At 36.1% G+C, this 72,089-nt stretch overlaps 2 protein-coding genes across 7 annotated transcripts; both read left to right on the top strand.

Moving 5' to 3' along the window:
• The first annotated feature begins 15,693 nt into the window (after nt 1-15,693).
• On the top strand, nt 15,694-48,031 carry LOC126853064 (uncharacterized). Of its 5 annotated transcripts, none has more exons than XM_050598462.1 (4): nt 16,120-17,090; nt 17,275-17,794; nt 34,949-35,101; nt 47,612-48,031. In XM_050598462.1, exons 1-4 carry the CDS (start codon nt 16,594-16,596, stop codon nt 47,750-47,752), a joined length of 1,311 nt encoding a protein of 436 aa, XP_050454419.1. In that variant the 5' UTR covers nt 16,120-16,593; the 3' UTR covers nt 47,753-48,031. The 5 variants fall into 5 exon arrangements, 2 of the variants coding, with proteins under 2 accessions (XP_050454419.1, XP_050454437.1); XR_007687905.1 differs by lacking the exons at nt 34,949-35,101; nt 47,612-48,031 and adding exons at nt 18,419-20,195; nt 25,556-25,807 and having other exon boundaries at nt 16,124-17,090; XR_007687904.1 differs by lacking the exons at nt 34,949-35,101; nt 47,612-48,031 and adding exons at nt 18,419-20,195; nt 20,878-21,132 and having other exon boundaries at nt 16,124-17,090.
• LOC126853228 (uncharacterized) lies at nt 26,826-28,245 on the top strand. Of its 2 annotated transcripts, none has more exons than XR_007687925.1 (2): nt 26,826-27,354; nt 27,994-28,245. XR_007687925.1 is itself a non-coding variant. In XM_050598826.1 (2 exons), exons 1-2 carry the CDS (start codon nt 26,850-26,852, stop codon nt 28,156-28,158), a joined length of 522 nt encoding a protein of 173 aa, XP_050454783.1. In that variant the 5' UTR covers nt 26,826-26,849; the 3' UTR covers nt 28,159-28,245. The 2 variants fall into 2 exon arrangements, 1 of the variants encoding a protein (XP_050454783.1); XM_050598826.1 differs by having other exon boundaries at nt 26,826-27,206.
• Nucleotides 48,032-72,089: the final 24,058 nt, after the last annotated feature.

The following is a 72,089-nucleotide window of genomic DNA, read 5'->3' as shown; positions in this document are numbered from 1 at the left end:
TATTGAACTTTTAATTTGTCTCGAGAGAAAAAGTAAGAGACATACTGCGTTAGTAAATTATTGCGCATATCCCGCGAAACGCAAACTCTTGCTGCGCACGCAAATTAAAGGCGAAAATGATCTTTCTTCTGCGTTTATCGAATCACGACACACGGGACGGCCCATTAATTACTGTCGCGAAGATACAATCGGCGTCGGGCTCATGGTGGGAAATGGGATAGCATTTTTCTACCGGCTTATCCGGCATCGGGAATTCGTCACGAATAAAGCTAGACGATTTAATTCAGCGGCATAGCTGGAGTTTCTACGATTAGCAAACGCGGTCGCGCGACATTGCATAATACGTATAACACGTACATTTGAGCGAATACTGCCATAAGGTCGCACGCTACAAAGTCTTTCCCGTCACGTGGATGCGAAGGAAAAATCCTATCCACCCGTATGAATATTCAGTCGTGATAAGTAAAATTATACGAACGCACTTGATTCGTGCTACCGGGGGCTCTTTGTATGCAAGATGTTGGGTCGACGCGAAACTAGGCGATAAAATTAGCGTGTCCTCGATTACAGGTAAACTAGGAAATGCGGAAAAATAATGTGCCACCTGAATCTATGGCGCGTTCCTTGAATACGCTAACATAATTATTCCCATATAAATGACGAATAAAATAAGCAACATTAGATAAATGAGTGCAAATGCATATGCGTTGATAAGCGTGCATTGAAAAATTATTTTTATTTATATAGAGCGGAGTAATAATTTATGTCGATATAAATCTCGTACTATGTCTACTTGAGATGCAGGTGCATTGATAATATTATAGCAAATTACTTTTTTTTCTGATTTTTTCTCTCTCTCTTTCTCTCACACATTTTTTATTACAATCAAATATTTCTTCTCGAATCATTATTTTACGCTACGATTATCGGCCCAACGTGCGAGATGATTTAATACCGAGCGTGTTAAAAGCATATTCAAGAAGTCGACGAAGTCATCTGACGATGCGCGAGCAGATATTAATTTAGGTAGCATAAGAGAGGTACATACCGCGAGCTAGGTGCTACGTAATATTTAAGCTGAGTGCTCCAGGCCGCGTTTCGCTTTTATGTACGAGGGGGATGTACAGCCTGCTAAGCTTGTCCACGACCGACCCCGCAAACTCTCCCCTTCCCTTCCCTTCCCCTCGCGTCCCCGCCGCAACCGCCTGAATTAATCGCGGCGCTCTGCGAAAATAATTATTGCCCGTCCCTCGCCTCACGTGTACGGCGCAATAATTAACGTTTACACGTCGCATCGCTCTTTTAAGCGTTCAAGGCGCGTTGCTTCCGGAGAGAGAGAGTTAACGAATGAGGCTCTGTATTCAGTTACCTCTGATTTTGATAAAATATAATCTATGTTGTTGCAAAATCTGTTGCCTTTAAAAATAGCTATTTATTTTTTTATTTATCATATTAATGAATTTTAATTAATATGACGCGCTTGTAAATGTAACTTCTTAGCTTTAAAAAGTAACGCAAGTCGTTTTATTCTTCGCTTCTTTAACTATCACAAGTAGCTATGAAAAAAAAAAGAATATTACTTCTCAGCCCTGTTTTTAAAACGAAACTGTCTTATAGAGCGTTCTTACTTAGAATTGAAATCGATTCTGTTTAACGCGTATGTTTGAGCCTCGGTAACAGTTCACTCGGCTCGCCCGAGAACAGCGAGGATCGTAACGAAGCATCAAGTAAGTGCAATTTACTCCAGGTGACGGAGCGTGCTTAGAATCCGACCACACACTTCGACCGGCCAACTCCAATCCGGTTTGCTAAACTCGGAGATTTTTGACCTCTCGGGTCAACAACACCAGCCAAGTCGGACGATTCGATCTCGTGATTTAGCTCAAATTCCGCCACATATCCCTCCACCCCCTGCCATCCCTTTCGCCCCTATCGTGACTAATCTAGGTTTCCGTAACGCTCGGCAAAAGACTGCCTGGCAGACTGTCGCAGCCTCTTCGAGGTGCGGATCACGTCTTGACCGCACCTCGTCCCGTCGAATCGGATCTCGAAACCAACCAGTCCAGGACCTGACGACCAACGTACCGTAAAAGAGTCTGATTGTCCGTATTGTCCGGCCGTACTAAGTTATGGAGATCCGTAATGCTAACCGGGCTGTCCTTAGTCTCAGAACACGAAATCCATCGCCTGCCGGCGATACATCTCGCTCGACGACAAACCCGGCGAAATCGTGAGGCACGTCACGTAATAAAAGTAGAAAGCGGACATGTGTTTCCAGCAAGAAAGGAAGAGAAAACTTTGCCGGTGATGTGCTCAACGTGCCGGAAATCGACTCTCTTCTCCCCGATCGTTATATCAGAATATGCTCGCGGTTTTACCTTAGAAAAATACTTTGTATATTTTGTATTTAGTACAAAAGGAATTGACCAATGTATATACTTAAAAAAAAATTTAGATGTTTTTTAAATATATATCACAAAATATGATGATATTCCTGCTGCGTTCTCGCTTGCATCTTGCTCTTATCGGAATACGATTTGCACATCATGATACATTGTTATATATCATTCCGCGGCAAAATGTAGAGTGTTATAGATTTACAGAAAAGCTTGCCGCGTTAAATGACGTTAAGTCTGGAACGGCAAATAACGCTGAGCTAGCCGGGTGAGAAGAGGACCTGTTCCTGGTCCTCGTTAGCGCCTTCCTACGCCCGGTTTGCGCTCTCTTCCGCTTCCAGGCACATCCACTTTACTCAACGAAGGCACACCGTGCCGAACAATCGTCTCGTAATTCTTCCCAATCAACCGATTGTCGAAGCTAAAACTATTGTGTCTCTCCACGGTGCTCCCACTGAGGTTGAGGATTCGAAAGCATCCCCTTATACCGGCATATAACCCCCGCTCTGTCATCCCCCACGTTTTCCTACCTCCGCCCGTCCGTTCACGACACCGTCCTCGTCGTCGTCGTCGCTTCGACGGCGACAGTCGGTAAAACGTTCCGGTCTTTGCTAAGTGCGGTCAATCGACCGGCAACGACGTCCATTGTGTCTCGTCGAGAGGCGTTAAAAGACGCGTTTACGTTTCGTTATTGTGGCCCTGACATTGCCGTTCACGATTTAGTTGCGTTTAAGGAAATTCGACGAGTGCGCTAAAATCTCCCTGGTCTCTCCAGCTCGCAAGCAAATAAAAAAAAAATGCAATAAATTTTTATTGCCATTTAATCTTTACTCCTTTACATATAATCAAACTTATCTTCTTTAATAAACGATAGCTGAGTCCCTTTGGCGATCTAAAGCTTCGATTTGAAAGTCAAATAAAAAAAAAGAAAACTGCGCCGCACTGACGCTGTCATTATGAACGTCATTTATTAGTCACTATAGGTTCTTGTTACGCGTTAACCGTGTTGCTCGCAAATTGAAAGTAACTCCTTTGCCCCGGAAACGGGGCGTAGATTCTCGTAGCAGTTACTGCGGAACGGTCCATAGACGTGTCCGCAATATCGCGTACATAAAGTAAACTCAAGGAGCGAGATAACGCAGATCTATTGTAGAAAGAAAGGATGGAAGAAAGAAAAGATACCGGCGTCGGTGAAGTAATGATATCCATCGATATTAAAGTCGAGTGAGGCGACAACACTTACGCAGGGGCATCTGCATTTAAATGAAATCTCTAGGGGTGGAAGAGGGGGGGATTGACTAGCCCAACCATTTTCCACGTTTACAAAAACTTTCGGTGGCCGCGTTATCGATCGTATTCACAAACGCTTTCACAATCTTTGATCATTTTCAACAATTTTTTTTTTGTTTCTCTTCTTTTCAATCTTTGATTATTTACGCTAATTAATTCCGCAAATCTAATTCTTTTGAGTAAAAAATGACAATTTCTAACATTTGCGTTGTAATATCAAATATTTCTCTTTAATATTGCAAATACAAAGGGAATTAAAATTAAGAGAAAATTAAGAATATTATCCAGCTGGGCTAGAAATGCATCGCTCTATTTAAACAATATAATTATAAAATCTGCTTTTTATTGGACTTTATAAAAAAAAAATCTGCGAATACAAGATAAGGTAAAGATAAAGATATGGATGCAGACGGCAATCGCTCTAAACTGATTTCGAGTATTGATTTAATAAACTTACAATTCGCCCATAGGTGTGGATCACACGGGATTTGCCGATACATCGCTGAATTCAATCCGCCGATGCATCAAAAATAATCAGCAACGAGAAACTGCCATTACCATGGAAGAGACGCGGCTTCATGGAATGGCGGACAAGTTGCATAATGGAATACTTTTATCCGCGCGGACGCGGATCGTTAATTATTCAGGAACAATCTCGCGTTAACCGAGTCCCGATGCTTGTGTGGTATCAGCCGTACACTCTAAAATTCAATGTAGGTTCTGCGGTTAGAACATTCTGCTTGCTTGAAATAGAAGAGCTCGGGTTTCTCGGGTGAAAATCAAAACGCCGTAAAAATCGCTTACAATTCATCTGTCACTAAAAATTGTTTATCACCATTGTTTATTAATTTCTTAATCGTAATAAAACGAAGAAAGTGTAGCAAACTTATTAAAATCTTTATAATATATATTATAACATTTTTAAAATTATTTTTTATATAGAAAAGAGATAAAAGAGATGGCGGAGATATGCTAGATTTCATAGCTGTTATTAGTATGATGTCGTCTGCAGCAAAGTTTGCGAATCACCTGCTTTTCTACCAAGAAATCCACTAAGAGGGTGGTTAATGATCTGTGACTATTCTCGAAAGTGACATCTCAACTCATACTCGTTTCCACATCGTAATCGATCAAATTTCTTCTCTCCGTCTAGCATCGTATCTCATAATGTACAAGTGACTATATAGCAAGGCTGTGCACTCAATCATTCACGCCTACTGAAACGTCTATCCTAACTTCGTGTATGCCAGTATGAATATATACATATACATATATAATATATGTACACATGAATATGTAACATAATAAACTAAATAACTTGTCATTCAATTCTGTTCCTTGATGATTTTCATAATAATATATCTACAAAAGATATCAACATGTAAATTGGATACATCGAGTCTATAAAGATAAGATCCTAAAGAATAAATCTTAGCCCTAAAAACGCGAACCAACCGCGAACGACGATAACAAATTAACTTGTTGCGGAAACGAGGGTCCGAGCTCTCGTGTATTGCCAAAACGGAAGTACATCCGGCCGTGATGCATCGTCGAGAGGAAAATGCACTGCACAAAACAGGAGACGCTTGAATCTGACCGTCGAGCCGAGCTTAGGGGCGAGTTTTAGGCTTAACTCGATTGCGGTGGTCCAACGACAACGATGTACTGCCTTCCGCTTCGAAGGGCCGTTCATAAATAACCACCCCTTGCACGCGGACCCCTTCAAAGCGTTCTCGCCGATGCACCCTTACCTTGGAGAAATTTATCGTTTTCTAGTTGAACGAGAAATATTCCAGCCATCCCTCGTGCGAGCACGGGGCGATTCGCATAACATACCGCGTGTAGACGCCGAATTTGTAATGAGAGACGCGTCGCGTCTACAAGGAATGAATATATTTGAAGAGAGTTGGGGAAGAATATCGTAATCTTCTTCCTCACTGCGTAAATCGGAAGGCCCACTTGTCATCGTTCGCGCGTTATAAATTCATTTACATATCTATCTCTTAGCGGAAAATTTCCGTCTCGCAGGATTTTTTTCATTCTAATTTCACGTAGACGTGTACATCGAACACATTTGCAACACGATTACAATTTGTTCAAATAAAAGCGTCATGTATCTAGTACGCGATAAAAACCAAGAATTGAATGTTTAATACAAAAACAATTCCAGTATTAATCAGTGATATTTTTAAATCATCTTATATTACAATATAATTCTAGCAATTAGCTAGCTATTATTATTTTTTTTTTAATATCTAAGTTTGAGAATCTTGTCTATTTTTAGTTGGTTTATCACATTTCAAGAGTAAAAAAGTGTAATATATAATTCTGATATTTAAATATTAGTTGTACATATCTTTCATTCCAGATATATGTGTTTGAAAGTTTCTATTAAAAATTGAAATCCAAAATAAATAGAAAAAACTTCAAAAGCTATAATCTTGCCAATATAATATGTACTGCTATTATTAATTTTTTAGTAAAATTTTACTGTCACAATTAAAGACATAAGATTGGAAAATAAAAAATGCGAGTATCTTTACATCGAAGATGAGTGAATATTTCACTGATCAGTGACGTTTCTTCTGATTCAGTTTAAGGGATTACATGTTCAGAAGAGTTCATTCAACGATAGTCATATACACACATGGTTAAGTTCTAGGATGACGCATTTGCGAAATTTATCGTCTTCCGCCAAGAGAATCTGACGCAGATCGTTACTCCGTTCTCCAGGAGCTCCGACAATCGCGGCTTCAACTTTCCAGCAAGTGGTACTCGATAATTCATGGTAAGGAGGCTTAAGTCGCGCATCCACGCGAGACTACCGGCGGGTCGAAGGGGAAAGAGGAACGAGGGGAGAAAAAGGGCGGTGGGATAGGGGGTGGGATCGGCATCGTGGCACGCTCAGACGCTGTCGTCTAACAGGTGCCGATGGATATATCATCGGAACGCTGCGGCAGGGTAGTTTGCATGAAGACCCTTTCGGTCGACCCCGTCTTCTATGCGAGGGTGACGTCACTCGCGGTGATAGATCGCCTGAATTATAGGCATCGCTAGTCTTGCGCGATGCCTATCCACAATGCGCTCCATGATGCGGAAATAGTTTTCGCCGGGGTTTCCATTCTCTCAGAGATGCGAAGACATTGAGCCTAACTTTCCAGAAATGTATTCGGCATTTATTGACATTTATAGTGAAAATTAATCCGACTCGGCAAAACGTAGCAAGTTTTTGTTTCACATTGAGATCCAACCGATCTTTAGACAATGATGTGTTTCGATTTTGGCATTGCTAAAACAAGAACGTGTAAGAAATTCTATGAATTATTACTCTACAGAATTACTCTACAAAAACGTGATACAACCGAAAAAGATTATATAAAAAAAATGAATTTTATTTAATAGAAAAATTTCAAATAATTTAATTTAAAAAAAAATAAATTTTATTTAATAGAAAAAATTTCAAATAATTTAAGTTACTAAGCGAGAGAAATTGTGTATATAAAAATAATTAGATTACTCTTATTTTTTTAATAGACTGTATTTTTGTACATTATTATAATTTTAATAACCGCAATTGAGAGAAATTTAATAAAAATCGTTAAAAATAGTATTCAAATTTAAAAAAACGTGAATATATTATTAAATTTCAAATTTTTAAAGTCAATTTTCTTAAAAACAAAACCTCATGTAGCATAAAAGATTAATATTCTACTTTTTTAATTTACTCGAAAGAATTTTTACTATGCCAGGTAGATCCTAATTTCGGACACACTCTATATTTTTAAGATAATTAAATTACACGTCTTATAGCACGCTTCTCTTGTTGAAACTAAATGAATCGAGATACGTTGACAGTATCCATACAGATATATGCCGATAAAACCGAGATAAGCATGACAAAGGACGCCGAGGAAAGAGAAGCCGGCGTGAAGATTCTAAACGAAGATGCGTACGAGATCGTATGAATTTCCATCTGGTGCCTTTTCAATAATCTATGCGCACGTGCGCTGGAGAGTGAAGAAGAGGGGCGAGGGGGGGGGAGGGAGAGACACGGCATCTCGCCGCACGAGGAAGCGGGAGGACAGGAGACAGGGCGCAAAACGTGGGATGAGTTTTCGTATGGCGTATGTGAAGACTGGCTGGGATAGGAATCGCTCACCGGGATTCTCAGACAGACCGAATCAATGCAAACAACTGGATATTGCCGGCAATATCAGTTTCCTTAGAGCGGCGCGCCGCTCAACTGCGAAACGCGCCCAGACGACGACGACGACGACGACAGTCTACAGCGTCGAAGGTGGCTCGGGATGCTGCGCGGAGCTTCCGTAGGAAGGATGGAAAGGAGTAGAGAGAGAGAGAGAGAGCGAGTTAGGGGGGGGGGAGGAGGAGAAGAGGTAAAGGAGAAGCGGAAGCGCATATACCCGTCGTAGGCGAAAGTTTGTCTTGCCTTCGCGCATCTTTCTCTCTTTCTCTCTCTCCGTTCGCCTCCACAAACTTGCCGACTACGTGATTTATTCAGCCTATTTTATGCGAGAACCCACCATATGAGATTTCCACGGACACCTTATTTCCTATCCCGGGCTAGCGTAAGCGCGCGACTTCTTACGAGATCGAAGCAGGCCCAAAGAACGGAAAAATTTCCTTTCGGCGCGCGAAAGGTCCTTTTCCTTTCTAGCAAATAGATTAAAAAAAAAAAAAAAATTCTCTTGTTACGCTAGATATATTTCATATCGAGTAATATAATATTTTGATTTGATTTTAGAATTAATAAGCATTGACAAATTACGAATTATTAGAAACGTCGAAATTTCTGGAGAGTTAGAGATACGCAATAAGACATGTTTATAAAGGGGAAAAGGCTGCGAAAAGTAAATCTAAGGCTGAGAGAGAGATTTTATGGCTGCTCGCCGGTCAGGGGAACCGACGGGGATGTCTCTGTTGGAGCAGGCACGATAACTTACTCGCAATCTTGACAAACGGTCTAACGTACGTACTTTGCGCCCCGCGCTTTAGCGGGCTTTAATGCATCATCTACCTCGTCACCGGTTTAGCATAATGCACTTAACAACCCCTGGATTCGCACTTTGATTACTCACTCAAGTTCTATATCAAGAACCGACGCTTAATCTTTCTGAGAAATGCGGCGACTCTCCCCAATCGCGCCTTCCAACAACAATTCTTTTCCTCGAGACTTCGTTTAACCAGCATATATTCGATAAAAAAAAAAAAAATAGATTATTCTAAATACACATTTAATCTTTATTATCAGCAAAATTCCTCGCGAATCATATTGAAAATATTTAATATATTAATGTTTTATTATATGCCTTATAAATAATCATGAAAATATTTTTACATTTTACGGAACTCAATATCTGACACAGAAAAAGCGTTAAAATTTAAAAAAAATTGTTGCTACATTTCTTTATCGTAATAATCATAAATGAGGATTTAATCGATTCAGAATATAGCTGTACGCGGAAGGTTTTTGAAGAACGTCCTTCGTCACAGGCGCATAATTCGCAATTAACTTAACGCAGAGCCTATTCAACGCTAATTAATGAATACGCCAGAAACTTCAGGTAACGTACTTCGATTAGTCCACCAAAGAGTTTTATAGTTGCCATGTTAAGCGCCATGAAATTTAATTTCCGATACATCATCGGAATTAGCAATTAATTAAGAAATCTCGTAGCTGGCAATTCTTTTTACATCCTGTATTATGTAACACAAGGAATTATTTACGCTTCACTAATTGTACTACCTTCACACTATATTATAAATATTTCATTACCTTTTCTTATAATAATTATAAAATTACAGTGACATAAGTTTTAACATAATTTACGTAAAGCAATAAACAATTACATATCATCAAGAAATTATTAAATTATTCATGTTACATATTGTATACAACAAAGAGGAAGAAAGAGTAATATTCTAATTATGTTTCTAGCATTTTATATTTTCACGAAAAATTCTTTAATAGATTTACATCCCCACATTACGTCATGATTTTCGTTACTCGTGCATCAAAAGCGAAAGCGAGCGTGAAACGTTCGGACGTCAGCGTTGAAAATTGCCGACGTCATCTAAGGGCGAAACGCAATTACCAGCAGAATCGTATACTCTTCATATATATATATATATATATATATATATATATATATATATATATATACTATACGCGGGTACCGAGAGATCTGCGATTCCCATTTTTATCCGGCGCTAATGGGACGATGTCAAAGTAAGACCTCTATTTGCCATCTTCGCGATTTTCCGCTTCATCGATCTCAAGACTAACCCAATAAGTTAAGCGCAATTCGTCTTGAACGCACCCATAGATAGACTGGAAGATTAGAGAATATTACTGATCCTTTCTAGGATATACACGCACACATATACATGCATTATATGTATGAATATTATATATATTATTCAGTCTTCTACCTTGATTATTATTCACACTCAATTAGGATTAGGATTCACTTTTGCTTGATATTATTTTGTTAAAAATCATGAATTTATGAGAGATAAAAAGGTTTGAGAAATCTTTAAAACGTGCTTAGCTTAAAAAAATATTAAAAACAAAATTATGTCGAATTAATTTGAAGTAAAAAATACATTTTCAAAGTTGTCATCAGTTTTATCTGACAATCATGCTGCAATTGAACATGCAAAAGCTATCTTTCCAGCTCTCCTGTATACACTTCTTTCACACTTGTTCAAAATAAAAAATTCCAAAACTAGCAATCGATTTCATATCGCGCATCAACCATGCCAGTTATTAGCGAGCGGGAAAATCTAGCGATGTTTCAGCAGCATCGATTTGTCGCGGAGATGACCGGCACGTCATTCATGCGAGCCGCGCGCGAAGGCCCCGGAGACAATAATTGGCTCGTCCACTCAGCATCTCTCGCTTTGGAGCGACCGATGGCTGTATTCGTTGAGATTACGCCAAATGGTTGTAAATGCCTGGATAGAGAGAGAGAGAGAGAGAGAGAGAGAGAGAGAGAATTGGCCGGTCCAGAGAGCAGACTCTCCTCCGCACCCCACCCCCTCCCTCCCACCCCCGCGCCATCCCGCCACCGTCAAAGAGTGAGCCACTATCTCGCAACTGCAGTTACAACTGCACAAAGGTTAATGCATGCTATTGTTGTTGCCAGCCGGCCAGAACCTGCCGCGCTTTCGTCGGATCGTCAGACAAACGCATTCATACGGATGTCGGCGAATGCACTCTTAGGTTTTCGTGATAAGCGCCGTACACGTATTTAGCAAATTGCGCTTATTTGTTAATAAAACCTTCCGATAGTAGCTTTCAGAACAAGATTTTTTTTTACCATCTAATTATGTACTTTCGAAACTTTTTTTTTTTTTTTCGCTCTTTCTCGTCGCTAATAACTCTCACGAAAACTCTCTCTTTCCCCTCTCTTCCTTCTTAAGTCTTTCCTTAGTGTTTCTATTTCGAGGCAGCAATAATTTTGAAGCCCTCCGTATCTTTTAAGTACAAGCGAGAGAAAGCGAGAAGTCCATTTGTAACTAACGCGCTCTTTACCAGAAGAAGCCCCGTTCTTTCCGGACTAACAGCTTTACGGATAGTTGATGTGTTTCGCCGCAAAGTCACATCAAACAAGCTAAAGGAGCCTGCGTAAAAGCGTACGTTGATGATACACCGGGAATGTTCCGCGAGATTCTTACTCGAGGTGGATGGAGGGTGATAGAGCGAGATGAGAGCTCATCGCGTGAATGGATGGGACACGGCTCGGCTCAGCTCGGGCCCGGCTTTGCTCGGCACCACGTGATAGGGAAATCAGAATCAGGGCAGATCAAAGCGGACGAGTACGGTACACGTCGAAGTTGATGGAGAACGTTAGCGAATTGCGAGTCTCGAAGCGCATCGCATCTCGAGATGGGAAAAGGGGGGTTGAGCGGGAGGAGAAGACGGGTGGGGAAGGGGAGGAGTACGAACGAAGGAGAAGAACGGCGGGGAATGGGCAGAGGAAAGACTAAGTCGATTTTAATTTAACCGGAGGATAAATTAAAGGGCATCAATCCGTAGGGCAAAGTGCTGCGGAGAATTAACAGTCGGCTCTTAAGGATGTAAAAGGGCGACGGGGGGGTAACGACAGGCCTTTCGAGTGAAACGACGGCCGGATACCTAATTCGCTTCTGGCCCTTGGTCTACCCTAACGGGAGGTAATCCTCCAACATCGTCGTACTTAAGGATGTACGTGCCGCTCCTGCAAATTGTACACGGAACTAAAAATATTTTTTAAAAAATTCCTTATGCGTTAAAATGCGAACAATTATATTATATATTAATACAATCAAACTTTCCAATTAATATCTCATATATAAATTTATATTATATAGCAAATTTAAATATACTATATATTTACATTATAAAGATATATTAATATAATATTATATATAAAATATATATAAATATATGTATTATTATATAAATATATATTTATATATAATATTTAATTTAATATAATATTTTTTATTAATGTCTTTTTCAGCACATATAAATGTATAATAAATTTAGTATGTAATATGTTTAAAAAATATAAATTAATTAATAAAACGATCTGTGCTTGAATTTTTGTAATAGACCGCATTGTTCCATTATAAAAACGTGATGTCTTTAACCAAGATAAGGCAGCCAAATGGAGCAATTCCATTGCGAGCTGATATTAAGGTCTCGCGTCGACTTTAACAGAGGGTAAAACGATCGAAGGCAGCTTTCTCGATAACGGCAGCACGTATAAGCTGCAGGTTACAGAGAGCCGTAAAATCAAGAATGCACCGTGCCTATGATCATTCACTGTTGTCGTACAATCCGCAGAAAAGGTATATTCCGTTCAATAACCCTTCTCGATAACAATACTGCCAATATCGACTTATCCTTTAAATCACCCCGTATCACACCGTTGCTATTATTAATCGCAAATAGAATTGACAATTACTGATAATCGGCGGTATATCTTAAATGTAACAGTGCAAGAAACGCGATTATCTGTACAAATTTATTATATTTATTTTCTTATACATAATAAATGCGCCAGTTTCTCTTCTTGCCACATTTGGCTTTCTAGTGCTGCGTAAAAATAAATGCGTGGTAGCCATATTTCAAATTATAATTTAAAAAATGTAACGTAAAACGTTATTTATACGAAAGAAGACTTAGAATTTCAGAAATAGGGATGCAAAAGAAAGAGAAATGTAAAGTCTCGAAAGCCCCGCGTTGACGTTTTCACATCGTTTCGCGCGATTAGCGAGCACGAGGATGCAACATCGTTAGTAATTTATAAGAGCAACGTATAAAAATTATCCGCGGGCATTTCTGCTGAATCTCGTTCTACAAAGGTAGAAGTAAGCGCCTTGGCGTGTGGAGAATTTAAGGTAGTTAATTCCAGGAAAACGATTACGCGTTTTCAGCCTATTCTGGAATGGTGTTATTAATCGGAATTCGATGCCGTTCGCTTTTCAAGCATGAAACAAACGCGCCCATCTCTGTTTTAATCTTATATCGACAGAGACACTTCTTCATCGCTAACAATTCGGCCGATTTCGATTATAAACAAATAGAATTAAAAGTAAATAAAAAATTTTGATAAACTTTAATATAATATTTTATTTGTATTTTTTTATTTTTCTATCTTCTTTTGCTTATACTTAACGTTTAATTGAAAATTATATAAATTTGAAACAAAGTAATGATGTTCAATTAAAAGATTTTGTTTGAGGAAGAAATGTTACGTAATTATCATATAATTTACAATATTATTTATAAACAGGTGAGATTTCTCTTCTAGGACTTTTCTTATAGAATATAATGAAAAGACTCGAGATAAAAATAGTATAGGATAAGAAGATTAGATCAGATGAGACATATACAGTAGATCTGACGGCTATATACGCTCTATTAATCGTTAATTTATTGTGAATTAATTAAAACAATTTGCAGGGAAATGAAATCTTTATAACTTTTGATATTGCTCCAAGACAAAAGTAATATTATTTGTCAACGATAGTAAAGTGCACATCCATGCATGTATATGCGCGCCTAAACAAATGTTAAATCGCCGAGTTACAAATTATTTTACCCTCCGTTTGATGAAAGACAATTTTTACATTCGCATATTTCTTAGATGAATTTAAATTGCCAATTTTGAAATTTCGCCAAACGACGATAATAATATAATGATAAGAAATGTTAAACAGATTCGGTGTATCGTATATTATTTATATTGACATATTATTAAATGGATAAGCAAAAAGTTACACGTTTCTCCATGACCTTTCCTGTTTTTCAATTTCTTTTGATGAAACAATTTTTCTCCTGTGTTCAGTAATAGTTAAGCACTGATACAAATGTATCATGTCAGAACATAAATTGTGGGTGCTGCGTCATTATAATGGACTAGGGAACAATAGGGTACAATGTAAAACGTGTTCAAAAGTTTATATGCAATTCTATATTAACATGAAAGTTTTTAAAAGACATCTTAGAGAGAGGCATTCGGAAGAAGTACGTCAGAAAGTAGATACAGGACCAAGATGGGAGCGACAGTTTGGCGATATGAATGGCGAAAAAATCCGATGCACTTTTTGCCATGGAAATTTTTATGCAGGCGAACGTAACTGGCTTCTACAAACACATTTGAAAAACAATCATCAAATTTGTGAAATTACTGAAAAGAATAAACAGATTAATTGGCTGAATAATTATATTGAGGTAGATGGGCCAAAATGCCTAATATGCAACCACATTTTTCAAACAGGCTCACAATTTATTTATTTCGTAGAACATTTAATACTTAATCATGACATTATTCCACCTTTCGATAGATTATCCCCCGAATAATTAGATCATAAGAGAAAAGGTAATATTTTCATAATTTTAAACTTTTTTTAAACATTAATGGTAAAGATTTTATTGATATATTACTGTAAGTTACTTCTTTAAATTTTTTTTTTCATATATTTTGTATACAGACGGAGACGTGTAAATACTATAACTTTAAATGCACATTATGTGCAAAATACATATGAAAAATAACTTAATAACTTAATACTATTCTCGGATATGTATCAAAATTCATTTTCAGAAATCATTTATAAACAGACGATAAACAGAATCATTTATAAACAGAAGATTAAATATTACTTAAACATTTTGCTTTCCAATTTGTATTTTATATGTATATTTTACATATATCGTAAATATTGAAGTTAGATATATAAAATGTTTGTTTTGCTAGGTATTATAAATATTTAGTAATTTATGAAAATGCAAAAATGTAAAAATGAATATTTAAAGTAAGCAAAACTCTTGATCAGATAGTATAACCTTTACAACTAAATACTGATATTTTTGAATGTTAGATTATAAGAAAGTTATAATATAATAACAGTTTTTATCTATTAAATTAATTAATTAACAGAAATAAAAAAAATTAAAAAAAATATTGTTGAATTAAGAATTTAATTAAAAATATAATTGAATAAAAAACATTGGTTACAATATTTCTAATGTTATAATAATTTCATATTTATGTGCAGGTTATTAAAAAATTCAAATTAAAGATTCAATAATAATAATAAGCTCAAATGTAATAACAGATATGATGTAAGGGAATAATATAGATGCCAAAACAAATTTCGAAGACAATGCTATCACGCAGCTATCATCAGCAGTAACGATATTTTGATTCAGATTCTACTTTAAAGTTATCGTCGTCACAAATAAATAAAGAAATTGTCGACTTTGACGAATATTTGTATGTTTTGTATATTTATATAACATAGGACAATTTTGTGGATTAAATATAAACTTTTTTGCACATACGATTAGTTAGTTATGTTCTAAGCAAATATTTAAAACTTTCATCTTTTTATCGAAACAAAGTTTTTTTAATTCACAAATAAATTTATAAAACTCATACCTTGCAACATGTAGATTTTAAAAAATAAGATGATAATATAAAACAAGCATAAAAATAAAAGCAAAAATTTTATTTTTTTATTATTATGATCTTTTCACCTTATTGAAATAAATTTTTTAATTCCTTTGAATGTAAATAAATTATAATTAAAAAGAAAAAATACTCTTTTAAAAATAAAGAGTAGTAGAGTCGAATTACATTGTGAAATTTTTTACAAATAGAAATCGCAAAAACATCAAATTCGCACTTACTGCGCAACATGAATCTAGCGCGTATTGAATCCGAAGTTTTTCAAATTATTAAACATTTTGCCAAAAATATTTAAACATAATCACAATATAGTTATGTGAGCAATATTGAAATTGTGTTCAAAGCATGCAGTAAGTAGGCGAACACATCCATATTTTACTACAATAGTTCACTATAAATAATTTACATTAATAATGTTGGTAACGGAACGAAAAATCGATGTTATCGACAGTTTAGACACGTTTAGGGATGCGTCCCGTTTCACAAATTGGGCGCATAGATCGCCTGAAAATCTATAGTTCCCGTAACATATATTATAGATTTCCGAACGATCTATACGCTCTATGCGTGAAACGAGACGCAACCTAGATGAGAGCGCTAACCCTCTTGGATTCGTCCATCAACATATAGTAGTGGTTGCGTTCCATGCATAGATCGCTCGGGAATCTATAATATATGTTACGTGAAGAGTATAGATTTTCGCCATTTTATATCGTCGTTTTAGATTTGGAAGGATCCCCATTCCCCTTCCTTAAGTTACTTGCTAGATTTTACGAAGGTTATTACTTTATTCTCCGTCTCAAAAGACATTTTGTTAAGCAAAAAATTATACGTGACTTTCGTGCGACTTTCCTGTGACTCTCCGTTTTTCTTTCGAAGATTTGGATGAAATAATTTTTGTCTTGTAACAGATTATATCTGTGATGAAAAACAGATCCATCATGCCACCAAGATGTGCAGAATGGTTGCGACAATATTATGTGAAAATAGGCAACAATAGTGTAAAATGTGTAATTTGTGATAATGAGTTTACAATGTTGCGTACAACGTTGCTTGCAACTACAAACAATATTAAGAAACACGTACAGCAGCAGCATGCAGTATACTTAGATTCCATCAAAACTAAACGAATCTGTTGGGAGCAAAGGTTCTATAGAAAAGGAGATACTAAATTACAATGTACTATCTGCACAGAAGTTTTTTATATAACCACATGTATTAATCCACGATTAAAAATTCATTTACACGAACATAATCTTTATGAAAATACAACGCATGAACGCCTTAAATGGATAAGAGCATTTTTTGATGGGACAATATGCATATTTTGCAGACAAATTTTTAAAAGAAGCCCCGTGGCTTATTACATAAAACATTTGGTTAAGGATCATCGAGTCGTATTACCTTTCGGTGACAAAAGGTAATATTTTTATAATTTTATATTTTTTAAAAATATTATTGGTAATGATTTTATCCTTTATCTGATAAAAAACATTTTGTATTGACAAACAAAAAATTATATACGTTTTTCCACGATCTTCCCTATTTATTAGTTTCTTTTGAATATTTTGATGAAATAATTTTTTTCTTGTGTTCATCAATAGAATACCTAGGGTACCAGGTGTATCAGTCAAACCAAAATGTGCAAGATGGGTGCGACAATATTATGTGAAAATTGGCAAAAATCGTGCAAAATGTGGAATTTGTAATAAAGAGCTTAACATGTTAATTGCTCAGCCTCTTAGAACCTCAAACGGTTTCCAAGAACATATAGAGGATCGTCATCCAGCATATTTAAATTCTTCCATAATTAAAAAAACTTTTTGGGAGACAAGATTTTATAAAAAAATAGCTGATAAATTCCATTGTGTTCTTTGCCAAAATTTTTATCGTATAAATGCAAGTATTAACCCACGACTAAAATATCATTTACAATTGGAACATCAACTTTATAAAAATACAATGGTTGAACGCATTCAATGGCTCAACAAATATTTTAATGGGACACAATGCCAACTTTGCAAGTGCAGTTTTCGAAGAAGTCGCTCTGTTTACTATATAAAACATTTGCTTAAGACTCATCAAATCGTTCCTTTCTGTGAACCAACTGGAAAAAGAGAGAAGGTAATATTTTTATACTTTTTTAAATATCATTAGTTTGTAGATTATAGATATATTACTTTATAATTTGTTTCTTTAAATCGGTTTTTTCTATATATTTTTATATATGGATGGAAACATAAATACCAACTTTAGTTGCATGTCATGTGCGATATATATAAAAAATAATATAATACCTATTCTCTGATAAGTGTAAAAATTCATTTACATGTAAACAAGAAGCATATTGAACTTTAACATTTTGCATTTTGTGTACGTTTTACATATAAATATTTAAGTCAGATGCATGAAATATTTCTGTTTGACAGATAATAAATATTTAGTAATTTATGTAAATATAGAAATATAGAAAAGAGATCTAAGTATGCAGCAAAAATCTTTGAATTGCATGATTTTTAAAACTAAATACTGATGTTTTGAATGTTTAGATTATAAAAAAGTTTTAATATAATAACAGTTTTTATCTATTAAATTAATTGATTAACATGAATAATGAAAAACAATTTTTGATTATAATGATTTATTATTATGAGTGATGATATATGAATTAAAAATTTAATTAAACATTGAATAAAAAAATATTACAATATTTCTACTGTTTTAATAATTTCATATTTATGTTATCAGGTTATCAAAAAATTCAAGTTGAAGGTTCAATCGTAACAAACTCAAATGTAATAACAAAGATACAGTTTTCACAACAAATTTTGAAAGACAATCGCTATATCAAGCAGCTATCACTAATAATATTGGCAATTTTAAATCGGACTTATGGCTTATTGTTACAAATAAATGAAGAAATTAACGACCTCGACAACTTCTTTTCATGTTTATATAACATAGAGCATCTTATGAATTAAATAACCTTTTTTTGCATACGACTTCTTAATTATTCTTAATTATATTCTAACTAATCATCGAATATTTGAGACTTTTTATTTCTTTATTAAAACAAAGTTTTTTTAATTCACGAATAAATTTATTAACTTTCATATTGCGACATGTAGATTTTAAAAAGCAAGATGATAATATAAAATAGCATAAAAATCAAGAGCAAAGACTTTATTTTTTGCTACTATGATATTTTTACATTATTAAAATATTTTTTCTTAATTCCTTAATATGTAAAAAAATATGGTATAAAAAGAACAAAAAATTCCCTTTAAAAACAAAGAAAAGGGAATATATATCAAAAATATAGATCAAAAATTATATAAATTTATGAAACAAAATATTCAAGTAAATATGTAATGAAACAAATTTTGCTTTAGTAAGAAATTTTATGTAATTAGTAAATATATTTGTAAACAAACGAGATTTCTCTTCTTTCTCGATTTATAGGACGTAGTGGTGTAAAAACCAGATAATGAGTTCCACACAATAAGAAGATTAGATTGAAACGAGATAGTATATGCGGTAGCTCTCGTGGTTATGCTGTTTTAATCGTTAATTTGTTGTAGATTAATTAAAAGTTCGGAGTAGAAGCTTTATATCTCATTATTAGCATTTCTCTGAGACATACAATAACGAAAATAATATATTTTGTCAACGACTACTAAACTGCCCATCCATACATGTATATGCGCGCCTAAACAAATGTTAAATCGCCGAGTTACAAATTATTTTATCCTCCGTTTGATAAAAGACAATTTTTATATTCGTTTTCTAAGATGAATTTAAACTGTCAATTTTGGAATTTCTCCGAACGACGAGAAATAATACAATGATAAGAAATGTTAAATGGACTTCATGTATCAAAATATTTATATTATTATATGGATAAGCAAAAAGTTATGCGTTTCTCCATGTCCTTTCTTGTTTTCGAATTTCTTTTGATGAAACAATTTTTCTCCTGTGCTCAGTAATAGTTAAGCAGTGATACAAAGCAGATATATCATGTCAGAATATAAAATGTGGGTGTGGCATCATTATAATGAACTAGGGAACAATACGTTACAATGTAAAAAGTGTTCAAAAGTTTATGTGCAATCCCTTTATCATATGCATGATTTTCAAATACATCTTAGACAGAAGCATCCGGAAGAAATATGTCAGAAGGTAGATACAGGACCAAGATGGGAGCGACAGTTTTGCGATATAAATGGCGATCGAATCCGATGCACTTTTTGCCATAGAAATTATTATGCAGGCAAACCTGCTAACGGGCTTCTAAAAACACATTTGAAAGACGATCATCAAATTTGTGAAATTACTGAAAAGGATGAACAGATTAATTGGCTGAATAATTATATTGAGGTAGATGGGGCAAAATGCCTAAGATGCAACCACATTTTTCGAAGAGGCTCAAAATTTGTTTATTTCACAAGACATTTAATATATAATCATGACATTATTCCACCTTTTGATAGATTTTCCCTCGAATAATTATATCATAAGAGAAAAGGTAATATTTTCATAATTTTAAACTTTTTTTAAACATTAATAGTAAAGATTTTATAGATATATTACTGAAAGTTACTTCTTTAAATTTTTTTCTTTTTTCATATATTTTGTATACAGACGGAGACGTGTAAATACTATAACTTTAAATGCACATTATGTGCAAGATACATATGAAAAATAACTTAATAACTTAATACTATATATTATATATTTTTTTATTCTCGGATATGTATAAAAATTCATTTTCAGAAATCATTTATAAATAGAAGATAAACAGAATCATTTATAAAGATACTAAATATTACTTAAACATTTTGCTTTCCAATTTGTATTTTGTATGTATATTTTACATATATCGTAAATATTGAAGTTAGATATATAAAATGTTTGTTTTGCTAGGTATAAATATTTAGTAATTTATGAAAATGTAAAAATGAATATTTAAAATAAGCGGACAAAACTCTGGATCAGATAGTATAACCTTTACAACTAAATACTGATGTTTTTGAATGTTAGATTATAAGAAAGTTATAATATAATAACAGTTTTTAACTATTAAATTAATTAATTAATAATTTAAAAAAAAAATTATTGTTGAATTAAAAATTTAATTAAACTTTGAATAAAAAAAAATATTTGTTACAATATTTCTAATGTTTTAATGATTTTATATTTATGTGCAGATTACTAAGAAAATTCAAGTTGAAGGTTCAATAAAGTTCGAATTTAACAACAGAGATACAGATTCCAAAGCAAATTTTAAAGACGATGCTATACATCAAGCAGCTATCGGCAACAATAACGGCAATTTTAAATCAAACTTACAATTTATTGCTTCAAAGAAATGAAGAAATTAACGACCTTGACAAATATTAATTTTTTTTGTATTTTATATAATATAGCAACATTATGAATTAAATATAACCTTTTTTTGCATACGACTTCTTAATTATATTCTAACCAATTATCGAATATTTGAGATTTTTTGTTTCCTTATTGAAACAAACTTTTTCTAATCCACGAATAGATTTATTAACTCTCATATTGCAACATGTAGATTTTAAAGAGCAAGATGATAATATAAAATAACATAAAAATCAAGAGCAAAGACTTTATTTTTTATTATTTATGCTATTATTATGATCTTTTTACACTATTAAAATATTTTTTTTTAATTTTTTTAAATTTAGAAAAAAATATTGTTTAAAATGAAAAAATATTCCATTTAAAAACATGGAAAAGAGAATTATTGAATAGATTTTCAATTAAAAATTAATGAAATAAATTTATGAAACAAAATATTCAACTAAATATGTAATGAAACAAATTTTGCTTTAGTAAGAAATTTTATGTAATTAGTAAATATATTTGTAAACAAACAAGACTTCTCTTCTTTCTCGATTTATAAGACATAGTGGTGTAAAAATGCGAGATAACGAGTTCCACACAATAAGAAGATTAGATTGAAATGAGATAATATATGCGGTAGCTCTCGTGGGGTTATGCTTTAACCGTTAATTTGTTTTTAAATTAATTAAAAGTTTGGAGTAGAAGCCTTATATCTCATTGTTATTATTGCTCCGAGACAAACAATAACGAAAGTAATATATTTTGTCAACGGCAACCACTAAACTGCCCATCCATACATGTATATGCGCGCCTAAACAAATGTTAAATCGCCAAGTTACAAATTATTTTATCCTCCGTTTGATGAAAGACAATTTTTATATTCGCATTTTCTAAGATGAATTTAAACTGTCAATTTTTGAATTTCTCCAAACGACGAGAAATAATACAATAATAAGAAATGTTAAATGGATTTGATGTATCAAAATATTATTATATGGATAAGCAAAAAGTTACGCGTTTCTCCATGTCCTTTCCTGTTTTCCAGTTTCTTTTGATGATACAATTTTTCTCTTGTGTTCAGTAATAGTTAAGCAGTGATACCAAACAGATGTATCATGTCAGAACATAATTCGTGGGTGCTGCGTCATTATAATGGACTAGGGAACAATACGTTACAATGTAAAACGTGTTCAAATGTTTATGCGCAATTCCTTATTAATACGCAAGCTTTTAAAAAACATCTTAGAGAGAAGCATCCGGAAGAAATACGTCAGAAGGTAGATACAGGACCAAGTTGGGAGCGACAGTTTGGCGTTTTGTATGGCGAACGAATCCGATGCACTTTTTGCGATAGAAATTATTGTGTACGCCGTTCTAACATAATACTAGAAACCCATTTGAAAGGCGCACATCAAATTTATGAAACTACTGAAAAGGATAGTTTAATTGGCTGAATAATTATATTGAGGTAGATGGATCGAAATGCTTAATATGCAACCACATTTTTCGAAGAAGCTCACAATTTGTTTATGTCAGAAAACATTTAATGTTTAATCATGATATTATTCCACCTTTCGATAGATTATCTCCCGAATAATTAGATCATAAGAGAAAAGGTAATATTTTCATAATTTTAAACTTTGTTTAAACATTAATGGTAAAGATTTTATAGATATATTACTGTAAGTTACTTCTTTAAATTAATTTTTTTTTCATATATTTTGTATACGGACGGAGACGTGTAAATACTACTACCTTTAAATGCACATTATATGCAAGATACATATGAAAAAATAACTTAATAATTTAATACTATTCTCGGATATATATAAATATTCATTTTCATATAAACAAAGAATACTAAACATTACTTTAACATTTTGCTTTCCAATATTGTATGTATATTTTACATATATTGTAAATATTTAAGTTAGATATATAAAATGTTTGTTTTGCTAGGTATTATAAATATTCAGTAATTTATGAAAATGTAGAAATGAATATTTAAAGTAAGCGGACAAAACTCTTTTAATCAGATAGTATAACCTTTACATCTAAATACTGATGTTTTTGAATGTTAGATTATAAGAAAGTTTTAATATAATAACAATTTTTATCTATTAAATTAACATAAATAATTTAGAAAAAATTATTGTTGAATTAAGAATTTAATTGAAAATATAATTGAATAAAAAATATTGGTTACAATATTTCTAATGTTATAATAATTTCATATTTATGTGCAGGTTATTAAAAAATTCAAATTAAAGATTCAATAATAATAATAAGCTCAAATATAATAACAGATATGATGTAAGGGAATAATATAGATTCCAAAACAAATTTCGAATACAATGCTATCACGCAGCTATCATCAGCAGTAACGATATTTTGATTCAGATGCTCTACTTTAGAGCAAATAAATAAAGAAATTGTCAATTTTGACGAATATTTATATGTTTTGTATATTTATATAGCATAGAACATTTTTATGAATTAAATATAAACTTTTTTGCACATACGATTAGTTAGTTATGTTCTAATCAAATATTTAAAACTTTCATCTTTTTATCGAAACAAAGTTTTTTTAATTCATAAATAAATTTATAAGACTCATACCTTGCAACATGTAGATTTTAAAAAATAAGATGATAATATAAAACAAGCATAAAAATAAAAGCAAAAATTTTATTTTTTTATTATTATGATCTTTTCACCTTATTGAAATAAATTTTTTAATTCCTTTGAATGTAAATAAATTATAATTAAAAAGAAAAAATACTCTTTTAAAAATAAAGAGTAGTAGAGTCGAATTACATTGTGAAATTTTTTACAATTAGAAATCGCAAAAACATCAAATTTGCACTTACTGCGCAACATGAATCTAGCGCGTATTGAATCCGAAGTTTTTCAAATTGTTAAACATTTTGCTAAAAATATTTAAACATAATCACAATATAGTTATGTGAGCAATATTGAAATTGTGTTCAAAGCATGCAGTAAGTAGGCGAACACATCCATATTTTACTACAATAGTTCACTATAAATAATTTACATTAATAATGTTGGTAACGGAACTAAAAATCGGTGTTATCGACAGTTTAGACACGTTTAGGGATGCGTCCCGTTTCACAAATTGAGCGCATAGATCGCCTGAAAATTTATAGTTCCCGTAACATATATTATAGATTTCTAAGCAATCTACGCGCTCTATGCGTGGAACCGAACGCAACCTAGATGTCGCATGGAACTATGGATATTCTATGGACGTCCAATGAATGTCATGTTCCGCATGGGTTATGTTTAGTAATAGTTAGCGAGTGATACGAAACAGTTGTATCATGATCAAAATAACAAACAAAAGCTGGGTGCGCCAACATTATTTTAAAATAGACGACTTTCACTTAAAATGTAGATTTTGTGACCAAATTCTTAAAGAGTACTGTATTAATAAACGCAGTTTAAAAACTCACTTGCAAGAGAATCATATGAACGATATAGATATGGACTTAGTTGAACGCGGAGGATGTGAGCAATATAGCAAAAGGATTACTCTATACGGAGACAAGAATAGATACCACAAATGCATATTTTGCGATAAATATTTTAATGGCATTCTTAGCCTGGAACTAAAAAAGCATTTATCAAATGAACATCAAATTTTTGAAACTAAAATATCTGAACGTAGAACTTGGCTAAACAGCTATATTCAGGAGAATCATCCTTTCGCACGATGCACAATTTGCGCTAATAGTTGGAGAATGGGATCTGGCGACTATGATATTAATATCGCAAAACATTTGATAAATATTCACAAAATCATTCCAGCTTTCGATACAATACCCACATCATAAGAGAAAAGGTAATATTTTTATATTTTCAAACTTTTTTTAAATATTGATGGTAATGGTTTTATAGATATATGTATTACTATAAGTTACTTCTTTAAATTGTTTTTCTTTTGTATATTTCTATATACGAACAGAGACATAAATATTATAACTTTGAGTGCATATCATGTGTAAGATACATATGAAAAAATAATTTAATACTTAATAATTTAATACTATTCTCGAATGTGCAAAAATTCATTTTCATATAAACAGAAGAACATTACTAAACATTACTTAAACATTTTGCTTTCCACTTTGTATTTTGTATGTATATTTTACATATACCGTAAATATTCAAGTTCGATAATATAAAATGTTTGTTTTGATAGGTATTATAAATATTCAGTAATTTATGAAAATATAAAAATGTAGAAATGAATATTTAAAGTAGGCGGACAAAAATCTTTGAATCAAATAATATAATCTTTACAACTAAATACTGATGTTTTTGAATGTTAGATTATAAGAAAGTTTTAATAACAGTTTTTATCTATTAAATTAACATAAATAATTTAGAAAAAATTATTGTTGAATTAAGAATTTAATTAAAAATATAATTGAATAAAAAATATTGATTATAATATTTCTAATGTTTTAATCATTTTACATTTATGTGCAGGTTACTAAAAAAATTCAAGTTGAAGATTTAATAAAGTTCCAATATAATAACAGAGATATTGATTCCAAAACAAATTTTAAAGACAATGCTATACATCAAGCAGCTATCGACAACAATAATGGCAATTTTAAATCAGACTTACGGTTTATTGCTACAAATAAATGAAGAAATTAACGATCTTGACAAATATTAATTTTTTTTGTATTTTATATAGAGCAACATTATGAATTAAATATAACCTTTTTTTGCATACGACTTCTTAATTATATTCTAACCAATCATCGAATATTTGAGACTTTTTATTTCCTTATTGAAACAAAGTTTTTTTTAATTTACGAATAAATTTATTAACTTTCATATTGCAACATGTAGATTTTAAAAAGCAAGATGATAATATAAAATAGCATAAAAATCAAGAGCAAAGACTTTATTTTTTAATATTATTTGATGTTTGATGATTATTTGATATTTGATGATTGATATTTTTACATTAATAAAATATTTTTTTTTTAATTCTTTAACATGTAAAAAAATATCGTTTAAAAAGAAAAAATATTCCCTTTAAAAACAAAGAAAAGAGAATCTATAGATCAAAAATTGTATCAATTTATGAAACAAAATATTCAAATAAATATTTAATGAAACAAGTTTTTGGAAAGATTTAAATTTTATGTGATTAATAAACATATTATTTATAAACAAACGAGTCTAGATTTTTTTCTTCTTCCTCGATTTATAGAACATAGTGGTGTAAAAACGAGATAACGAATTCGATACGATAAGAAGATTAGATTGAAACGAGATAGTATATGCGGTAGCTCTCATGGATATGCTGTTTTAACCGTTAATTTGTTGTAGGTTAATTAAAAGTTCGGAGTAGAAGCTTTATATCTCATTATTAGTATTGCTTTGAGACATACAATAACGAAAATAACATTTTATCAACGACAACCATTAAACCCATCCATACATGTATATGCGCGCCTAAACAAATGTTAAATCGCCGAGTTACAAATTATTTTACCCTCCGTTTGATGAAAGACAATTTTTATATTCGCATTTTCTAAGATGAATTTAAACTGTCAATTTTGGAATTTCTCCAAACGACGAGAAATAATACAATGATAAGAAATGTTAAATGGACATGATGTATCAAAATATTTATATTATTATATGGATAAGCAAAAAGTTATGCGTTTCTCCATGTCCTTTCTTGTTTTCGAATTTCTTTTGATGAAACAATTTTTCTCCTGTGCTCAGTAATAGTTAAGCAGTGATACAAAACAGATATATCATGTCAGAACATAATTCGTGGGTGTTACTTTATTATAATGGACTAGGGAACAATTTTTTACGATGTAAAAGGTGTCCAAAAGTTTATATGAAATTCTATATTAAGACGAAAGTTTTTAAAAGACATCTTAGACAGATGCATCCGGAAGAAATACGTCAGAAAGTAGATATAGGACCACGTTGGGAGCTACAGTTTGGGGATTTCAATGGCGAAAAAATCCAATGCACTTTTTGCCATAGAAATTATTATGCAGGCGAACGTAACGGGCTTCTACAAACACATTTGGAAGACGGTCATCAAATTTATGAAATTACTAAAAAGGATAAACAGATTAATTGGCTGAATAATTATATTGAGGTAGATGGGTCAAAATGCTTAATATGCAACCACATTTTTCGAAGAGGCTCAGAATTTATTTATTACAGAAAACATTTATTGTTTAATCATGACATTATTCCACCTTTCGATAAATTATCCCCCGAATAATTAGATCATAAGAGAAAAGGTAATATTTTCATAATTTTAAACTTTTTTAAACATTAATGGTAAAGATTTTATAGATATATTACTGTAAGTTACTCCTTTAAATTTTTTTTTTCATATATTTTGTATACAGACGGAGACGTGTAAATACTATAACTTTAAATGCACATTATGTGCAAAATACATATGAAAAATAACTTAATAACTTAATACTATTCTCGGATATGTATAAAAATTCATTTTCATATAAACAGAAGAACATTACTAAACATTACTTAAACATTTTGCTTTCCACTTTGTATTTTGTATGTATATTTTACATATACCGTAAATATTCAAGTTCGATAATATATAAATGTTTGTTTTGATAGGTATTATAAATATTCAGTAATTTATGAAAATATAAAAATGTAGAAATGAATATTTAAAGTAGGCGGACAAAAATCTTTGAATCAAATAATATAATCTTTACAACTAAATACTGATGTTTTTGAATGTTAGATTATAAGAAAGTTTTAATAACAGTTTTTATCTATTAAATTAACATAAATAATTTAGAAAAAATTATTGTTGAATTAAGAATTTAATTAAAAATATAATTGAATAAAAAATATTGATTATAATATTTCTAATGTTTTAATGATTTTATATTTATGTGCAGATTACTAAGAAAATTCAAGTTGAAAGTTCAATAAAGCTCGAATTTAATAACAGAGATACAGATTCCAAAACAAATTTTAAAGACGATGCTATACATCAAGCAGCTATCGGTAACAATAACGGCAATTTTAAATCAAACTTACGGTTTATTGCTACAAATAAATGAAGAAATTAACGATCTTGACAAATATTAATTTTTTTGTATTTTATATAGAGCAACATTATGAATTAAATATAACCTTTTTTTTGCATACGACTTCTTAATTATATTCTAACCAATTATCGAATATTTGAGATTTTTTATTTCCTTATTGAAACAAAGTTTTTTTAATTTACGAATAAATTTATTAACTTTCATATTGCAACATGTAGATTTTAAAGAGCAAGATGATAATATAAAATAACATAAAAATCAAGAGCAAAGACTTTATTTTTTAATATTATTTGATGTTTGATGATTATTTGATATTTGATGATTGATATTTTTACATTATTAAAATATTTTTTTTTAATTCTTTAAAATGTAAAAAAATATTGTTTAAAAAGAAAAAATATTCCATTTAAAAATAAAGAAAAGAGAATCTATAGATTTTCAATCAAAAATTGTATAAATTTATGAAACAAAATATTCAAATAAATATGTAATGAAACAAGTTTTTGTTTTAGAAAGAAATTTTATATGATTAGTAAATATGTTATTTATAAACAAACGAGATTTTTCTTCCTTTTCTATTTTTAAGACATAGTGGTGTAAAAACGCGAGATAACGAGTTCTCTACTATAAGAAGATTAGATTGAAACGAGATAATATATGCGGTAGCTCTCGCGGTTACGCTGTTTTAACCGTTAATTTGTTGTAAATTAATTAAAAATTCGAAGTAGAAGCCTTATATCTCATTGTTAGTATTCCTCCGAGACAGACAATAACGAAAGTAATATATTTTGTCAACGACAACCACTAAACTGCCCATTCGTACGTATACATGCACGCCTAAACGAATGTTAAGCCGCTTGCCAGACGTTACAAGAGCTACTTTACCCTCCGTCTGATGAAATTCTCTCCTGAAATTATTTTCAGGCTTGGCGACGGGTTAACGAAGCAACTCGTCGTCGAAAATAAAAGCGAGAAGATGAAGAAGGGATCAGTCGGAAATTTTTAAGTTAATAATACGAATTTCATTTATTAACTCATCAATCTATATATAATTAATGTAATGAGATTTAATTAAACGCGCTAAGTACGAGATATATATTTCATTATTATTTTGTTCGTAAATTAAAACTTTTGAAATATTGTAGACTGATATCAAGTAATAATAACGTTGAACTCCACTTTTTTTGTATTACTCCGTCCTATAACTATTAGAGGAACGCAATTAAAATAATATCATTTAAACAAGTACGATTTACGTTGCCGCAAGAAAAATTCGCACAGATTTATATTGTCAAACATCTCTTTCAAGCAATTTCAAACCGCCCGTCTCCGTATAAACGATGATTACGTGCCGGAAGCTGAAAAGCAATTTCTCTCATTGCAGACGTCGGGGAAGAGTTCGCTGCTTCTCTCACTTCGAGATAACGCTCGAATCGTTCCGCGGCGTATCCGCGCCTCGCGGAAGCGCGACTCTTGCCGATTGCATTCTCTGCCGACGCACAAACGTAAATTAAAAATGCTCCGACGCGGTTAACGAGCGGCGAACGACAAAGGGCGTAGCGGCGGACGCAAAGAGAATGAGAGACGCGGTGGCGAAAATTAATATCACCCTTCTGGCTGCCTTCGACCCTCGTGTTATATACGGGGTCTCGTGCAAGCGCGCGTGTAACGCGCGTCAAAAGTGCAAACGCCGTCGTTTCGTCGCGAAACTTTCGTCTCGTGTGTGTTTCTAATTTTTGCGTTTCTAAAGAAGAAACAGACGAATTAAATAATCGCATCCAAATTTTCATTCAACCTTCGTGAAATGTAATAATTTTAATCGTCAACAATTATGGTTGGATTATTTTCAGAAACATTCGTCGAATTTTTAAAGTCCTTAAAGATATATTGTGTATTTCAGGACGCGGAAAATTATTACGGTATTCGCTAAAAAATGATACCGACTGCATTACCCTTTTATGTCGCTAAATGCTGTGATAGAGTAATCATGCATTAGCATGAATGACAGATGTAAAAGATATACAATACAAACATATTCAAATTAACTGATAGTAAATTGAGATAATTCAAATATATACTACCTATTAAATTAATCATTTTAGTTTTCTTAAGTTTAGTAAGTATAGTAAATTTCAAATAATAATTGAATAATTTTAATAACATGTAAAGTAACGCTTTAAAATCTTTTCATTCATATAATAAATAATTTCCTGAAGCTACAAATTATACGCAGAAAAATGCATAAAAAGTTGTAACTGTGAAAAATAAGGTCGATTACTTGTCCATCGTGCAAAATAAATCATATATATTTTACAAATTGTGCGAGCCATAAATCTCTTTTATCATTGATTATAAATGAGTAGCACATAATTAAGTCAGACAATTTGCTAATTACAATGATCTTATCCTGTTTGAACAGCAAGTACTATAATATTTTATTTTTATCAACTTTTTATTTTTATAAACTTCTATTTATTGCGTACACAGATTTGAATATTTTTTGAGACGGAAAATTTCTCGACGGGAGCCGCGTCAAAGGGAAATAAATGATTACAAACTATCGTGTCGCTCACAGCTCACGAACGTTGAATTTGTTCAACTCGATGCAGCCGAGCGTTTCGCACCGCGTCGATGCCGTGCTTGAACCTCGAGTGGCATCAACACCAAAGCTGTTGCCACGATCGCAGCCTTAATTACAACGTTTAAGCAAACGGTCAAACGATCTGGCGATGCGAAAGAATTTAATTACACGCCAACCTGAAAAAGGCCGCGAAACCGAAAGCAAAAAGCCGCGAATACCGTATCCACGCGTCGGCCTGAAACTGGAAAGAAGATTGAAAATGAGACAACCATGTTCCTCTTAAACAAAGTACTAGAATTAACCCAAATGCAAGATTATTCAACCAGAATACAGTGACTCGTTAGAGAAACGGTTGCCCTTTAAAAGAAACGAACGCCGAAAGAGCTAGTAGCATTAAAAAAGCTAAACGTATATGCAGGGAAAAATATATGCAAAGATTTAAAATAAAATTTTATTTTTTAGCAAATATCATTAGTTTATTAAGTAGAATATCTTTTATTTTTCAGAAAAGAATCGTTTTTCAATCTCAAACGTAAAATAGCATATCATCAAGTAATATGTGCTACTAAATATTTAATAACTAAATATTGATTATTTAATAACTTAAAGTACTTAATCCTAAGCTATACATTTTTTTACATCAAATTACTTAAAATATCTGTTCATTTTGATGAAAAGATTGATTGTTCACTATTGTTTGATCGCTCAAAAGTGTCGACGGATCGTGACGCGGGTGCTTCGCGACGATACTCGAAATGAAAGCGACAAAAAGAGATTGGTGCGGAAAAAAAAGTTTGGTGAAATCGAGAAGCGAGAAGGGCGAATCGGGCGAAAATAGTGGAATATTCGCGGAAAGGGAGAAGGGATAGGTGTCGAAGCGGCTCGTATAGTCCGATCCGACTCGCGTACAATGTCGATGAAGTAAAACGCAGTACGGGGAGGTAATTGGCACACCTTTCAGATGTAAATGCGGTTCGTTAGGGAGGTTTCCAGCGATGCATCGCTGACGATGCACCGGGAGAATCAGACTTGGCCAGTTGATAACGCCGCTCTATAACGGGATGGTGAATTGACACCGCTCACCCTCCTCTCTCTCTCTCTCTCTCTCTCTCTCTCTCTTCTCTCCGTGACGGAGCGAGTAAACCCCCAGAAGTCGTGCGCTAAGTGCCACGTGTTTTATCATGGTAATACGTCATCGGAAACTCTTTCGTGACACCGTCATAGATACGGCGAAAATTTGCGAACGAGTACACGTGACGTACCGATTTCATATATCATATATGCTATATGATCCGCTATTTTGATCATATGATATACACTGGCGATTATAATTCGCCAATAATTTCACTCGCGATCGGACTTGGATATTAACGCATGTGAAAACGATGATCTGCTACAATTAAATTATGATTGCTCTTTTTTCTCGAACCTTTTCATTCCGCTTTAATTATAATACTCTTATTTTATTTTATACGATTTTTAATCTAATAATTCTCTTTGGCACGAAAATCGATACTTAATACGCAGATTTTTGATCGAATTAAATAATGTGGACGAACATGGGGGATTGCATCTCTATCTTAATTCAATTTTATTCAGTTCACACATAACGAATATTTTCCTTTATCCTGCCGGATCACCACACAGTAACGCGAAAAATTTTCACTCGAAACTCCGCGCCCCCGTTAGAGGCGATCGTATCTCCTTCGATGAAACTCTCGAAGGTCGAATATACCGGGGAAACCTGCAGCCGGCCTCGTTACGAAGTTTCTCGTTACGAGGCACCTTTCACGGTTCCCCAGCCTAGTACGAGGTAAGCTGTTGGATAGCGAGCGAGCGCGCGCGGATGAGACCGAGATTGAATTCAGCGAAAATTAACGGATATTGTTTATAAGCGGAAACCCCCACGCGCGCGTCTCCCCGTGTAGATTGACATTACTTGCACGGGTGATTATCGGTATGTCGAGAGACCCCGTCGATCGATCCCGTCTCGCACGGCCTCGGCTGCATTCCTGCCCGAAATTCGCATTCAGCCTGTCGTAATCCTAAGAGCGTATAGCCATAGTATAGCATAGAAGCCAAGTGATGACAGTGCTTTGAGCACCCGCACATAATTACGTGTGATGAGACGGAAGCCGATGAATTTCGGGACCCTAAACGCGTCATCTCCCGAATCCTGTAAGATGACAGTCTTGGAGACTCGAGGCGTCTCTGAACAAAAGAATAAACAAGTCCTTTTTTTTTTTTTTTAATTTTGCTGCTTTTACGTTGGTAACATGATTTATTTTTTTATTGTTTAATTTAATTATTTTATTAATTAATATTTTATGTCACATTTTTCGTAAATATGATATTATAATTTATATAAATTTTTTATTAGACTCTCTCACTAAAAAACGCGATTCAAAATGTCAAGTTATTTAATGCATCTTGAAACGTGCGATTAATGTTTGCACGAGACAGGACTAATAGCGCATAGATACAACCAACCATAATAATCTTTCAATAATTACTAATCGATTATCGCTAATCTACGATCATTCACGGAACAGTATCAATAGAAGGAGGGAATGCAATGTCATTGCCATAAGGCTGGGCGCGCGCTATTGATAAATCTTCGACGACAGCTCGATTGAACGAAAATCACGTCAGCGTCACATACAGGCCCACGGGTAGGGAGGTATTAACGTTCCATAACGTTATTCATTTATCAACTATTCATATCCAGAGCTTGAGAAACGCGTTCACGCGTCCTAAACGTCATATTTCACGTATGCGTGAAATTGTTAATCGCCCAGTTATTAGTCATCTTTCAATCGTAATTTTAAATATGTCATTCCGGTAAATGGAAACACTTTGATAAAGGCTTTTCGATTCAAGATACAAATACATAGGATCTTACAGTTATTTTCAATTATTTTAATTTTCCGATTATTTCGACGAGCAACGGTTATTTTGACAATTTGAGGATCGATACGCTTATTGGAATTTCCAGCCCTTCCATATCCATAGAACAGAATGTATGAAATGGCGGTTCTCCCGCAGCGAGAGGCGCGGCGAGCCGCTGATTAGCAGAAGTCAAGCTGCGGATTAATAGCGTTTACCGATTCGCATTAGTTACGGTTAGTACATTTCAACGCGGTGCCTTGAAATTAGGCACGTACGATAATTAGACGGCGAGCTGCCGCCATTCCATCGCGCTGAGAGACCATACGCGCTGTGCAAGATAATTCGTATGGTCAATAGTTACCCTTGCGCTACAGTGTCGGTCAAGATATTTAATCGAACATTACCTGCATAAATGGGGAGAAGCTGCCTCGCAAACGCGATCTAATATTGTCGACGTTATTTGTGTGTCATCGATAAATTATATATTAATAACGCACGCTGACGTTAACGTTTGGATAAACTCTCTTTTACAAAATAGAAACTTCTATTTGATTTAAGTTCTACTTAATTTCTTATTTCATGCAAGAGAAATTATATATTTAATATAAGAGAAGATATGAGCTTGATAAAATTATTATTAAAATTAAATATATTAAAAAAATTAAACTAACTACTGAAAGAATAGAACTGAAGATAATATTTCATGATAATCTGAGTAACGTCGAGGTATACCTCTTAATCCTAAGAAATGTTGAGGAAAAAATGTTATATTAACTCCGATAAATATAGAAATGAATTGAATATTTAATAAGAAGTTATTAAAAGAATAATCTGTAATTAGGGGGAATTAATTTAACAATAATAGCAAATACAGCTCCTATAGATAAAACATAGTGAAAGAAGAGTAAGGATTATATTAAACATTTAATGAGTGTTCACATTTAAGGAGAAATGTATCTACATTTAACAAAGACTACTGTTATGATTAAGCCATATTTTCTAAAAAAATATAAAAATTGTATTTCTCTTTCACCGATTGAATGACAAGTGAAATTATGTACAACGATTCTAAAAATGATAATTTCGAAAAAATTTAATTTTTAAATCTTTTTAAACGATCAATATAATTTGAAAATCTATTTATAATTTTATATGTCGTATAAAATACGGATAAAACTTTCTATTTAAGAAACAAAATCCTCAAAAAAAGATATATATATATATATTTTGGTATATAAAATTAGAAATTTCTGTTTTGCAATTTTCATGAATCACGAATTCTAGATCGTGCAAAGTGTACTCGACACACTGTATGTAAATTATTTTGTCTAGACAGAGCAGAGATCCGCGCAATCGATCGCGAGCAATTTGTCTCGGGGACCGTGCCAACATCCGGGTGTTCGCGAAGAACGAAGAGGGATCTTGGTTCCGTTGCCTGGCGGCGCGGAAGTGGATAACGACTCAGCGGTGGAAAAAACTTTTAAAGTAAATATCGTAAAAATTCATTTCCTGCCACCAATACGTTTCTATTCGTTCCCTCGCTCCCGCATTTCCCCTCCTCCTCTTCGTCCTCCACCACCGTCGCTCGTTTTTGCTTCTTTCTGCTCGCTTCGTTCCCGCCTTTGCACGCTCGAATACAATAATCCGAAGAAATAAAATATAAGGGTATGGAAGTTCTCGTATTTGCGAGTATTAGGAAGCTTCGAGGGAAAGGGAGCGAAGAATGTGTGAGCCGGGTGTTGGCCGGGGAGGAGGCAGGTATACAGGTATATATATCGTTTAAGCGCGTGCCGTGCTCTTTATGGTGAAATTAAAACAAGCGAGCACCTCCCTCGCGTGCGCGTGAATAGAGAACGGTTAGCGGATATACCTCGGCACACAAATCAGTCCCCGGTAGAGCTTAACCTGTAACCCGATCGATCCATATTTTATATCCAACGGGGGCAATCCCCAAGTATTATCCGCAAATATTTTTCCCGAGATGTATATAAATGGTTGCGCAACGAATTGCGTAAAGAATTTTCGCAAAATTTCCCGAGAACCTCCTCCTCCTCCCCCCCCTCACCCGTTTCTGCCCCTCTCCGCCTTTCTTCCACCCCCGCCCCCTTCCACGGTACAATGGCTCTCGTCAACACATTTTTCAAGAAACGGCGACAAACGTCCCGGCCTGAAAAATGTCTCCTGTCTGATATTGGCGGAACTTTTCCGATTCGCCATTGGCAATGTAAACTCGCCTCTACTACGTGCATTATGCATGCCAGGAAATAGAACGAGTGGGGAACGCGACCTACACACGTACATACGAAACGTGTACATCGAACCTGCAATTGTGTGCGCGGGTGCCGGGCTCAGCCGGGGCCCCCGGAATTCGGATAATCATGTTACAGTGAACGAGTTGTAAAATTCATGCCTCGTAAATACGAAATTTCCATTGACAATGGAGAAATGGTCCGATAGCCCTCTGGACCTCTTCTCTTCTCTCTCTCTCTCTCTCTCGCTCGTGCATTGGGTTTTGGAAATGATACGTTCGCGTTTTGCGCTTTCCAATCGTGTTTGATGATAAAAAAAAAAAATTATAGCAATAAAATTTTAATTTTATAAGATCCAAAGAGCGCGAAGCTATCTTATCTATTTGCGACACATTATGTAAATAAGTCACGGTTTCGCGTTTCTCCGAAACATTCGTGGATTTAAAATATTTCTGCTGAATTACTTTCCGTACTGTTATCGGCGAGCGAGATTATCTGCGGTAATTGCACGTCCGCGATTTCAAAATTAGTTTATCCCCCATGACTATAATTCAAGATTTGCCACGCTCGTCACGCGTTCGTCTTGTCATTATGACATCGATGACAACATATAGTAATCGCCAATACCACGTTTGTACGATCTGGTTAATGTTGATTGACGCTCTATGTACGCATACGCGCGGAGGATGCTCCTCGTCGTGTGCACACACAGGAAGTATTGGAGCCGAGGGGATATGCACCGAGCCATAATTAAACCAACACGTACCGTGACTGTTTGCCTTCGCATAACCGGACAGCCTATACGTAGCGCTATAAATGCAACTAATCAAATCTGCGAGAATGAAAGGAAAATTTATTTTAAAAAACGTGCGCGTATATATATATATAATACTTCTTGGAGATATCTTCTGGAAATGTGCGACTCGTACGAATAAAAGTGATTTGATATATTGTAATTGCAAGACATAAGCATCTACTATCGCGTATTATTATATACTCTTATTGTTAATACTTTTCAACAGTCAGCGCTGATCCGATGATAATTTTTTAATTATCATTTTTAATTATTTCTAATTTTATTATTAACTTATTAATTTTTATTATTAGTTTAATTATTTGATCATTATTATTGTATTTATTTATTATTATAATGATTCTTACAAGACAATATTTTTTAAATATACAAAAAGTCCTTTTTAAAGCAAAAAAGAGATCGAAGGATTGTCGTTCGCTTCGAGAAGAAGCGATATACCGCTTGTTCGACAGACAAAGAACCATTTCACCGACGTTGCTACTCGGGATGGGGAGAGTAGCATAGGACGCCCGTGGCACAGACGGGGGGGGGTACCAAACGAGGAATCTGAAATTCTCCCTCTTCTCATCCCGGCCCTTGTCTCGCGATGCGGGACGCGCGAGGCGGACCGGGGGGGGGAGGGGAGGGTCGAGAGTCAATAATCTTCAAGTAATCCGTCTTTCCGGCGAAAGCTATTTTCATTGTACTCCACAGATTCGTGGCGCGAGTCACGGTTAGAGGACTTTGGGTGAAAAGAGGGATGAGTGGGGGGGGGGGAGGGAAGAGAAAGGAAAGGGGTGCGGTGCGTTAATCAACTAAAAGCCGATAGTCTGGGTTTACACACCGCGTCTCAATAGCCACTATCGTCTACCTCGCATACCGATAACTCCCGCCTGGAGAGAGACGACGAGATGCATACATAAGCGCGCGCGTGCAGGCCACATTCTGTAATCAGCCCCCGCGTCCGTTGAGTGATAGCCCATATTTACTTATTGCGTGCCATCGATCATTCAAGATTCCAGACGATAGGGACGTTTGCGTGTCGCGACGAGATTCGAAGTTACATCGTTACGGAGGGACAATTGTAATTATAACTTGACGTCGCGCGTCTCTCTTATGATATAATACAAGAAAAATTAAATATATAATAATTTATATATATATATATATAAATTATTATATATTTAATTTTTTTTATGTTATATATATATATAAAAGTATAATATAATTTAGAATTTATTCATACATTTATAAGAGGCGAGGATAACGTCATATGCGAGAATTTCCGTCATATAGATAACGCGCGAACATGCGAATAATCGAGTAATATATTTTACGCGAATAATCGCGTAAAATACGGATATATTGCCGACGTGAATGCATCTGGAATGCAACCGAGAACGCAGATCGCAAGTGTCAGCGGCTGGATAGTTTTATATGGTGAGCGGAGAGACTGGCACTTTTGCAGTATTTTATAAAAGTCGCTCTCCCTTCGCAACAAGAATAAAGCAACTGTATCATCGTTCTCATCTCACTTGCTCATGCAATCATGTGTCTTACAATTCTTCTTATAACGATTCGCGCAATAGCCAGCTTATTCAAATTGACGTAATATCTTGAATCTTAGCGTATGCGTATATGTGCTTGATAATGTATATAATTTATATTAATAAGAATATTATAATAATTATCATAATCTTTATAAAATTTACACACACGCACACACATACAGTCTGTACTTATACATACTGACTTAGAAAACATGAAATGTATGTAAAAATTGTCTATTTTAAAAAATCCAAATCCCCTATGTCTGCTTTTTTTCGTAAATATTTTAAAATTTCCAACAATATAATAAACAAAATAATTGAAAAAAAAAAAAAAAATTTCTGTTATGTCATTTTTTAAAGTGATATTTAATTCTTTCATACAAAATTCTCCCAAAAAGTTACAATATTAATCGTGAAAGTTACAATCGACATTAGCGCACACGTGTAATGTATGCATTATTAATTTTGCCGCTCGCAGTTGGCAAAAAAATGGGATGAAAAATCGCGGAACGAGCGTTAAGGGATAATCGACTTCCGGTGGACAGTTACGGCCTGTCGCATTCACAAAGGAGCGTGTAAATGCGCCGGGCGAGGAATAGTTACGATTGCAGCGCGCCAACGTTACAGAAGATACGGATCCCGGACGGACGTCTGCTGTGGAAAGAGAAGCGACGTATCGAGGTGGAAACACGACGGCAGGCGAGAAGCGAAGGGAAAACATTGTGCACGCTGCCGTAACTTCGCGTCACGGTCGGTGAGCTTCATCGATCACCGGCCAACTCAATTTGTCTCCATTGATACCAATCTGCTGAGCAAGCTCGGCCACTCTGTATACCTCTTCTCCCTCCCCCGCTCCATCCTTCTCGCTCTCCTTCCCCTTCTCTCCTTCATCGGCTAATATTTTGTTATAAAAGAAGAATGTGCTAAAAAAAAGCGCATGCATTTTGGCAAACCATGCTTTCATATAATACAGGCGCGAACAAGTGACCGTATTAAGCGTATCAATTAACTCTTTTACTTGACGCGATCATATGTTTGACGTTTCATACGTCAGTTTACTTCAGATGTTTGCTGGCTAAATGTTTAACGGCTTTTCCAAGTTATGCGTATTAATGTGTTACCCAATATGTGAATCACCGACTTCAAAAATGCACTTGGCAACACAATTCTTTCGGAGAAATAAATCGTTATTTTGTAGCAAAAAGTGATCGTCGGAGCACAAATTTTGATTAAAGTAGCAGAACAATTTCCGCTTTCCGCGTGACTGCGCGCAATCCTAAACCGAGATCCGCCAATAATTTCTCACGAAAGTTACGCGTGTAATAATTTCGCTCGCGCAGCCGATAGTGAATGATTAAATTGCGTGAATATCGTGGAGTTAGTCGACCGCAGCTACTATACGGGGTTGACTCTAGCGCGAGGGTGGACGAGAGGCGGAAACATCGCGATATAATCAACAGAATTAAACTATCCCCCGCCAGGCAAATCCGCCGCTTCTCGGCGACGGTTCCGCCTGAAAAGTCCCGCCGCCTCTCCTCCCCACCCCAGCCCCTCCGAACCCACACACATAGACACCTTCGGATCGGTAAAGCAGCCGACTGATTCGCGCCACGTGATATAGAGCGGATGTATGTGTGTGTGTGTGTGTGTGTGTGTGTGTGTGTGTGTGTGTGTGTGTGTGTGTGTATGTGTGTGTTAGATGTGGGTACCTATCCTATATACGTGTAGACGCTTTACACAGAAGCGGATGTGAGAGGAGTCGACGGAGAGCGAGATCGTGAGAACGGACGAGCCGTGGGGCGCGGAAAAGGGAGAGAGGAGAGGAGGGGGGGGGGAGGAAAGGGGGGGAAAGCGGAAAGTGAAGCGGAGACGCGGGCGCCAGAACCGGTGTACAGACACGAGTACGAAACGGGTTTCTATCAAATTATAAGTTGTCACACGGATGACGACGCAGCGCAGCCGAGCCGAGCCGAGCCGAGCTGACTCCGGGCTTAGCTTTCCCAGTTAACGCCGCCGCCAATCAGACCCGCCCCCACCCCCCCGCGCCCCCCACAATCTCCTCCCTTTTCATCCTTTCGTCCTGCAACCCTAACTCGCGCAGTATCTCTCTGTTCGCTCTTTCTCTCATCTCTTTATCCGTCTATCATCCGTCTCTATGTCTGTCATCCTCCTCCATCGTTCTTCTCTCACCCCTTTTCCTCCCCGTTCCCCTTTTTCCATCGTTCTCTTATTGCGCTTCCCGGTGCGCTTCGACGTTCCTCTCACCACGGTACCGTGGTCTTTCCGCTTCTTGAGCGCTCGTATGGAAGGAAGCAAGAAACTCCGGCTTCGTAGGCGCTTCGCAGCTGGCGGGCCCGGCATTTGCATGCGAGGAATTTATAATTGGGCAATGTTTATCTTATGCCGGTGGAGCAGCTAGACCGCCGCGCGCATTGCCGTGCTGTAACTACGGGAGGAACTGGTGGAGATGGTAGCCTCAACCCAAGGTTGGCTCGTTAGTCCGCCAGTTAAATCGGTACGCAAACGAAGCAGCGACTCTTTTCCACAAATGAAAGAAATTCATAAATTCTGCGCAATTTCTTGTATTATTATACCATACAGAATAAATTACATAGCATCATCTTGATTATTTTCACATTTAAAACCTCAAAAGAAGCAGTTATAAAATGGCTACAAAATTATGTAAAATTAAAATCTATCTTTACTTTACAGATTTTACTTTACATGATTTTGTCAATTATGTGTAAATTATTCTAATTTTTTTTTATTCAAGTAATATTTTTAAAAACCGAAAATTACGTATTATTTTAAAAAATCATATTTTTCGCACTATCCGGATTAAGAGTCTCTCAAAAATGAAAACACGCGATATTAAGCTGCGCCAAAGAGACGCGCGAGAATGGCTTTAAAGGCTATTATTCCCCGGATCTATCGTCTGCCAAAAGTATTTCAGGCTGTATTCTCCAGAACTGAAGTTTCGTGCGCGAGCGTACCGCTGCGATTTGGCAGTTCCTTCGTCCTGCGTCGCGCCGGGGCGAAAAGATATCGCGATATTATACGATGATAATGGGGACCGCTCAATAACATCGCGAAGAGTAATAGCAGCGGCATTGTGCTTAATGGCTAGGGTATTCCACGGAGGGAATCGAAGCTACGGTTTATCGTCAGCCAGGGTGTAGGCGTTAGGGTTCCACGGTGACGGATAGTCGTGTCAGAGTCGGCCCTACAGGTTACTGTACTCTTCCGCTTCGTAAAGTCCCAGGAACGAGAATGGGATGTAATGAGTCAAATTAATAGCGGCGAAGGCACTCTTGTGTTTATGGATTTTTATAAGAATCGCGCGACACAAAGAGTTCTTGAGAGAGCGAATAAGTTTATATAACATTGTAATGTTTTATATAAATTTATTTATGTACTCGTTTTATTTAATAATAAGATGCATGTTTCATAATTTTTTACTACTTTATATGCATATACTTGTCTCTTTTTCACAACGTAAATTGTTATAATTTTTTTTTTTGATATACATTATATTGCATGTAAACATTCGTCTCTGGCAATTTTTTATTCAATACACAAGGAAGACAAGGAAGAAAAGAGAGAAAGAACATTAAAGGAAAAAAAATTAACAGATATAGAGAATTCGTGCGAGTACCCATTATAGCACGTTCGAGTGTTAAAAAAAAGGCACAAGAGATCAAGTGCGAAGGGAGGGTGACAAGAGGGTATCTAAGGGGGTGTGACTCGGCGCGTCTTTAATGCTTCGGCATTTCAAAACAAATATCCTCGCTGCTTCTCCTTCGCGGGGGCGTTCATTCGGTACACATTTCTCCGTCTTGCGCATCATCACGAATCCTCGGCTCGAATAATTTCCAATGGATTTCCATAAGAGCTTACCCGCGATTTATTATAAACGCATTATGCTCCCTGGTGATGGCCCTTTTTATATCCTAACCCTAAAGCATCGGCACCCTCCCCATGCGAAAGAGGAGCCACGTAAGATTCGCCTTCTCATCCCTTCAAAGAGGATTTCTTTTCGAGCTTACTCGTCCCCTGGACGAGTTCGAGCTCCGACAAACGGGAGTTGAGTTCCTTCACGACAGATCTGTGAAAGTATTTATGGCGGATAATCACTCAAAAGAGGGTCTTTCTTATCGTCGTGGATTAATGATTGTATACGAAAACGCCATAAGAGAGAGAGAGAGAGAGAGAGAGAACAGGCCTTGCAAATACATAATACATTATTATTATGCCCGGCATGTTTTGTAATCTTTATAATAGCGTGCCAATAGAATATAAAATACAATTATATTATAGGATAAAAAAATATTAATAAAATATTTTAAAAATGTTTTCTCAAAAAAGAAAATTAATTTTATAATATTAAAATATTTCCACAATCTCTTACATGAGAGAATTAAATAAAATTACACAGTAATAAAAATAGATTATTATATAAAAAACTTGAAGTTATTTATAAATGACAACTAAATTCTTTTCATTTTAGTAATTTCTTAAAGATTTAATAATTTCTGAATTAATATTTAATTTGTTTATATCTCTAATTTGCAAACATTTGTTTGAGCTGTCAAATAATATGATACATTAATTTTACTAAGAATTAATTAATTTAAAAAAAAAATTTTTTTTGATGCACGTATCTCGACCCGTTAAAGGGTTCAACCCCGCGGGTTTATTCGTTCAAGCAATTAAGCCGGATAATTTATCCCATTCTCGTACTGCCGGTCCATCGATCGATCGCTCACGGTGCGGATCACGTACGCTCGTTGACGTCAAACACTGCGGCATTCCCGCGTCTGTCGATCGCGCGCGGAGACGCGCCGCGTCGCGACGCGCTTAAGAGTTACAAGTTGCAAGCTAATGTTTGCAATTTACCCAGGCGTGTGGTGAATCTCGCCGGCGAGCAAACTGGGTGGCCGATGCGGAAGGGATTCCTAAAGCATCACCGGGAAGCACGGTGAGCGCTCTCCAGCCGCCACCGCCACTCTAACAGTACCAGCAACGGCAGCGATAACGGATAGCGCAGCGGTCCTGGTAGCAGCATCAACCAGCGCGCCGCATCAAGTATCACTCTATTTACCCGTCAAATATTTGTGCTTTTACCGTGGAGCGCCGTATCCCAAGTCCCTCTTCTCTCTCTCTCTCTCTCCCTCTCTCCCTCTTAGCTACTCACTCTATCCTCTAGTGCCACTTTGTATACAGCGAACACTGCCGGCAGAATTTCCCTAACGAAAACTTGCCGAAAATTTGCAATTCGTAAAGAGAGTAGGGCAACGGACCTTTACTTGCAGCTCGGTCGTGGATGGCGAAGCAACCGAGAGACGTCGAAATAACGACTTCGTTTTAACGTCGAATGAATCTCTGAAACCGTTCGTTGGATATTACGAAGGTATATTTAGATAGAGGAAAAATGCGAAAGTTTTCTCGAATCTTTTTATTCGCGTTCTAATTTTTTGCCATTTCAGATATATGTGTTTTCAGCGTTGAACATTTAAAGATGAGATGCTAAATATATGCTACACGAATATTTATAGAAGGAATATTAAATTGTGATTAAAATAATACCAGATGAGAGGTCCATATATATATATATATATAATTGCTCCATGCATTATTTCGATTGAAATTTTATATTCTCTTTTTTTTTATAGCTCTATCTTCTTTGATAATATTTTCTATCCAAATCTATAAGAGACATTCATATAAATTAGTTTATAAATCGATCGATCAAAGTATAGTAGGAATACCGAGAGCGACCGTTTCTGTATCTGGAATAGACGGCGGAAATAGAACAAAGGACTCGTAACATGTGCCAAAAATAAGGATTCCCTCAAGAAGAAACGGCGGATGACGATGGTAAGCATCAGAGTGCCCGTAGGCTGGTCACGAATGTGACGCACGACCAGGTACCGCACAGTCGTCCTTCTTCCTTCCTTTTTCTTCTGTTTTGGCCTCCCCGAACTAGCCACTCCCGGGAATCCTAATATCTACATTTGACGTCATGCCAAATACTTATCCCTACTCGTCTCGAATAAGGCAGCGAACGGACGATCGAAGAGGAAGGAAAACCAACGTCCAGGATATCCCTGATGACGTATTGTATTTTTCTGTCCGCGAGCCGCTCTACCGGAACGAGAAATAGTCGTCATTAAACATCCGACGTAATAACCATAATTTCATTTTCGACTCGAATTCGAAGTCGAACGAGCAAGTCGTGCGAGCATTTCGTTGATTTCTTGCCGAATTTAAAATCGAAAAGACGCGCGGATATTGTACGCACGTAATGCCCATTGTAGTGACAATCGAAAAATCAGTACATAGTTCGACGATGTAACAATTTTCTTCATAAATGTTCATTATATTGTAACATCGTTCGCGTACAGTCGGAGGAAATTGATCGAGTCGGAAACTTGAATGGAAATTCGAATTCGGGCGCGTTACTTTTCGATGAGAAACACACACCCCTTGATAAAATCGACGAAGTTTGCAGCTCCCGAATTTAGTCCAGTCGAATGATTGCGATGGAAATCGTCGAAATTATCGACAGACGGGTTATAGTACATACCGACGCGCAGGATGCGGACTGTCCGATTTGAATACATAACTGGCCAGATATAAACGAGCCTATGAATAAAATTTAAATTCCAATCACGGTGACCGAACAACGCGACAATATCCGCGATCGCGCGGTAACAATTGTGTCATATAATGCGAAACGCAACGAGAGAGAATCTAGATTCTTCGCCGTCTAGAAAGCTTGCGATCTATCTAAGGTGTAAGAATAGTGTAAAAATCTATATATATATATATATATGATTTTTTACAAAAGTAAAAAAAATTGTACTTAATGTAATAAAAATATTTAAATGTATTCTTCTAGCGAGAAGTAAAAAATGTCTAAATACATTTATGATAAATTACGAAAAAGAGATAAAAAAACTGTTGCAAAATAATTTGCTTTTATGCATATAGATTTGTAATATTTTATCTACATAATATATATATATTTTTTTTTGTCCCTACTCAATTACCGAGGAGAAAATTTAATTGACAAATTTGACAAATTTTATCAGTCGACAAACGCGCAGTCGGAAATCTCGTAACGAAAGGCAAACGCGTCATAATTGCCACGTAATTATGCGCATTTTAATTTGCAAGCGGGCGTTTATACCATCGGTTTTCTCCCTCCCTTGTGTGCGCGCCCGATCTCTTATACACACGGGCGCAAGTGAAATCCCAGCAAATTACAATCATGCCTGTTTGACGTTTGCGCGCGACGGTTTGATTTATTAATCACCGACTCGGGGCTGCGGGAACAGTCCCGAATATTTTCGCACCATCGGAGAGTGCTCCGTAATTTTCTCCATCAACGCACACGCGTTGTAATATTTATGTCCGAGTGCGGGCGTGCATTTTGTATTATCCCCGACTCCCTCTCCTTCTTTTCCTCTCTCTCTCTCTCTCTCTCTCTCTTTCTCTCATCGCAAACATTCTCCCCTTCGCGAATTAGAACGGCAAAAGAGCGCGAGCTGTTTGTAATGCGGAGACTAGACAGCCGCAATGGACCATTATCTTTATCTGTACAAGTTTATGAGAGAGGAGAGAAGGAAATCGATTTGGTCAATTTTCGCGCCGGTTATTTTAATCGTCATTTCATGCGTTTTTATTTCGCACCTCGGTGTTGCCATCGCGTTGATTAGTGTGAGCGTGAAAACGATTCGGTTTCGCGAAGTTAAGGGGGCAACCCTCGTTAACGTCAATGCATCCATATATATATATATATATATGGTGTGTTTATACAGAAGTATGTTTATATATATATATACAGAGAGAGGGGAGGGGAGAGACGTGCAAGCTGCATGTAAATCGCGATAATGTCGAATGTATGTAACGTACCGTTGAATGACGCTAATGAGTAAATAATATGCGCACAATATTAACGTTCACAAACAACTTGGTTCGTTATGCTTTGTTTTCATCGGCGTGGCGCGGCGCGGCGGAACGTTTAATTATTGATATTCGCTGTGATTCTGGTAAAATGAACGCCGCCGTTACACTCGTGAGTTTAACGAACGACTTATGCGCATTGCACCACACAGTCTATTTGCTCGAAGCATTATCGAGTGATGGGATAATTGCTGAAACTCTATAAATTTATTAACTGCGCTCGCGCGATGCCGCGTACATTTTTATTATTGCGATTTTACGATCTTTATTAAGCTTCTTTTCTTTCAACGATATATAAAGATACTAGATATACTCCCGTGCTTTATTTTTCATCTAGTCTCAATTCAATTTTTTATTTTTGCCATCGGATAATTTTTTATTTTTACAATTGAATAATTAAATAATTAATCAATCAAAAATTTCAGTTTACTTCTCGTCGATAAAATATTTGAAAGATTTAATTTCTCTCTAGAATACTTTATCTCTTTTGTATTATAATGATTATATATAATTTTTTCTCATATTATATCTCGCGCGCATGCCATGTGCATTGTTTAATTTACTTGAATAAGGCGTCATGCTAACGAAATTACACACGCTAGTAGTCTGATTGTATTACGGCTCTCTGATTAAAGGTCTTTGCTCCGATCCGAGGGATAGCTCGATATATCAGCGTCCTGTAGAGTTTCATGGATCAACAAGCGTGCTGATAGTAGTACATTTTCGTAAATCGGCATGGATGCGCATGACAAAAGGCGTATCTCACAAGTTTATTGTCTTGGAAATTTCGATATATCGTTAGTCCTTTTTAATCTTCGAAAGTGCCGATCACTTTGTAATAATGATTCAATAAACACGGTAAAAGTCGAGATAAAAAAGGTCAAGACATTGTACGGTTAGTTCTATCATTTGTATGAATGTTCGAGAGAAAGCGATATATTTCCGTCAAATTTTATTATTATTTCTACTTCCTGAACGTTCTAAAGAGCGAGATGTTTTGCTCGAAGGCAAGGGCTTCTATTTTCCTTCTGTTTTTGCGATTTCACTTTGTGCATCAAACAGTCTAATATTGAAATAGTCTAATATTACACGACACACTACATACTTTACATATGTTTTTATTTTATTATTATTATTTTTTTATTATTTTTTATTATATATCAATATATATATTTATTGAAATGATTGATATATATTAAGATCAAAAATTAACACGTGCAATTTTTCGAGAGATATTATTTATAAAATTAGACAGAGTATTTATAATTTGATGTGTAAAAAATTTAGCATAAAATAAGATCAAATATTCAAAATTTTGAATATCCCAAATTCTAAATATTCCAATTTCTAAAAATTATTTTTTAAATGTTTTCAACGTTTTCAGCTGAGCTATATTTAAAATATCAGGTGTAATATAGAGTATATTGTGGAACAGGCTGCGACACGTGGAAGATGTCAGATTTCGGCAAAATTGAGGGGAGGACCGTCGCGAGAGGGAAATCCGGATGGCGCGTGGGAGAAAAGTGAGGATATAAACAACCGGCGGAGTAAAAGTCGCATACGAAGCTCGGAGTAACTTATCACTTTCCCTTAATCGGGATCAGCCGCGCGACGAAGCCGGCGATGTTCAAGTCTCGTCGCGTTAAATATTCAGAAGAAGTCTGCTGCTGGTGTAAATCAGAGGACCAACCGTCCTCCGTCAACCCCTTTTTCCGAGACTTGCCGACTAAGAAGTCAACAATCATTCTTCCTCGCATCCGCTTTCCGCTTGGCCTTGGACGGCCAATGAGATCTGGCTCGAGAGAAGCGTAAGAAGAGAACAAAATGCGAATCCAAAATCGGACCGGAAAAACTATGGAATGCAATCAATAATTGATCGTTGATCTCATATAAAAGAGACTGTATAGTTCTTGGAAACTCATAAATCACGGATGTAACGAATATAATTATGTACACTTCTTTCTGACATCATAAATAATCTCTTATATTATATTTTTTTATTATTTTTTATATTAGTTGTATTATATTAATCAAAAATAATGTTTTATACATATATATATATATATATATATATATATATATATATGATTATTATTTTATTAATAAAATAGCATTTTTTAATTTTTTTAATTCAATAATCAATGTATCAATATATAAATCAATGTATTTAAAAAAAAAAAAACATGATGCTATTTATGGAACAACTTTTATCATTGCCCGGCTTTTATTTGTGACGCCACGCGAATACAAATAAGTCCCATAATTCGGATTAAGGGAATACTTCCGCCTGCTTTTGATTCCAACGGAGATAATAACGCAAACGGCAATAAATCAAGATGATCAACGTCACGCGGTGCATGCGAGGATTCCGAGGGAAGTAGGGTCGAGGGTGATGAATCCTCCAAGGAACGTAGGAAAGCGAATGGTGGGCTGTTGGGGTTGAGACAGAGGAGACTAGCTATTACTATCAATTTGCATGCCTTCGGTCACTCGATCTACCTTTATCGTCCTTTCATCTTGACGATATACCGGAGGCTTATTTCCGCTCATATATTTCTCAGCCCCAATAAGATATCCACAGTCATCCCTCCTCTTTCTATGTCCTTCTATTTCCTCTTGCGGACACTCTCAAGGAACTTCGTGCCACAACATACGAGATTCCTGTTCAACGCTAATACCATTTGTTGACCTCAATAACACCAATAAAATCGATTCTAGAGATGAGAAAGAAAGAGAAATAGAAAGAGAGAGAGAGAGAGAGCAAGAGAGATTTAATATTTAATTTTAATTTAAAATATTAATCTATGTAAAATATAAATAAATATATAAAAGAATATAAAAAAAGATATACATTATAATAATTTTAAATTTAACATTAATAAAAAATATCTATTTTTTTATTAATGACAAAATAATTTTTAACGAAATTATTATTTTATTTATACAAATTATCTGTTTATTTCTAAATAAGTTTAATTGTTTAATCTTAACAATTAAAAACAACATATATATTATTGTGATACGTTCAACGAAATTTTGATTAATAACTAACAAGAGTACCCGGCATGACTTGGCTTCTTGCCCTTATTTGCGTCTGAGAGCACTTCATCCCTTTCTCTTTTCCTCTCTTTCTCCCTTTCGGAAATTGCAAAATCATCACTTGATAGCGGGAATTTCTCGCCAGAAACGAAATGAGGCAGTGAGTCGAATCGTTAGGAAAGTTATGCAGGGCAAATCTCTTCTCTTTTTTAGTACTGCGCTACTGTGAGGAGGAACATGAAAAGGATCCTCCAACTGTGGCCGCCTCCCTTGCAGTCAAAGGCTCGGGGGAGCAAGAAGAAACTTGGCCGGCTGAAAAACAGCCAGGTAGAAAGAATCCACTCGACCCAAAAAGCATTCGACGAAGCCGTAGACGGAATGTGAGCGCGTCCAACGCGAATATGATGAAAATATCGGATCGTGTGCGTTTTTTTTTCCTCTACAGACCAAACTTCGACGAACCTTTCAGTTTCTTCAAAGATCCACGCGGAAGATATAAACTTGAATATTGCGATTAAAATCCGCTCCGTCAACAAATATTTCGCGAAAGGATAAATCATTATTATTTATTTGTCCAACGTAATTCCGATGTCAAAATAAAATTCGACCATTTAACTCGAGAAGTTGATTAATATTATCTACACTTGCGAGATTGTAGTTTTGAATACTAACCGAGGAAATTGCAACGAGACGAGGGCGCTATCTCGAAACACTCTGTATAACAAAGTTATACGATTTATATTGCATGTCGATGAGGCATAATAATTCCACTCGACGATTAAAGTGAAACTTTGATTACACCCGACTTTGGGAGTCCCATTTTGCCCTTGCACGTACATACATGCGTGTACAGTTTTAACGTATTATCGAACGCCGGTCAGCCATCCCGTTATCCGTCAACATACTTTTAGCGAGTAATGCGAAAATCGCCGTGGTTGCAACTTTTTTATTAAATTTCCATCGCATTACTTAGTGTCCGCGACCATCATTATACTCGTCTACCCGTCCGCGACAGAAATGTCGGACCGGGTAGCGGGAATCATTCAAATTGTATTTATGAATTCTAAAGTTTTTCCGGCAAACCACACAGCACGCGCACGCGCGAACGGTCGGATGTAGGAAACTTTAAATAAAATTCATTTGGGAGATTCGTGATCCGGCATTACCATAAATTTGCAAGCTACCAGGTGCGCGGACTTGGAATTTATTTCAACTTCAACTACCACGACATTTCTGACAAAGAGAAAAGGAGAGAGAGAGAGAGAGAGAGAGAGAGAGAGAGAATCTCAGAATTTTATGCTGAATACACTTCTCGGGTTCTTCGCCGTTATAATCGCCATGATATCCGCAAATTACGACGATTATAATGAGAATATTGGTAGAACTTTAAGTATTTTTACCAACTTTTATAATTACCATTCGTACTTTGAGCAGTCGACAAAACGGATAAAATTCTCCATAAAGATATCACTTCCCTGTGCATCTTAACTCTTTCAACATTTATTTAAAAAAAAGCATATAAAATGCATTGTAATAAATAAATATGTTTTTACGCTTTTCACACATTATATATAATATGTCTCAATTCGCAAATATAAACATGCAAATTTAATTAACTTGCAATAATTTTTACTTGCCAACAATTTTAATTATTCAAAATGTATATACTTTTATTTCTACGACGTCGTCTTGTTCCTAATTGCTTCGCACAATGATAGAAGATCTTATCCGTTAAGTTTATATTGCGTCAACGGTAAAAGAGCGAGGCGAATCTCCCAGCCGTGACAAATACAACGGCCATACTCGCCGTTATCCTTACGTCTGATATACACGCAGTCCCGGTGGTGTCCTAGCGGTGCTTTAACCATCCCCCAGGCAGCGGACCAATTGTCGCCCTCATAAATTACAGAGGTTCGTCGCCGAATTCCCCCTCTCTCTCTCTCTCTCTCTATCTATCTCTATCTCTTTCTCTCTCCAGCTCGGAATCCACGTAGTCGTCGTACTTGGATGCACGTGTGCGTGTACTTGAGGGTGAAAATACGACGGCGACGGCGTGCACGTGTGCATGAATTTACAAGGGCCCGGGGCCCCCGACGTAGACGACAGAAGCGCGACAAACACGCGATACACGCGTGGTGAGACAACGCGTACAGTCCGGGATGCGCTTTTCTCGACCAGGAACCACATCGTTCCCCACACACAAAGTGGCGAATCCGTACGAGACTTGTTTCCTGAGAGACACGGCGAAACAAAGAGAGAGAGAGAGAGAGAGAGAGAGAGAGAGAGAGAGAGAGAGAGGAAAAAGACGGAGAGATCAGAAGAACCGTGGGGCTTAGGATATAATGTCCTCATACCAGCAAAAGGTCTTGCGATATTACAACCGCATTGCGTAGATATCGCTCCACCTGCAGAGCATGCGCGTGATGGTGTATCGCGTTTCTGTATCCGGCCTACGATCCGAGGAAGACGAAGAAGAAGCGAGGCCTTGTAGGTAAGAACCGAGATGAGACAAAAGCGGAACGCAAGGATTAGAGCGGATGTTAAAGGACGAGCGAGGAAGAGGAGTGGATCGGAGTTGAAGAACGCGAAAAATATTCTATAGTCGTGGAATCTTTTTTTTTTTTTTTTTACCAATTTTTTCAAATTTGCTATTTATTATATCTTTCGTTTATAAAAGCGTCAATCTTCCTATACACGTTCCGTGATTGATATAAAATATAAAATGACGAAATTAAAGGATCGTCATGATGACAATCGACGTTATACCTTCTTTTCGCGACGAGCATTTATTTAGCGAACAAGTACTTCTCGCAATCACCTTCCGCAACTATTAAACGAAGCTTCGTTGCAGTTAGTTTACCCAGCTAAGGCGACCTTACGCCTACTTGCCTCCTCAACGACGTCTCTCCTTGTTTTCCTCTCTCTCTCTCTCTCTCTCTCTCCCTCCTTCTTTTCCACCCGCGCGCGGAAACGTCGTTTTCTCGCATTACGGGAGCGCAGATATTCGAATATGCCGGTATTAGAGTACTGTATTGTGTACGCAGTTGGCTCGATAGTGTGTACACGCTATTGCACGCCCGAGCAACGAGGCAAGAAATCGAAGTCGCGGTACGATCCGGTGAAGCTGCGACAGCAACGGCAAGCGACGCCGAGGCTTCTGCGCGCAGTGGTCCGAACGGATCGCAAGGGTTGCCGAGTAACTATATAGCGGGAGCTTCCAATTAACCCCCGCATTTAGACAGTTTGAGCACAATAACATGGCCCGAGGGTTCCTTGCACCGGCATACGAGCGACTTACCGAGAGCAAGTTCGGAACGGAGGGTGGAGAAGGCGGATGCCTCTCTCTCTCTCTCTCTCTCTCTCTCTCTCTCTCTTTCCTTCTTAATGTAGCCTGCATTAATTAACCGTCGAAGTAAGGTAGAGTCTGGAATATTTCTCCACTATTCAGACTCTAGGGTAGAGGACCCTCGGCGATCCTGGGATATTTGATAGCAAATTTTCCCTATCTCCGAAAGAACTAGTACGGATCCGCAGCTATAAATTATATTTCTCTCTCACTCTCTCTCTCTCTCTCTCTCTCACTTTCTTTCTTTCTTTCTGTTAAATTTTATTAAATAATAGAAATAAATTTTTTTTAATAATGTTAATTATAATGAGACATGAATAAATTTCTCTCTCTCTCTTCCATTCTGTATTAATTAATTATACAAATAAATATATATATATATATATATATATATGTGTGTGTGTGTGTATATATATTATATTTCTATATTACAGCTATTATTAATTATTTTTGTAAATTTTTTCTAATATAATTAAAATATAAAATAAATATTATAATAAATATTATACTGTAATCACGTCATCTATCTTACATATCTAATCGTTATATTATTATAATTTGTTAAATTCTTTTATATTTTTTTATCTCTCTTTATACGCGTTTATTTCGTTCGTATGTGAAAAAAGAACTTTCGAAATCGATTGAACTCGCACACCAGCCTTAATCCTCGTCTACGTCGGTCGGTAGCGATAGCACATCGTTGCGACGTTTTAAGAGGTTTCGTGTCTCTCATTTTCACTACTCGGTCGTCGCACCACCCTGACTCTTTCTCGATTTCTTCTGCAGCACATCTCCGCTCTCCAAACTCCCGCAGGCGGTTCTTCGTTCTAACGTTCCCTCGGGTAAAGACAGCCGCGACCCTTGCCTCCTACGGATCTTCGAGCCGCCATAAATGGTTTCATTCTCGATTCTCTACATCCCGATATAAAAATCTCTCCCTCGGATCCTCGTCAGTGCATCGCGCGTCGAAGAGGAACGGGAGAAAGTAGAGCAACAGCCGCGCAATGAGAGAGAAACGGAAGGAATCAGAAAAATGCAGGCATCTCAGGGGAAATTAACGTAATGAGGCAGATTCGATTCTTCGCGCAGCGATGAAAAGGGGGAGAGAGAGAGAGAGAGAGAGAAGGCTGAAAAAAGAATAAAAGCGAGAGAGAAGAAAGAGGAAGAAACCGGAGAATACTATCGTCTTTCGCAGTCGTTTGCCATCGCCAAGTTATTGGTTTCTTCGAGACGCTTACTTCCGTAATTCGTCCGAGAATGTCTCGTTAAAATTAGAATGGATCTTCGACGTTAAGACCTCGCATTGATTATAGTGCGGGGGCTCGATATCGTTTGCCTTCGACGCGGCGACCGGCTTCTTTTCAATGCAACAAACGCGGGTCCCTCCCGAAAGACGATCGGTTTTCGTTAATAAGTATCTTTCAAAAGGCTCCAGCCCTACAACGACCCTACGACGGTTACACTGTAACAAGCACAGTTGGAAAACCTAATTATCCTTGAAATTATAAATCGCAAAGTTTGTCCGTAGTTTTACGATTGAATTATCTGACGTGCATTAAAGCAAATTTTTATTCTTTCGATCATAATTGCAATCAATTTTCCACAAGATCAGAAGAATCTTCATTATCGTCCATTGTAACATTAATAGTATTGATTCAACATCTATATTGAGAGGAACAGAGTTGATATCTACGATCGCGGCAAAATCAATACAAAAGTACAGCGTTTGCAATCACGGTATTACAGAGATAATTTGTAGGGAACGAATTAAATAAGCTGAATGAATGTTTAATTATAATTACCAAAATAAACTTGGGCCATTGTACAAGTTACAGTGCCGAAGTAGCTTCAACTTCGGAATGGAAACTTTTATTCTCGTCGATCGGGGCGTTCGCGGAAAGTTGAGCGGAGAGATCGACGCATTCAACGAGAAAACTTATTTGCGAGGAGAGCTAACGAAAGAGTATATCGACCTCTCCTCGTCGAGAAATCGGACAATTACGTTAAAAAGGCCGTTACCGAAATATCACGATGCCCCGCCATCGTTATTCGATTTCGCTTCGACTTTTCCGTCGCGGACAATGGCATCGCCGCATCACAATGCGAGGCTTGTCCACAATTCATTCAATTACATGACTCGAGAGGCGCATACTCGGCAACCTCATCTTTCATCGACGGACGCCCATTACGGCGAATCCTTTCTAAACGCCTTCTCCCGACAAACAATAGCCATTTTTTTTTTTTGTGCATAATAACAATCGCATAATGACAATCTGTCTCTCGTTCTCGAGCGGAAAAGTAAGCGCACGAGTTAACATGTGTCTCAATTATAATACATATATAAGATATATATATATATATATATATATATATATATATATATATATCTCTTGCTCGCAATTTGCTCCTTTTTTTTTATTCTCCCCTTTCTTCCCTTCCTCTTTGTCCCTCTTCCTCCGTCCCGGGCCGCCATTGCAGTTCAATTGTCCGCGAGAAGCGGGAGAAAGATTCTATTAAAAGTTGATGACGGGGACCGACGACGACGATGGATCCGGACTTGCGAGTTTTAATGCACTCGTTATAATCGGCCCTCTTACCGCGAAATGCCTAGCGAAAAGAGCTCTCCTTCGTTCGTTATCTTTCAGCGTTCTACCCTCTCCCAGTCCTCCCAACCCCCTTGGTAACTTTCCCCGCCCCCTTCATCTCGTACCTCGCCCGCGTCTTTTTCGCGTGAGCGTCCTTCTCACGTAAATTGGGAAAATAATTTGCTGTTTTAAGAAACGGCTCGGCTACCTTCCTGCCTCCCTCCCCCGCTTCCCTCCCCAACTCCGCTAAACGCAAATTCTCCCTTTTTTTAAGTACAGCAGTCTCGCAACGCCGGACATTTGCCTCATTTTCGTCGTCAATGTCGGCAAACGCCGTTCCCGTCGCACCGCTTTTAGCGTAAGGCGTCATTTTCGTCGCTCGTCTCGTCGGATAACTAATTTTCATAATCTTCGGCCGGGTGAAAAAGTCGCTCGAAAAGAGAGAGAGAGAGAGAGAGAGAGAGAGAGAGAGAAGTTGCGCGACGGATAGCTCGTCTTTTTATCCGAGTTCTTAAAGTTTAATTAAATTTTAATTTATCAATATCCGTCTACGCAGCTTCCGATGAGAATGATGAGTTTATTCTTAATACTAATGGGATTCTCTTTCCACCGTTTACACCGATGTGTTAAATATTTCATCTCTGATACATTTATTAAATAACTCGACTGATCAAAAAAGACTTGTAACTGTACCAACTGTGTTGTGTATCTTTTCCTATTAATTCCGCGGACGAAAGTAATTTGAATTAAAGGATCGTTAATCTGAAATTTATATTCGATTTATTCGATCAATGAAAGGTATCCGCGTTCCATCTAAAAACACTCGATTTTACATAATACTCGATTTTTTTTACATTCAGCACAAAGTGACGGAACTTCGCTAATTGAAAAGCTTATCCGTATCTGATCTCGCGTATCTACTGAGTTATTGCCACTGTGAAAGAGTAGCGAATGAATTTTTAACTTACGCGGCAGCAACGAGAGATCTTGAATCTAACGGAAGGGTGAGGTTGCGCCGGGGGTGGATCGCGAGGAGAACGACGGTGTGAGCCGGCTTAATAATACAATCTTGGCATCATTAGCCACGCGGTAATGGTGTGAACTTTTAATTACTTGAGCAGTTCCATTCGGAAACACTTGCCCGACCGGCGAATCCATTCTGTTTTTATTCATGACCCGCGAGATAGGCAACACGAGGTTCTATCTTCTCTCCCTAAACCGTACTCGAACCGCTTCCGCTTCGTGTTAACCGGAAGCCCCTGGGCCTTGGGAAGAGCAGAAAACTTTTTCCCGCTGTCTGTCCCTTGTAACAAAGAATCTCGAAAAAGAGATGTTATGTATTTGTCCATTAAGGCCCTCCGATCCCATCGACTCGATGACAATTTAATCAAGAAATGAAAGACTCTTGTTCAGGATCCATGATATGATTGAAAAGACTTAGTGATAGAGAAATATGATATCAAGTAATGTCATTATATATATATATATATGTTTTCTTCTTAAAAAATAATTTGTTAATTAAATTTTTCGTGTCATTTAGTGTCTAATCGTAAGAAGATAAATCTATGACACGATGTCAGATTAAACAAAATAATAAAAATTTAACATTCTAGATAAAATCGTATTTTGCAATAAAATAAAATTTATTTTACTTATTGCTAATTTATTATTAAACTTTAAACTTCGTTCTTGACAGAAAATTTTCAGGAAAGAATATATTAAATATATTCAAATGTGGAACATAGACTTTGCAAAAACTTAGTCGGATGGAAACAACTTAGTCCACATTTAAGTAAAACCTGATACATTCCGCAAGCAAATAGAGAGATATAAGATGAGAAATAAATTTTTTTTTTAAATTTCCATTTTATTCCAAAGTGATTACATCAGAGAAAAAATATTTTAGAAGCTATACTTTCTTTCGGACATTAAAGCGCTCCATAGTCATTGGGTAAGCCGGATATGCGTAAATATTCCCGTGTTTGCGATGAAAAGAGTCGACACTTCAACGTGCTCGTGGTAAGCGATCGGTCAGAAGAGACAGGCGATACCCCTCCGCGGATAATGGTGAAGATCCTTAAAAGGATTCGGTTTACTAATCCCTTCACGATCCCCGCCTATAAACTCAAACACTCTTTGCCTCAAACCCCACTGCGGGTCATTCAATAGAATCGCCGGTATAAAACGGATTTGGATGGCTTTAATTACTCAGCTCTCGACCGACGATGTAAATGACGGCCATTAAATCGCTTAGCTCGATGTTTACCTCAGAACCGCTAAAATGCGGCCAATACGCCGTAGAAACGATTGTTGAAACGAGCGTTTTTATGCCGCGGCTATTTCATTGATTCCGCGTCGTACGAGAGCGTGCAAACTTGGATCGACTATTCTTCGTCTCACGCAACATGCACTATCAAAATCGGTGTATCTTTTTGAAATTTGAACGAATCTCAGACTCAATCGCGTCGTTCAAAGCCGTGCAAATTAATAAAAATTATAAATAATTGAAACGTGACAGCAGAATTATCTATATCAAAATAATCCAATATTTTAATTGATGAGAAAGATATTACATTTTGAAAACTATTGATCGCGATGTAAAGCAATTCGTTAAAATTCGTTTGTGTGTAACCGAATGTTAAATAAAGGATATTCAGCAAGTTTTCAAAATAATCTTCATGAAATAATATTAAAATTCGTTTGCGTCATTTTATTTGGTCGACGTTCAAGAGACTTTGCGAGAGAGTAGAAAATGTTTCAAAGGTTCAATCCGAGAAATATAAAAAACAAACGAGACTCTCTCTCTCTCTCTCTCTCTCTCTCTCTCTTTCCGAGTGCCTATTCCGATTGATTAAAGCGTTGCGGGATATTCCGGCGTGCAAAATTGGTTATTCGCGAGACGGAGTGCGCGGGAGCGTATTTTGCAAAAAATACGCAACAAAAAAAAAAAAAAAATAAAAATAGCTCGCCGTTTGCTTATAAACATGCAAATCGTGGGCGGCAGAGCGAAATTTTCATTACGCGTCCCTCTCGCTATCGCCGTTCTCTCTCCGGTACCGCTTCGCGGCTCGTCGCCAGTTTTTGTCCCTCGCGCGCTAAATTCATCGATGGTTATCACCGTTCATCCGTTTTCCTTTCCATTCCTGTCGTGTGTACAGGACTCCCTCGCATCGAGTCGCATTCGCTATCAAATTCTCGTTTTCATGCCCTCCTAATCCTCTCCCCTCCTCGCCTCCCCCCTCCCCCTCCCCACGCCCTCAATTTTCAAGGGAAAACTGCAAGTGATTTTTATTGCTGTTTTAATTTTATCTGAAAAATTGCAAGAATTCTGGAAGCGCCTTTACTTGAACAGCTGTGATATTTTTTTTTTTTTCGCCATTTCTCGTCCAACCGATAAGATGCGATGTAACGAATTAGATAAGAGAAAAGTTGAAAGCCCCGACACTTTTTCCAAATTCACGTCAATTTAGCGGGTCGCGTGATCGAATCCCCGAGTCGCGAGAAACGACGGCGCCCCTTTATCCAAGGGGCTCGCTGGATGAATCCCTCCTCCTCCCCCCCCCCTCTCCGAATGCTGGCAGATTATGGTGTCACGCGGGGGTTCACAGGTCCCTCGGTGCGGGCGAGGGGCGCCAAATATATTATCTGTCGCACGCATCGCGGACGCGCGTATACGGTCCTGGGGCCGACGAGCGTAACGCCGACGCGACAGATTGGCCCGGGATAAATTAATTTCATTTACCGGTGATTTAGACGATCCGCGATGTTGAAGGGGCGCCATTTGACATCCTCCACGCTCGCAACGTCACGCCGAGACTCGCTACAAATGGATCCCTTAGCGTTTCTCGGGCATCGTTACGCAGTAAGTTAGGCGAACGTTTCATGAAACCGCAATCCCTCAGCGACGTTAATCCCGGAATGTTAAGAATAATATTAACGCGTTAATAATATCGCCATAAATCGTGTTGAATTAAAAACGTACGCGTCGCTCATTTGGTGTTGCTCAATTTTTTTGCAAAATTTTAATATAATATTAAAATTAATTTATTATAAAAATGTACTGTTTTAAATCGCACGTGTATATGACGATTACATAAAAAAGAATTTTTTTTTTTTCTTTTTTTTCTCAGAAATATAATTTATCCTTATCTTAAAATAAAGAAAACAGTTTTGCAGATCGCCGAAACAGGCTTATTAATTTTAACTACAATCGAAAGCTCATACTTTGCAATAAAACTGTCATTAGATTTAAAGGGTAACATGAGTTCTTGAGATATTTTAGTCGAAAGTGGCTTGACATAAAAAAAATTCGAATAAAAAGAAGCGTTGGCGCTCGAGGATAAGCATAAATCACAGTCATACTGTCATTATTTTTACACATGTGTACTTGACACTCTCTCAATATATTTAAAAAATTACTGCAGTCTCTTTATTAAAAAAATTTGATATATTTAATGATAAAAATATATTTTTAAATACTTATACATAGATTCAGGCATTGCCCAGAAATATAATATTTATATCTCGTATACAGATTAAAGATGAACAAACGTTTACAAGTAATTCAATAAGTTTGAACGAAAGCAAGAGAGCTTTCGGAGCAACGATCTTGTACATAAGTGGCACGCACGGCCGAACATTTACATTCATCATCCGATCATGGCGGCGGAAATGTTTTGGCCAGCGGTATCCCGCAACTTTCCTCTGGCTTCTCTGTTCTGGTTTTAATACAATTACAGCAGAATCTAATATCTCGCGAGAGAACACGGCGTTTAATACAAAGGACGCGAGAGCGAGTAAGAGAAACGAGGATTCACGCGTTAGGAATAGTAAGCGGCAAATGTTGCACAATGGATGGGTGAAGAACAAAGGTGGAGAATAAATTACCGTTTAAATTAAACTGTAACTGTAATAACGTGCGATTTTATATCAACGAGTGCTCAGTAATTGATGATGGTATCCGATATTCATAGAGATAACGATCTGTACTCGACGCTTGAATCTTTGCTCTCATTCTAATGTTTAGATGCAATTATGGTATTATTAATTTGAGGCATCCTTCTCGAAAAATATACAAAATCATCATATTTCTTGTCCTTTATTAGCAATAAAAGATGATTTATTGCAAAAGTAATTTTATTATACCTAACATTATTCGATCGCATCAATACACCGAGCCGATAATTGCATTCCTATTCATAGCCCGTAAAATTCAATCAACTGAAAGTAATTTCGATTGATTTAAAGGGGGTATCAGCAATGTAACAATTATCTTTATAACAATACGCGTCGCCGTATTTTTCTCTCGTACAAAACGTGTCTCTCGCCACGAGGCGCGCAAAAAGAAAAAAAAGAAGCTTCGTCGCGACTGCTCCCTCGAGATACTGACGACGGGAATTTTTCTTGAAAAAAATCTTACGACACATAAAGCCGGGAGATTGCGCGCCACTTTGCCAGGACTCGCCGGAAAACACCGTGTAGTCGCGATATTTTCAAGATGGACCGAAATTATGCGGCGGCGGCGTCGCGAGATGCGGACGCAATTATGCTTGAAAAACTTTTTTTCCTTTTTTCGGGGAGGGGGGAGGAGGAGAGAGAGAGAGAGAGAGAGAGAGAGAGAGAGAGAGAGAGAGAGAGAGTTTAAGAAGTGACATTCGTCTCTCGAAATTAACCTCGGCCCGCACGTGCCCGCGATACGAAATGCCTCCGTAGTTTGTCCTATTCCTCCCTTTGTCCCCTTACTCCCCCGCGAAGACAACGAGCGAAGGCGACGCGCGGAGAATGAGATACAGGGAAGGGCGAGAAGTTCGGCGGAAACACGTAACGACGCGGACGCGCGAGAGATTCGTCCAAAGTTTCCGAAAAATTATGTCGCGTTGACGGAGATACATCTTCGAGCAACTGGCTTTATGCAACATTAGTTAGAAAGGCTTCCGCGAGAAAGTTCCCTTACGTGATACGTTTTTTCTTTTTTTTTTTCCTTTTTCGTTCTTCTTACGAATATTCTAAATACGACGAGCAAAGTTTGAGCTCTAAGAGCGATCTTGCATATAAAAATGCGATTGCGATTAATTACGATCTCAAAAAATACGTAAAATAATAAAAAAAATATATATTTGTTTTAAAATGAGAGATCATATTATTTATTATATAAAGTATAGAGAGAATATGCTTTTTTTTGCTTATACTCATTTTCTACTAAATATACTTTGCAGTAAAAGAAAGTAAAAAATTTATATATAAAATATAATTTTTTTTTTTTAGTGGATATTCTTTTCTGCGAAAGGTGTCTTCATTTTCTCATTCACAAATTGAATTGATTGTTCCCTCTTTTCTCGCGTCTCGTCACATCATTCGAGATACGCTAAACCGATCCGATAGGAAATTAGCCTTGAATTATAATTAAACCGTTCTAGCTTCGGTAGCTCATTTTATTCCAATTTAGGATTTTCCGCGAGACGATCGAGTACTTGAACAGCCGCCTGGCGGAGCACGCTAGGCTAGCACAGTGTAACGTGAAATTGGTACTTTGAAATTTCATTAGTGAAGTCAGGTGGCGTCACAGATTCAATTAGCTTTTTATTGGATTTCGAACTGTGCGAACTGTCAAAGCGGTAACCGCGCTAGCCGGCCTCGCTCTGAGTCCGTGAGAATACCAGGAGGGGGTGGAGGGGGGAGGGGGGGAGAGGGGAGGGACGGCTGTGCGGGGGTGTAACGCAACGAGCGTTGCGTGTGCGCGTGCACGTTAACCGAATAAACGATCGGCATCGCCGCCGAATCGATATTTTTACACCAACTCGAATAATCGCCTGCACAACTTTGGCCTCGCCTTCGAAATATCGTGGAGATAACCCGATGGCTTTTCGAATGCCGTCCCCTGCAGTTGGTTTTTACGCTCTTGCCGGAAGCGCAGGCCGCTTTATCCCATTTATCCTTCTCGTCAAAAATCTTTCAATCGGCGGTAATAATTGATTTCGCGATGCTCGAAAAGATGCTCGAATGATAAGCTATACTAAATCAGGATTATTTCGCTCGATGTAATTTTTGTAACAAAATTTTTTTATTATTTAATTTCTTTCCTTTTTTAGTAATATTCTGTTAATTGGAAAATATTTAGATAAATTGCGGAAAATCAAGAAAAGCAGTTGATCACCGAAGGCTTTAATCAGCGTTTAATTTATTTACCGTAAATAAATTCTCTGAATAAGTTGAATGACTTTTTTGATAAATGAGATTCTTTTTTGCATCAGTAAAGGATAGACTTAATTCTGAATCATTTTCGTTTCGATCGTTAACGTTCATGAGATACAAAGAGAGAAAAGCGAGGAACAGACTTTTGAAAGTCGGCAGAATTCAACCCCCATGGTGGTCGGTGGCGCTCGTGCATCATGGGTTTATGGTTCCGCGATGGCATTTATAAGGCTTGCTCGACTTGGCAAGTTAGACTTCCACCGCCGAACTCGCCGAACAGACATTTAGGGTGGCGATGCCGTGGAACGCGTCATTACCGCTATGATATATATACGGGGAATGCCGTTAATGCGTTTTCGGGGTTCCTTATTGAAAAATATTGCGTCGATTCTGCATTAAAGTGGCAGTCCATTGTCTTCTTCTCCTCCCCCTCCCCCCTCACACCGCCGGTTTCTCATACATAGCTTTACTCTTCGGGATTCAGTCGACGTGGCGGCGAAATATCTTCGCGAATGTCTCCCTATGATAATATCTTACGCGCTTGATGTAATATTATCGAATTAATTATATGTAATAATTATATGTATCGAGTAAGTTGAATATTTCGCCTGCCACGCTTTCGCGCGAGAAACATCGAAAATCGTTCAGACCGCATTGTTTTTACAATTAATCGACTACGTCCCTTCGTCGTCCTCTCCTTCCTTCGATCCCATAAATTAGGGAAGGCAGCCCCTGCCGGGAAACAGGACGATTTCGAACGCGCCGCGTCCTGACGTCCGAGGGGTTCATCGGTTTCGATGGGCCCTCGGTGGGACGACTCGACCCGCGATAAATCAGACCGGACGCGTTACACGCGGATGCAATGCGTTTTATCTACGTACAGGTGAAACCAGCAGCCCTCTCGTTGCAGTTTTATCGAACGCGTGCGGTTACGTAGATCCCAGCGCGGCACTAAATTTACCGGGCAAAAAGAGATTCCTTTTTTATATTTCGTAAAATCCTGTTTATTGTAAGTCTAATTCTCTCCGCCCGCGAAGAGAAAGGGTTGCCCCATCTTCTACGCATTCTGACTACAGTATTGCTTATGCTACTGTAAATAACGATTGCGTCCATTTTTCTAGTCAAAATTAAATCTATCCTTCGTTGCTTTTGACCGCAATCATTCTGGCTTGATTTTCCCGAGCAATAGATCGAAAAAGGAGAAAGTGTCCTTCTGTTGCCAATTATCATCATCCAAAAAGACGGTTGTGTATTATATAATTTTGTAGTATAATTTATTTACTGCAGTTAAAAGATTATATCTATGTTGCATTTTTTTCTTTGACAAGAAAAGATGCTTCAAGAAACAAATACTAAGCATCGATCAATTTGCTTTTCGATGCTTTATAAATTTTTATGTCATATCATAAAATATATTAAAAAAATATATTTTAAAATATTAAAAAATATATATATTTTAAAATATTATAAAATATATTAAAATATAAAATATTATCAAATATTATCAAATATTATCAAATACTGTATAAATGTCGATATAAATGTCAACTGTTTTATTTAATGCATTAGAAATTCGAGCATTCCTAATCGTGTGCCCTACTCGCGTGTCTGGATAGAATTCATCGTATGTTGCTTCCGTTGGGCCAATTGGACTTACCTTTCGTTGATCCTGGCCGTATTCATTCTGGCTACATCTAGCCAGAGATATAATTTCGACCTCTATCGGAGGTCATGAAGGAGAAAAATTCCTTTCGTTGCTCGCTAATTATCATCGCCGGTTATCATGAGCATAATTTTATGCTCATTTATAAACTTTCGTAAGATGACAGTTACGACAGTTTGTCACATGCATTTTAATATAAATTTAATTAATCTAATACCAAGTTATCAATCACAATTAATTGATTAAAATAATAATATATAATACTTATTATAATATGTAATATTATTTATAATAATATGTAGTTTTTGAAATAAAATTAATATTACATTTTTATATCTTGTATAATTTAATAGATCGATAATTTGGCTTTACATCATTATCAATTAAAACAAAACTTTTATTGATATGATAATAGATGGACGGGCTATGAAAAATTAGGATAAAATTGGCGCAATATAAAAATAAGTTATTACTATTTTATATAATTAATAAAATTGCTTCTAGCACCTTTTTTATTAAACATATAAAATAAAATTTATTAATTAAAAGAAATATTTTACATTCTTTTCAATTTTTTTTTTAAATTTATACTTTGAATTATGTCTGTAATATGTTTTAATATGTATTAAATAAATCTATTAAAAGTTATTTTATTTTATTTAATCTAGCCCATCCATTTTGAGGCAACGGATCTATTTACAATCTACATTACATCTACAATATCTATGAATCCGTTACTTCAAAATAAAATAAAATTCATCACTCACCGGCACTGATGCGCAACAGCGGAGTTGTTGGTCTTGAGGCTACGTTGTCTGTAACATACAAATATAAAATTTAAATTATAACAGCCTTCAAAATATAATTAATATTTCGTGCGGGATATATTATATCCGATATGTACAATAAATATGAAACAATTTTATAAATTATAAAAATTTGTTTTTTAAATAGGAACTTTTATGGGAGTTGTGTCTTTTTTTTTCAATTTTCTCTTGTTTATTTCATTCAAATAAAGAGACCAAATTAATGCACATATGCGATTTTTAGCAACCGATATACAGATAATAAACACTTACCCTAGGGTTGCTCCGCTGGTGCAGGATGTCTCTCCTAGGCCTCCTCCTCCTCTCAGGATGTCAGGGTCGTTACGTTGATCTGTAACATGTAAATAGAAGATTCAAATTAAAGTAGCGCTCAAAATAATTAATATTTAAAAAAATTTATCATAAATGTATTGTTTTTTTGTTAGTTTATCTCTTCTTTTTTGCAGTTCTATAGCTATGATGCAATGCAGATATGTTTTGAAAAAACAAGTGATATATGCGTTATACGATAATTTAAATTGGATTTCATACTCTATTAAAGAAACGAAAAAAGAACTGTGCAATGTGTGTGTATTTTGAAATTAATATAAACGGTAAATAGAAATAAATTATTTACCGCACATACCTCTGTTCCATCCATTGTCGAATGCTTTCTAGAATCTCCTTTCCTTCTCTTGTTCATATCTTGTTGTTTTCTCATGACATTCACTCGCGAAAACACTGTTAATTACGATTAGTCAAGCGACAATCACATACTTTACACTCGCGATCGCTGAACAATTACACGAAACATACGCATTTATTACATCACAAAAGAGGAAATAAAGAACAAGATTTTTGATGTTTACGATGCCAAAATCATGCGCCACTCGTAAGAGTATCTCTATTATTAAAATATTATTTTTATTTCTTATTTTTAAAAGTTAATTAATCGTTAATTATAATAATCATAGCGAATTATATTTTAATATCTGTCGCGATCGCGTTTAGAAAAGGAATTCGACGGACTATCTCGCACTATTACGTTACTACTTCAACATCGCTGTATGAATGATACGAAAGTTGAAAGTCGTCAACATTTTAACAAAAGTGGGTTAATGTTTACATCGCCAAGGCCGAACAATGTTATTGACATTTCGCAGCCGAAAATATTTTGTGTACTATGATGTATATACAAGCTGAATAATAAATTATATAAATAATTTAAATTACAAATCAATTCTTTAATAATAAATTTATTAATATGTCACGAAACTTATCGTTATGTTAATTAGTTTGACCTGCGATTCGATTATTTTATTATGCGTTCTCAATCCGAATCATATTTAAATCGAAAAGTTAAACGAAAAAGCACCGGACAAAATATAATTAAACTTTAAGTATTTTTAAAGAAATTTATATTTTATTTTAAGGAATATTTTAAAGAAATAATTATTGCTTATAAAGAAGGAGGAAGATCGCGATAAACCAATAATTTAGAATTTTGATTCCTTCTTGATTAAATGTGTTTATATCACGCACGAAATACGCACCTTGAGATTTATCATTGCGATATAATGACGTATTATTTAAGATATCATGTAAAAGATAATTAATATTTATGATATCAAATTATTTTCCGATACTTGTCACGATCGTAGAAAAGGAATTATTTGACGGACTGTTTCGCGCTCGAGTTTCGCTATGCGAATGATAACACGTAGGAAAGGAATTTGAACGTCTCACCCCCACTACAGTTCTATTCGACTATCTCCGAATGAACAATAATAAAGCCGTGATACGTAAACAACAGCGCGCCAATGTTTACGTCGCCAAGGCCGAATACTATTTTAGGTATTGTTAATTCACTGTCGAAATATTTTACGTATTATAAAATATATTTGCAAAATTATTATTAAGTTATATAAGTAGTATTTTAAATTATAGATCAATTATTTATTAAACTATTAACGTTGATCAATTATTTATTAATCAACATTTTTTGAGTTTAATATTTTCCCGAAGGAAATCAGTATATGTCATACCATAATATGACATATACTGATTTCCTTCGAGAAAATATTAAACTCAAAAAATTGTAAATGTATAATTAATTTTTTTGAAAACAAGGTCTCGTACAAAAAACAATATGTTTTTGATTTATTTTTGTATCATAGATCTCCTCTTTTTCAATTATATATATATATATATATATATATATATATATATATATATATAATTGAAAAAGAGGAGATCTATGATATAAAATAAATCAAAACATATTATTTTTGTATGAGATCCTGTTTTCAAAAATAATCATCACATTACAATTTTTGACATTAAGTATTAATCATACATTTACAATTTTTTGACATTTACATTTATATATATATATATATATATATATATATATATATATATATATATATATAACATTTCCCGATCCTACGTAGAATATAAATATCCTAAAATTTCTCGAAAACATACTGACAAGCGAAATATACTGAATCTCGTGCTCCCTCATGATGAAAAACGTTTTATCGAGGAATATATCCTAAAAACCCATCGCGCGAAAATTCGATATACATATTCGCAAATTTCCGCCACACCGTTTATTCCTCACTTTTCGCCGCGTCAAAACTACTCTTACGATAACATCACCAGGCAGCGCGTAGCATGTAATCGACTTTTCCTAAATGCGTTCCCACTTTTTTGAAAAATTCAATTACGCCGCGTCACTCCGCGCGAGCGCGTGTACGTACACATAACGCGGCTTCCGGATACATACATACATATATCAAAAATTACACGCGCGCTTGACGTTAGTAAAAAATTGAAAGGAGAGGGAAAGAGACAATTCTCGCGCAGCTTGTCGTAGTCAGTTAACCGCGGCATAATCGCGGGAATGATGTTCCGTAATCCCTTAGTCGCGTACAACTCTCGCTTAGGCGTCTATAATCCGTAAGTATTAATCAGATGGTTGATTCGCGCCGACGCGGCTTTCCGACGCGAGCTTGGAAACGGCAAACGCGTGTGTTTGCGGAGGATTTTCCTCGCAGGCAATTAGACGGAGTTATAATTAACCTGTGCGGCAGTGATTATGGCGTACGCGAACACCTACTACATTGCATACTGTAAGAGCGTGTGGAAGCAGAGAATCGGTCGGACGTAGATATAGGAATCACGTCGCCGTCGCGTATACCCTCGGTGTTTACCGGACGTTCGTTGGACATCGCGGAGGATTTGTTTGTATTACGGATTACAACGGTTCGCAAGCTTTCCCGACGTTTCTCAGTAAACTGACGGTTGACACTACGTCCTCTTACGGGGGACTTAATCTCGTAGCGTGCCGACAAATTGGCGCTGATTGGCTTGGATGATCCTACGATTATCGTCTCCTTTCTCTATGAAATTCCTTCGGGATGATAATAAAATGATAATCGAATATATCGCATTTTATTATTCATCATACAATTATGAGTTAATTCCAATATGCTCCTTTTTTTTTTATAGAAAACAAATTGCATAGAATCGTACAACTCTTTTCTTTTTTCATCAACATTAATCACTAATTTTATCGTAAATAAAGGAAGTCGCAATTTTTCGATTCCGCTATTCAATTAGATTTTTCTTACTACGAAACGCACGTGTGTATAAAAACGCATATATGCGAACAGGATGAGAGTGGAATCGAGCGCGTGTACCCTTTTTCAGGCAGGAGAGACCGGCGTGACGTCACCTTCCCATCCCTGTGTAACTGACGTTTCATGAATTGGAAATGTAATTTTACCACCCGGCCGTGGCTCGCGGCGTCGTAACTGCTTGCATGATACCCAGGGCGCGAAGTAAACGAGCGCATAATTTTAGCCGCAAAACACGTACGCGGGACGCGGGAGGCGCTAAAGAGTATATTTTAGCCTCGTGCTAGGTGACAGCGCGCGTAATCGCGATCACCCCACCGTGCTTTCGGCGCGTCTCTCTTCCGAAAGATTGTTCGACGCTCGTCTCTCCTCCAGCGATTTAATCCTTCACGTGAAATAAAACGACGAGAAAATAAAAAAAAAAAACAGAAACACATTTGCGTTACAATACAATGCATAAATGTTGCACGCATAATTTAGTGCAATAAAAAAAAATGATTTTCTTATGCAAATATAATTAACACATATATTTAAAATAATTTAAATTACACTCTACAAAAATTATGTTTAAAAGCAAATTTTATTTTTTTAATAAGGAGGATATTGTATCTTTTTACATATATTTAAATAATGTCGAAATAAATGTATAATAGATCAATAATGTATGGCACAAAATTATTATAGAGATTTTTAATTGATCAATTTTTGAAAGGTCAAAATTAATTTTCTTGTACAAAGGAATTTCATTTATTTTTACACCAAAAAAATAACAATCGTATGTATGAAAGATATTACACAATAAAATTGCTTTTTCCATCTCACAATTTTCAGATTACACCGATGCAAACATCTGCGATCCGCGCGATCACTTTTAATGTTCTACGATGCTGAAAGAAACGCTCGCAATTACGAGAGTATCATCCGCGAATTAAGACGATAGTCGCAAGAGCAAGCGCCGAGGATGAGAGGAAAATGGTTAAGAATGAAAACCGAGGAGAGACCGAAGATCTCCCTGGAGTAACGCGGCGATGTTCCAGGACCAATAAGAGTCGTGTCTTAATTCTTTTCGCGCCTCTTCCTTGCGCCGACATTATCATAACCGACCGGCGGAATAATCTTTTATTTGTTTCACAGAGAGAGAGAGGAGAGAGAGAGAGAGATAGAGAGCCTGTTACGCTCTTCGCTATCTCCATCCTGTTCGAGGGACCGCTCGCTCTCCAACTCAATTCCACTTCCGCATCGCTCTTTTCTCACCCGTTCCATTCTCCCCCGTCGACTCTCTCCCCAGTCTCTCTTACACCATTTAAATAAATCATATAAATACGACCGCCCGTTCGCCATTTTCCGCGCGACCAACAAGCGGCAAGGGGGCGCGGGACAGCAGGGTATGCGGAGGGGGGTTATGCATTTACCGTTTTAATCTAATCTGCGGGCGCATGTAAGAATATATTAAAGAAAAACTTTGAGACGTACTCGAGAATTATACCGTGGCGGGAAGCGGTGCAACGTTGTCAGAAACCCGTTCGAAGACGATGCGGAGGAGAAGGAGGAGAGAGAGAGGGAGAGAAAAACGTAGAAAGAAAGAAGGTGAAAGAGTCGACGTAGTTCCTGCAGGCCAGGTTCTACGTCTATATATATATATATACACTATACGTTCGGTTCTGCACAAACTCTCTCTTTTACCGGCAACTATCTAGACCCATACATTTATTTACATGTAATTACGTTACACCCTCGTCTCGCCGAGTTCTGGAGATCTAATAAACATGTACGATGGTACCAACTCGGAGGGGGAAGCACCCTGCGCTGTTGCTGTAATTTATTTATGACAACGTATAGCTTGCTGACGATATCCGGGGTGTAAAAATATAGGATAATTTCTGGAGAAGGCAACTCCGACATGGATCAGAAATCGAATTTTCAAAATACATGAAGCGTAGAAATTAGAAATATGTAATGAAATATGTACAAAATAAAGACTATTGAATAGGAAAGGATCTGAACGCAATAAAAGATATTTTAATAAATGAATTGAATAATAAATAATAATAATTTTTCAATACTTTCTCCAAACTTGCTATTTGTATATTCAAGCACAATCGTCTCCATTATTTCTTTTTTTTTTAAATTTTAGTCAATTTTTTTTCTCTTCAAAATTATTTTAAATTCTTTAAAACATTGTCTTGTTTGTCTTTTTTCTACATATCTATCTATTCCGTCCATCACGTAAGTCAAATTAAAATTAAATTTATCTCTTGTTTTTTACGTTCTTATGTACAATTGATTTTTATATAATTTGATATACAATTTTATTTTTACACAGATTTATCTTATCGAGATAATTACAGTTTCTGATAAATTTATTTGAAAGTTTTAGTTTTTTTGTCTTGGTTTCTTTAATAATTTATAGAGCTCGTTTTCTCTTTATTGCGAGGATAAGAGCATGATGAAACCAAGTTTCATCATATTCTTTCTCAAGTGCAAATACTTTCGTGCGACTCTCTAATAATGTATTCGTAATCACTCCAAGTTACTGCGCGCATATGATGAGGGATTATGAAGTGCTCTCGCCTAATTCGAAATGCACCTGTTACTCAAGTCTGCACACGGCTTAAGTGGAATCGGAAACCAGATGTGCGCGTGTGGATCGATCGAGGTTTGGGTATGGTGGACGGAAGGGGCTGGAAGGGGCAGGAGGGGGGAGGGGGGGGGAGGAATATAATCCGGAAAAAGGAATAAGAAAATACTCGTAACTCGTCGGATTTCCACGCGGACTGCATACACCGAGGCGAGACGTATTGACACGCGTTTGTATGAGAAGTCTTCCAGGTTGACTATGCGGCGAAGGGGAGGAAAAGGGATTGCCATAAGACGCGGTGGAGGTCGCCGCGCTCGCAACGTCAGACTCACTACTAGGGGTGTGGGCAAGACGAGAATCGTCCGACGCTACGTGCCAAGGGTGAGTGACGTGGGGGAGGGAGGGAGGGAGGGGGAGGGGTAGGAGGGGGTGGATGGAAACTGGCTGCTGCCTTATCTCCGCGCACCGAGATTGACTTCCTTTCTATCCATTCAGCCGCTCAAATGAGTTCCTTTTGATAACTGTTGTGTGATCGAGTGTACTGAATACTGAAGGGTCCGCAGCCCAGCGGCGAATATTTCGCCGTCTGACGTCGTCGTGGAAAAAATTTTAGCCCAGACTGTGTCGCAAGACACACACACACACACACATGTATCGTATTTTTGTAATTCTTTCTTTTACCTCAAAAATAATTGTGAGACATGCAAAATGACCAACAAACATTTATGAAAATTTCAAGATATTTACATTAGTTATTCAAAAAAATTAAAGTTATTAAATTAATATCTATATTTATATTATATATATTTATATTTATAGATTAATATTTATTATTTATATTTATAATATGCGTATATATTTATACATTATATATATTTATATGTGACTATTTATTTTTTAATCGCGTGTTAAAATTAATATTTCTAATAATATTGCACGAGATTGATATTGATAATTATCATATCTGCGATAAAAATACAATTTTATCGCAGACATGATAATTATCAATATCAAAAACATTTCTATTTACAAATGGTGCGTTTTCATACGTTAATGCCGGATTA

This window comes from Cataglyphis hispanica, chromosome 1 (genome assembly GCF_021464435.1).
Source record: "Cataglyphis hispanica isolate Lineage 1 chromosome 1, ULB_Chis1_1.0, whole genome shotgun sequence".
NCBI classification, from domain to species: Eukaryota; Metazoa; Arthropoda; class Insecta; order Hymenoptera; family Formicidae; genus Cataglyphis; species Cataglyphis hispanica.
This window is presented reverse-complemented; position numbering and strand designations above follow the sequence as displayed.

What these genes read in the sequence shown, in the direction of transcription:
- LOC126853064 (XM_050598462.1), top strand. Translation starts at nt 16,594, where the DNA reads ATGAAAAACAGATCCATCATGCCACCAAGATGTGCAGAATGGTTGCGA. An exon ending in TTACCTTTCGGTGACAAAAG is followed by an intron (nt 17,091 to 17,274) that starts GTAATATTTTTA and finishes GTTCATCAATAG; the next exon opens with AATACCTAGGGTACCAGGTG. An exon ending in CGGTGGAAAAAACTTTTAAA is followed by an intron (nt 35,102 to 47,611) that starts GTAAATATCGTA and finishes ATTGTGGAACAG; the next exon opens with GCTGCGACACGTGGAAGATG.
- LOC126853228 (XM_050598826.1), top strand. Translation starts at nt 26,850, where the DNA reads ATGTCAGAACATAATTCGTGGGTGTTACTTTATTATAATGGACTAGGG. An exon ending in GGCTGAATAATTATATTGAG is followed by an intron (nt 27,207 to 27,993) that starts GTAGATGGGTCA and finishes ATTTATGTGCAG; the next exon opens with ATTACTAAGAAAATTCAAGT.